Consider the following 72089-nt stretch of genomic DNA (forward strand, 5'->3'; position numbering starts at 1 on the left):
ACAGACAAATTTCACCCGAATGAGTTTATGGAAACATTGTTTTAATACGAGTATGGGTTGTTAAACGTTAAAAGCGTAGTTTATTGAAGTTTATTCTTGTTCCACATATAAAATCACTGAGATAGCGGGTTCTTTTAAATAAACCTAATTGTGGAACCAAACTTGGATAAGGATGATATTTACGGAGAACCATAGATCTTTGAGTACCATGGAAAATTTTATATGAAATGAAAGCAGTTCATACACGAATATGTTGGGAGTCCCGAGCATTTCATACTCGAATGCAAAATGTGTGACATTGACATTAAGTGCATTGCGTTGGCAGAACGCCGCAGCGCCGTTACATTGCGTTTCTGCATACAATTTGTGTTAAATGGCGCTAGGTAATTAATTCCCGCCACTATAGGACACGGCAGACGCGCTACTTCTGGCATTGTAGATCGACGATTTAGTTTGTAAATACGAATAACAGCTAGTTGTGGATATGATGAGTTGGATATATCTATGGAGCGTCGTCGATGAGTGACGACTGATCACCATCAGCTATCATCACTTTGAGGAGGCCTTTGTCCAGCAGTGGACGTCATTTGGCTGAAACGATCATCACTAATAGTACCTAATAGTAAAATCAAAGCGACATCATCATCATCATAATTTCAGCCATAGAACGTCCACTACTGAACATAGGCCTCCCCCAATGATTTCCACAAAGGCCGGTTTATAGCGGCCTGCATCCAGCGCCTTCCTGCTATCTTTATGAGGTCGTCATAATATGTAGGAAGTGAGAACATTGTCGTAGTGAAATAGTAGAAAGGACGCAGAAGAACAATAAAGCTAGATTTGAGACGTATTTACTGAGAGCCCTAAAATGGGTAGGTACCTAATGTTACTTATATTTTATCAAGAATTTTATCTCCATATTTTTAAGAACTGTTACAATAAATTCACTTTCCTAATATTTTATAGCAAGCAACCGTTCTAATCCTTCCTTATTGCTCGCTGAATCAATTATTATCAGTCAAAGCGTGTGCCGAAGCGTCGGCAAGTTAATATTGTATTCCGTTTACAGGTTGATCCTGGATGAGGTGCGATGGCTTCCACTCGCGTGAAATATTCATTAAGAGGGCGTCGGCGATGGCTGCTGAGTGACGGCCATCAAAATTTGATATTTCAAAGATTTGTCGAAGACAATTTTGTTTACGAGCCGCGCAGGCTTCGCCGGGTATTTGGCAGGTATGCCAAGTATATTCGACGTGCGGGTGTTTCGTCTGGCGCGAAGTAAATATGGGAAACTATTATGGTTAAGTATATGTTTAAGTTTCACGTTAATTTAGTGTTCTTTCTTTTCAGGGTATATTGATTTTACACGTATATTGATTTTACACCTAAAATTAAATCTTCAGAAGTAGGTACATACCTACTGACTAAAAATTTTTTTGCGAAATGTTTATGCCATTATTTGAACTTTAAAACTTATCACTTCAGTCAAAAACAGTTTACTGCTTAGGCTGGATTGCACCATCTTACTTTAAATTTATTTAACAAACGTGAAAAATCTGTCAAACTCCACACAAAAATCACCGGTTATCATGCAAGTTACGGTCAAAGTTAAGTGGTGCAACTCAGCCTTAGACATAAACATCTCTCAAGGAAGGTCGCAAAGCATGATATCCTGGTTTTTCATTCAGAAAGATAATTAGTTGGAAAGAATGATAACTACATCAAGTCGTATGATCTACACTGTGAGTTTTATGTGGGTATGCGACCCTTTTTTATGCATAACGAAATCCTAAAAATTCACGTCAAAGTTGGCTAGTTCGCTCATCGGTGCAGCAACTCGCGGCTTAATCCGGGATTAAACTGCAGGACTAAGGACGGGATTAGCCGGTTTAACGCCAGTTATTAAATAAGTTGCCCTCTTGCGCGACTCACCCTTGCCTGCCGTACTTTGAGGTCAAAATTAAACCGTATACCTTTGCGCTAAGGAAACTACTTACTTGGTCTGTGACCCTAGACTGAAATGAATTTATAATAGGTGTTTCGAAGCTGAGATGATTTCAGATTTTCTATTCTTGATCATATTCACTTCATAATCTACTTGGTAAGCTAAGGTGGAATTTTTTACAATAGATATAAATGTAAAGATCCAAAAACTCTAATCATTTGGTTTTCAATCTTACTAAATTAAATGATATTACAAAAGAGTAGGTACTTTTTTACAGTTATTAAATGGTTCCGACATAATTATAATAAAGTTTTAAAAACATATTGCCTTTTCTAATTACCTAACAATTAAGCTTCAATATAACCTGAATGTATTACCTAGTAATCAGTCCTCATATGATAACGCTTCTAAAAATAAAGATACCTATAAACAGGAAACAAAGTTCTTACATAAGGTACTCTCATTACCTGCTATTTAGTAATTAATTGGCCAAAGCATTTCGTACTGAATAAGTAATTGACAAACACTGATTGTGTGCAAATGCAAAATTCATGACTCGCGGCCCGCTGCACTCGCGCGAATTAGTTGCTTTCGACTCGATTCAATCGAGAGTTCATTTAGCCTAGGCGCAGACTGCCGACTTTTTGTCGGCCGATAGTTGGGTCGGGCTGTTAATCAGTACAAACAGGTATGAAAGTGCGCACATTGGTATTGGCAGATTCTTAATGACTCGGGCTCAACAGTTCTATCGGTCGACTAACGCCCGTATTCACAAACACTATGAGGTCTCACAGTGCGCGTGGACGCACAGGGTGACACATAAACCAAACACAGAGCTTTATTCAAAAGCTGTGCGTTCGATTTGATGCTTCACTTAAGCAAGCATCGTTTGTGAATACGGGCGTAAAAATTTGTAAACTGCGGGTAGTCTTAAAAGTATCGTTTCGAATGTAATTATAGTCATTAGACAAGTTCGTTGAACTATCAATCGTTTTGAGGCTTATCAATTTCGAGAATGTTGAACAGTTAGTGAAAAACTCAACCGAATCGTAATTGTTAGCGGACAAAATTTCAAACGAAGTGTCGTGTGACGTCGTTTGGACATTTTCAATAAGTAACCTTTTTCGTATTTTACGTATCGGGCAAGAGTTTTTCAAGGAATGTCGAACGAGATATCTGGCGCTATGATTCACGGGAATTTGTTACCAGAGAATACTTTAAAATAGGTTTAAAATAGGTATATTTTTTCTAAAGAGTTTGTAGTTGTTGATCATCAATGTATCAAAGATGAATAATTAAATAAATAAGTATCTCACAAACCTTAATGCGGAACGAATTTATTTTACTCGTACATAATAGAAAAATAATACGCTATGGACAGACGACTAACCGACCATGACGTCCTCGTTAAAAAAATAAAAATACTAAAAATAATAACAATAACGTTTGCGTTTTTACACAGTTGGCTCGTCAAGGCGCATGAAACATAAAGTCGTGTTCCTGAATGCGACAGTGAGCGCTGCCATTTGTGACTTTGACGTTCGTTGCATGTCCACAGACGTACAATTCGCAGTACCGTTTAACAAAACTAAAACGGCCGTAAATAAAATCCATTGCGAGCATAAAACTGACTTTAACTGACAGTAAGCGTTGTCCATTTTGGAGTTCTGTATATTTTTATTTCCGCAGCGTTCATGAAACGTGCTTTCCCAGTTAATTGCCGATTCCATTGTCGTATGTGCAGGGCGGCGAGTTATTAAATAAGTTGCGAGCTTAAAGTTCGGGACTTTAAAACTTTTCATTTATTTATAGCTGTTTTATACGGCAGCTGGACCGAATGCGAAAGTATGTGTAACAATATTAAATTTTGTTCTGATACGAAAACTGAGCTTGGATTGGATGGGGATGGAAAGTTAGATTGTTTCAGTTGTATTGAACTGACTTAATCTTGCTGAAACATTGCTAAAGTACCTACCTACTTCTAGAGATTCATCAAAACAATATAAGTTCTAAATCAGATACACATTTATGAAAGAAAGTGAAAGAGTCTGTAGTCAACTTAACACATAAGTAACATCACTTAACATAACATCTTTGCACTTACCATCAGGTGCGATTGTGGTCAAATAACTGCCTTGTTAAGCATAAAATAAAAAAGTACCGTGAAAACAGCGACTTATCTTATTATCTTCTTTTTATAACAAAAAAGTTGGTTTATATTTCTTTTTATTTTGTACATCTAGAAACCTAAGAATCTTTTACATCTTGTTGGCATTTGAACCCAGAGTACACTTCTATACTCCGCATTGCGAAACGTACACGTGACCTTTCTTCCAAAATTTATTGTTACCTAGCTGTCCTTGGACTCTACCTAAGTTTTATGACCAGCGGAGATATAAGCCTAGACCAAAGTATGTGTGTCTCTTGAAATATACGGCTATTCGTAATAAAAAGTAGCATATTATTACAGGAATGTGTACTGTCCTCGTATGATTCAAGTGTGTGGGTTGTTTTATTTCGGTTTGTCATTTATATGAGAACTAAATAGGAACCCACACATGTAAAATTATTAATGAACCTAACTATTCCTATTTCATACAACTTTCGAGTGTACATTCCTTAAAGATATCCAATATCCATAGATAGCATAGCATCCTTGAAGAACAAGGAAGTGCCAGTAAGAGCGGAACAGCAACGCTTTCTTCCAAAAAGAACCTCAAAAATTCTTATCCCATTAACTCCGTACATTCTGCCCCAAAGTGTCGCGAATGTCGTTTAACTCCCCTTAGTTTAAAACCGAATTTCTTAGGAGTGCGGGCAGCGCAGGGCAACGCAACTTTTTGTCTGAACTAAGGCATTTTTAAAAGACTCCAAGTAGTATGGAAGTCATGAGAATATGGCGGTTACTGCAAATACCATTTTAAACCAAAGCAATAGATAAAACATCTGACCCATACTCATTTAAGTACTAAATCCAACAACTTAAACTTACATTTTTAAAAAAGAAATATAGACACATTTCTAAAGAATCATTTATAACCTCGTTTTAACTTTTCATGTGCTTTGGACTCTTTCCGCCAGCGAAGTTTCAGCAATGTTCACAGCTGGACAAAGGCCTCTCCCATGGATTCCTACAAAACTCGTCTTTCCCTCATCTATTCCACTACATGGACCGACAATCTGGTGAAAGTCATGGTAAGCGCGCATCTGCAATGCCCGCATCTAGACGCGGCCAACGCAGGGTCGGTAGTTCTGTAATGTTAATTGCTAAAGTTATTTCGCATATAGTAAGTTATTTAGCATAAATCCCTAACTGCTGTGGCTTACGCCAGCGCCGGCGCGCGCGCCCATGAGCCCAGGTGCTAAAGTTGACCGGTTGTTTGACACTTTGCTGAATTTATTTTGGCGCGGAGTCGGGCGGACGTCTAAATTGCCGCCGTAACGGCCGCCTGACCTTTGGAAGGTAATTACGAGTTTTGTAACGTACAGGCGATAAGACGATCTTCTGTTTAGCTACTTTTAGCGCTCCCACTGGAAGAAACTGGAGACTATAATGTGGCCTTAGTTAATGATGGATTATACTAGAATAATATGGACTAATAATACATTTCTTAATGGAGTAAATTTCCAAAACACTTTTAAAACTAAGAAAACAAGATTTTAAAAATATGAAAGGATCGCTCGAGTCGAGAACATGGTTGATCTTGAAAAATAACCAGGGTCAAATCTAGTGCCGTAATTTCAGTATATGTAACGCAAGGCTGTTGCATTATTTTTAACCGACTTCAAAAAAGGAGGAGTGTGTTTTTTTTTTCTATGTATGTTCACCGATAACTCCGTCAATTGTGGACCGATTTTCAAAATTCTTTTTTTGTTTGATAGGGTACACTTCTGAGGTGGTCCCATTGTCACCAAGTCAGGATCTGATGATGGGATCCTAGGGAAATCGAGGGCAACCCCCAAATTTTATAGGCACGTATATCGTTTTTCAAACGTTTTCTTAAGTTATTCAAGTATTTGCTCCTGGAAATCATCATATCATATTGATGAGCTGATGATAGAAGGTAAAACTCCTTAATGTTTAGGAGTTGGACGATAATTCTTTTAATTTTATAGATAAGTATAGTTTCTAAAGTTATTCAAGTGTTAGCATTAGATAGTCATCATCTCATCATGATGAACTGGTCATGGTACGTACAACTCCTTAACGCTTAGGAGTTGGAGGATAATTCTTTAAATATTATAGGTACAAATAGACCAACAGTTGTATTTTTTCATGTTTTTAAAGTGGGCTGACGGTTTAAGGTCTATTTAGGTTGCCGATATGGTAACCTGTATTTTGTAGGGAATATTATTTTACACTTGACATGAAGAATATAGTCTCAATGTACTGCCTACCTTCAGTGGTAATACATGGTACAATAATAAGTTAACTAAAAAGCAAGAAATAAGTTATTTTTTATTAAAAAAAATAATCAAAAATACGTTGGTTGGTCAAGCGCATATTAAAATAAATTAATATATTTCTGCCACAATTTGAATGCTTATGTTACGTTAAAGTTATTATGTGGGAAGGCAAGTATTTAATGACAGCTCTAGGTCATCTACCTTTCTGGGCTACAGCTACAGGCTATCACCGAGCACGTCGAACTTGGAACATTCGCAGGTGCAGCCGCCGGCACTTGCAGGCGTCTAGACGGACGTCCAATATCTGAGGAGGATTTACACCCAGCTGTAAATCTTTTATGACCGACGGTAAGCAATCACTACGCCACGAAGTCAAGAAATAAGACAACAGGATAGAACGCACGGATCTAGAAATCTTTGACCACAGATTCGGTTTCGTGACGTACTTCGATAGTAAATAAAGATACAAAATGTAAGACGACAAGCAATACTTTATCGTTAGAAAAACGGTTTGTACTGCTCCTAACATTATAAAGAAAGTAAATCAATAAGTAGCACTTATCTCGAGTTGACCTTTATAACAGTATTTATAAAAGTAACTGTTTTTCGGCAACTAATGTCCTGTGGAGTTTGCGTAACCTAAACTAATAGTGACAGACTGCACGCACTACTCATGCACTCCCACTTCGTCAATAATACAGCGAGCATGATGTTGTACGGTGACGTCGACAGGTGTAAAGCCGCCGAACACGACGTGACGACACGCTACACGTGTCCCGGCGACAATAGTTTGACGGCGGCCGTAATGTCGTGATAGTCCAATGGAATTATCTTGTAGGAAAATGTTATTACTTGAGAATATTGCATTGCCAAGTAGCTATTTGACGATAAAAGTTTTAAGGACTTTTAATATTGAATTAAAATTGCGTTTAAAAACTTATAACAACGTTTACTGCTAGGTTTGTATTTCATTTTGGTTATTAAAATGCTAAGAAAATTTAGTGTTTTGGCTATAATTTTTACGATCATATTATCTACATCCCTAGATTAAAATTTTAATTACCGAACTGCAAAGAAGCTGTAAAATTTTACTGAAATAACTATTGCAAAGACAAAATACATCAGTAGTGGGGACAGTTCTTCTAGTATTTTACTGGATAATCATAACAACACACTAAGGCTTTCTTTTAGAGATTACGAGAACATGAAATTAATTATCTAATAGGAGAAAATTCATTCTTTACTTACTAGTTTTGGTGGAAACGTAGCTTAAATATTGCGGAATGCGGTTACAAAAACTTAGTAACTTGTCGGAATAAGTTGAAATGGCGTCACTTCAGAGCGCCCTAACTTAAAAGTCGCAAGTAATAACCCTCTGAACTGCATCAGCGCACTCTATAGACGCGATTCGCGTTTACGACGCACTAAACACTTCTCCGAACTCGATCCGAAGTGCGGCGACTTTTTGGAAATCCGCCCGGAATGAGGTTTCAGTTACAAGCCTGAAAGTTCTAGGAATTAATCGATGGACGACCAACAATAGGATTTTACGTCAAAAAAGTAATTTGAAACTAATTGAGCTATACTTAAGTTCACTTAAAACATTTAAAAAATTTAACAGAAACAACGGTTTTTCAGTTGAAAAATTAAACAGTGTCATTGGAAACGAACCCACGTGCACGACTTAGAAGTGTTATTTTTGGAATGAAAATACTAATGTACCATTTAATGTTGTTAAGCGTTGAATAGATTTATTTTTAGTTGTGTGTACTTTACCAGTATTTTTTTCTTCTTTCACAAGAAATGAGGAACGGTTAATTCTTAGTTTTGTACAAACACTTGCTGTAAAGTTTCCCTTTGTTCTCCATTGCGTGTGAAACAAACCTCCGCGGAGCTGCTAAACGTGAATATTGTTGTTGCTTACCAACTGACTTAGCGTCGGAGTTGCCAACTGCTTTCTTGAGGTTAGCGTGAAAACACAGTAAAAGATAATAGTAAAATATGTTCGGTCGAGTGCGATTTGGCACTCCCACAAACGATTACACATACTACCCGCGGATCTCAAAGCTTTTAACCAGATATTTGTTGCTTCAGTGACGTAATTGTACCTTTGCTTATAGTGAAACAATAGCAACATGTCTTTTATTAGGATAATGAGTAGGTATTTCGGTGAATTTTAAAATATTTTTGCTTTAATTTTTTTAAGAAACAGAAAAGTTTTTAATATGCGCGTATTCTCATTTTTAACTTTTTGGAACTTTGCAGATCCAATCAGATGTTAGATTGAGTTTATGGTACTTTATTATAGCTCAAAGACAATTGCCAACCATGAGCTCAACATTTGCTTTAGTTAGTAATTTGCTTGACTCTAGTGATTTTGAGTAGAGGTCGTTGTCTTACTAACATTCATTTTACTGTGGCAATGGTGCGATAACGCCGACGAGGCGTTATGCACTCGGAGGCAATAACGCGGTATACAGGATGTATACTAAGCTGCAACTGAGCTAGTTGTGTCGTGCTGCTTCCCGATCTCTAAGGTAGGTTGGGGTGTCTTTAAAAGATAACGTCCACTCTGCATACACTTTTAGTAAAAAATACGATAAAAAAGATCGACAATATTATATTTCACCATTTCCTACTACGATAGCACGCTAATGTGAAATAAGATAAAGGATTTACACTTAGTATAGGTATGTGTAGTAATGATGATTATGCATATATTGTTATTTGTTATACAGTTTATGTATAAGTAAGGTAATAAAACTCCGCGGCTTATTATAAAGAGTTTTCGCCACTAATCTTATCAAGAAGATAACGTTAATTTATGTAACGTGTGTCGTGCAATTACTTTTTAAATTAATTTATTGCCATATTTTTTTTTTATTTCAAATGTAAGGGATTCAAGTTCTTGATTGAGACAACCTCAATGTTGGTGAGTTGTAAAACAAGGTGTGCTCAGACGATAGTTCAGGCGAATAGTCCCCGCGAGGGCGATGAAGGTCGGCGACACGACGCGGGCAATTGAGGGACACTCAGCGGGCGATATGTTATTACGACCTATAGATATTGTTATATTATCCCTCTGAAATTTGCTCTAAACGTAAGAAAAAACTATCCAAAAATATGAACATCATAAATTGGTTACACTATGATTGAGCCATCTTAGCCTGGCAAGTATGTTCGTTCGTTCGTTCGTTTCAGCAGAAAGACGTCCACTGCTTGACAAAGGCCCCCCCAAGGATTTCCACAAAGACCAGTCCTGCGCCGCTTGCATCCAGGTACCTCCCGCGACCTTCACCAGATCGTCGGTCCACCTAGTGGGAGGCCTGCCCACGCTACGTCTTATGGTATGGTCTTATAGGCAAGTATGTATAAGAAGACAATGATGGTTAGCTTAGCTCTTTCAGCACGTAGAATTTTACGTTATTTTCAAAACAGCAAAGCACGTTTATTTGTCTCTTATTTATTACTATTCTGGGCTTTGGAAGTTATGCCAAATGCTCACGTCGACTGCTAGGAACTCAAATTGTTATTAGTGTAACTCTACAATATAAAAACATAACCCTCCTTCTGGCGCAGTTGGGTAATAAGATTAAAATCCTTCTATGGTTTCGATACACAAGTCTTAAGTTTTAGCTATGGTAATTATTATCTTCTAAAGATTACTAAATTATTAATAGACACTAGGTATCGTGTTAATATCAAGGCGAGACTGCTTCTCAAGTGTTCAATTACCATAAATTACTTGGTGTGTACACGAAAGTAGGTACCCAAACATTGTTATCGTGTAATTAGAATAATTACACTGTAATTATGCTGCTCGTTTGACGAGGTGCCGCGTGCCGCAGCGCCATCGAGATACTGGAAAATGGATCAAACCACCATCGAGTCAGGGAAACCAAGGTGCCTTTGTTAGCTAGCTGGTATCAAGGCTACCTTATAATCTAGTACATCACAATTCGAAGCCTTAACACAACAACGCTATGCATAGTCTTATGAACGAAAAAAAAATTGAGCGTCTTGAAGACCTGGGATGCGCGCCACGATAAAATTTTGTCGAGTCATTACACTGTGGTCTAAATTCATCGATAAGTTTTTATCATGGCGCGCATTCTAGACCAGCTGCTACAGCTGCTACAATTACTTGACGGTTTGCTGTAAAAACTGGCTTTCCGTATCTAAAAACCTAGAATTATCTGCGCTTGGTTCCAATAATATCCATCACATTCTTCATTCTCTTCACACAGTGATTTACTTCAAACATTTTTGTAAGCATTCAAACTAAAATATTTTAATTTCATATTGCAAGGATAAACCCGGCGGTTAATATCCTAAATCTGGTGGCAGTGGACAGCCGGCTCAATTAGCGGCGCCGGCGCGTTATTATTATTGTAATAACTCCGCAAAACAGGATAACGTTTCCCGGGAAATTCATTTCGCGGACATTTCATTATAGACCAGGAGCTGACACTATTCAACTTAGCCTGGGCTTTGGTAGCACATCAAGTTAAACACAGTGGCGTGTTATTTCGTTATAATACAGGCTATTTTGCAACAAGAGTGTATAGTATGATGTGCTGTCATGTTTTGGTCATGAAGCAGCGTTTATTTGCAATACTGATTTATTATTATGAATAAGTAGCAGAACAAGATCTCATGAATTTGGGAGATGCATTCATTGCTTCATTAAAAAAATCAACTTACCTGAATAGAAGACTTGATCGCATAAGATTGCCCTGAGTGTACCTGAAAAAAGATAAACGTTTTGAAAAAGAAATACTTCAAACTTTGTAAGACATTTCTGTAATTTAAAAATGGTTGTAGTGTGTGTCTCTTATTTTTAATTACCCGTAATGATAGCGACCCTCCATCTGTGTCATATTCAATTGAAAACAAAAAAAAACTAAAACACATGCGTAAGATATGTGATCACTAGCTCCCGGACTACTACGTTTGCAGATTGAATCGCCCTCGATGGAATTAAAGTAGGATGCGAAACAGCGCACGGCTGCATGCACTTTTGTTGTGCCGGTAATGCTGGTAATGTGGTTGTACCCGGGTAGAGTTCGGGAGAGGATTTCCCACCGTTAATGAGGTTGTAGGTAATATTAAAATAATAATCTAAGCTTTAAAACTGAATACAAATGAAAAAAAAACAACATTTTTGTCAGTCTCTGTGTTCATCCTAAAGGTGTATTTTCAGCTTACGGCCGACTTGAAAACAGCAGAAAAAAATATTTTTAGGCTTTTGTTTCGTCGGAGGATGGAACACTGGAGCACGCAGGCCGAAATAGTACATAAATATCAGTGTTGTACCATAAACAGTGTAGAATATAAGCAGCGCAGAAGGTGGGTGGGAACTGGGGATAGCGCCATTACCTACCAAACGCGAATATCAGATGAGGCCCAACGAGCAATTCGTATGCATAGAATATCCGTGTAATTTGCGAGCTCATTGCGCGGATCACGGCGAGATTTAAAAAGGCGCCGGAATTACCGGGAAAATAAGAAAAATTCCCGTCCCCGCCGCCCGCGCCCCGCGCCGATCGCGCAGCCTAAATAATACGCAGCTAACGAGGAACGTAATCTAGACAAAGTGGGGAGGATTCCGATACCCGTGCGGCGCGCGGGACACACCGCGAGCTAAGCTTACAATCAATTTGGTAGTTTTCTTTCTTTTCTCGAAAAAAAAAAAGACCAAATAAATCATTTAAACTTTCAATAAACAGTAAAGTAAAGTACGTTTTGATAGAGTCCGTCACCTCACTGCCACCTATCGTAGTCGCCATTTCATTTATTTAATTATGTACCTATTTTGATTAAAAATCCTGTCGTACATATTATTTGACCATAAACAGGGTGGAAACGTTAAGTGATCTCACTCGATTATTTCTAAACCATACAAGATATTGAGAAACTGGTTACTAATCCTGAAAGTGCTTCATGAGCTCTTTTAAACGGTACCAATAATAGGTTACAGAATAAACTGGATCTATTTGAAAATTCAATGATTCCAGCTTCCATACTAAATGTATGCCAGACACACAATATCAGAAGTGTATTTTTTTTAATTTAATAATAAACTTTTAAAATAAACTCGTAAATTGTATTGTTATTTTAAATTATTCATGGAAAACATTGGTTTTGGGCTTTTCTTGTTATAATATTGTTAAGAGATGAGTGTCATGACTGTGGTAATGTGGTATAGTACTAAATGTATGGAAGAAGGAAACATTGAATTTTTTGATAGATCCAGTTTATTCTGTAACCTATTATTGATGCCATTGGATAGACCTTGTGAAGCACTTTTAGAATCAGTAATCAGTTTTATCATATCAGCTGTAGTTTTTAAAATAACGTGACTTTACCAAATGTATGGAAGCTGGAAACATTGAATTTTCGGATAGATCCAAATTATTCTGTAACCTATTATTAATACCGTTTGATAGAGCTCTTGAAGCACTTTCAGGATCAGTAACTAGTTTGTTGATATCTTGTATAGTTTAGAAATAATGGAGTGAGATCACTTATCGTTTCCACCCTGAATAGCTTGCTTCAATTTACAACCCCATTAATTAATCAAATATACTTATAATATAATATTATATTAAATCCGTTAGTTAAATAGCAGTGAGTCATCTGCAAGTTCGCTAGTCTGCGCGCGGTCCCTTCGACCTTCTGTTCGTTTATCTTTCTAATGCAAATCACACCGATTGCTACTATCGCCATCGAAATCCACTAATTTACATGGCCTGATTCTAGCCATTGATTAGTAAATTGATCTGGTTCGTTTCTTACTATTGACATAATCTTACAGTGTACCTACCATGAGTTTACGTTAGGTGTGCTCGCTAGCGAGTACGTCAAAAATCTCTATGAAGATTTTGTTTCTTGAAAGTAGCCGCTAGGGGCGCTGCACAATATGTCATACAATTAATGTCATTTTTTTACGCAGTCGCTAGCGAGCACACCTAACGTAAACTCATGGTAAGCACACTGATAGGCATTAATCCAAAATGCATAGTTTTTTAATTTATTTTCATTTATGAAAGTGACGCCTTGTAAATATTAGAACCTAAAAGTAACAGAAATAGTAAGAAAATTTAATTATTCATCTTCAATAATTAATTATAATTAATGAAAATAGTGAATCACCATTTAATCGAAATAATATGGAGACAAAATCAAAGTATTAAGATTTTTACAATATTTGGGAATCAACCTGAGAACTCTACTAGCCACTAAAATAGAGCCCATCATTACCCTAATAATCTTTTACGTTTCCTTATTACATGCTTCCACGTAAGTGCAAAGCAATTACTATGTGTGGGGGTCAATCGTGTGATTTGTAATGGCAAACTGAAGGGAACATTTCGGCGTGAACGACAAGATGATGCCTGGTGTTCGCATAAGTCGCGGCCGCGTGGCGACGCAATTACATGTAAATGGTGGTGCGGCATTAGCAGATTGTGAGCGTGAGCGGCACACTGTACCACGGAGCAGAAGGCGTATCATAAACTACTAGGAATGAGTTTCTTGCGCTGCTTCTTCTCAGCACTGGTCCAATTATTATCCTGAAGCAGTGGTAGGGTTAATACTGGGACGTGTAAAAGTGCTTTATAAAAGCGTACTTGCATAAATCAATGAGTTTTATGAGTTTTTTTTTATTAAAAGACGCTATTTGAAGCAGAAGATTATGCACGGTAAAGTCGCGGGAATTTACTGGATGAAGGCAGCGTGGGATGTGGGGGTGGTCGGTGTGGAAATCCTTGGCCTTTGTCCAGCAGTGGACGTCATTTGGATAAAACCGATCGAAAGAAAGTAGAAGATTAAAATGTTTGGAATGTTATACGTAACTGCCTTGCTTGCAAGGGGAAATACTTTGAAAAAGAGGCTGAAAATTGTAACTGTGCTTTTTCGCAGCTCCCACCCATATTGTTGTCCTGAAGCAATTAAAGCTTTCACTGCGAACTCACGTGTTAACGTAGTTTTTAAAAGCCTGATTGCAACAAAAGCAATATTTTATAATTTTAGATACTAATTGTTCTCGAGTGGCGACCACGGTCTGGAAGACGTAGCGTGGGCAGGCCTCCTACTAGGTGGACCGACGATCTGGTTAAGGTCGCGGGAAGAGCCTGGATGCGGACAGCGCAGGACCGTTAATTATGGAAAACCTTGGGTGAGGCATTTGTTCAGCAGTGGACGTCATTTGGCTTAAACGACGACTAATTGTTCCATAATATGAAGAAACTTAATTTCTCTATGATTTCCAGATACATCAGATGGAAGCGGCCAGCAACCTGCAACTGCAACCTTTGAATACGAGTATCTACTTGTATACCTTTTAGTTAACAGTGTCTCTTACATGTTTTTTTTTCAGCAGGTATGGATTACATTAGCAGACCTTCTGCACTCTTCTCAACAGGGTAGCGCTGATAATACGAGTTTGAGTGTCGCTCGCGTGTCGGCCGCGCCAATCATAGCGCGGCGAACTTCCAGCCCTAATGGGCTTAATGCACAAATAATTTTGGGGCTACTTTTTTCAACTATTAGCTCAATTCCTGGTTAGAAGTTTTGTGTATAGGAAAATGGAGGGGTCGGGACAACTACTCGTACAAAGTAGTAAATAATACCGGATAATGTAGGACTAGTGTACTTGGTCTTTATGACACACAACTTTGTATTAAAGCATGTCATATGGCACCGCAAACTGGATGAAGAAAAACTATTAACCTAGGTATCATGTTCAATTTTATTCTTACTTCTTACAACTGATTAATATAGGTAATACTTACCTGTACCTATTCGATAAGTCGACGTCCCCTTTTAATTGTACCTAGGTATTCTGTAAACTGAAAGACGTCATTGTAATAAGGCTTCAAGCCTAATGACGCCCGCAAGATGGCGCCGCGATCGCTGCGCTAATTGATCCGCCAAATTACCGATAGCGCACAACCTCAAGTGACGACGATCAAGGGTTTTCGAGATATCATGTCATATGCGTAATGAATCTCGGTTAGATAATAGGGTTAATCCAAGATGGCGGCGTGTGGCAACCAGACGGCAAACAGTCAACCGTTTTGATCGCTAATTATTTAATGAAATCAAGCGATATCAACAATGGATTCGAGACTAAGGTGATCGGTATTGTAAGTATATGGTAATTAATTAAATTAATTGATGTGATGTTTTAATCTGTAATGTTTACCTATCTATTAGCTAAGGAGTGTGTCTATAACTAGGTAAAAAAACATGTAGGTACTTTATTATTACAGTTTTTTGCCCTTGGTATTATCCCCTGGAGTCTATCTGGGACACCGTGTTGACGTGGACGTGGTAAAATTATAAATTAACTAAACTTAAAGCAAGTCACGATTTGTCTTTATTATTTATAATGCAAATAGCCTGTCGCACCATTTCTGGAGAGCTTGATTGACCTCATTGATCCGAAGGAGGAAGGTGTAGATCGATGGCTGAGTAAATAAATAATGTAGAAAATATGTAATAAATCTTTAAGTTTAAGTTATTGTCTTACTTGATTCAAATTGATTAGTTCGATGGTTTAAATTCGGATAAACAAAGCTGAAATTAATATTATCTAATCGTATTCATTCACATTTTGGTGGGGACGATAATACTTACAGATTCAACCAATAAGCTGCCCAAAAAGGTAGACACCGGATAAGCATAATTCGATATGCTATAACGTTCAATAGAATGAATCCACTCTGAAAAAATGCTCTTAATAAGTAGGTTCCTCGAATGATGTAGCAGTATTAAATAAAACTAATAACTAAGCTCCTACTCCAAATAACAAAACTAGATTTGGTGCTTCATGCTTTCGCGTTCATTAAAATGTCCAGTTTCCGGGGCAACTTTAAACTGCACTTTAAATTGGTTTAACAAATACAGAGCGAAGTGTTTTCGGGAACTTTTGATAGTCTGGTGCTAGCGCAATAAATCAGCTCGGATCAAAATCTAGGGTATACTTACCTAGTCACAAAATTGCATGCGCTCTAATGACTAAATACAAATAAATAAGTACCTACGTGTAAGTAAATGAAAAGCAAATAAATACTCATAATCTAAATTACATTAATTCTGGCCGTAAAAAGATCGATTAAAAATTAAATCCTTGAACTAACAACGCGCTTTGATTCAGTTTTTAATCGACTCCATAAAAGGAGGAGGTTCTATGTTTGACTTACCGATATTATTTATTTGGTATTTTCTAAAATACATGTAGATAGGTATAATCGGTATAATCAAGAGTGCATTCGTTTTTATCTATAACATTAATCCGTTGTATTGGTGTATAGTATCTAACTAGATGGCATTAAGACTTATGTTTGCGCACACACTTTTATTATGTGATTTGGTGCCCAGCACTATCTGCCTGATTTATTCGCCGGTAGAGTCACAGTGCAACTTACAATGTTTTTATTGAACATCTAAATCACTAATTAAAGAAACAGTAAAGTGGGTCAGTGTTTGACCATTAGGTCCTCTATTTATCAGGACATTTCGTTCGATTGACTTTGATACCAGTTCTACACAATTTAAGTTACTATGTTCTGAGTTCCATGTCTATGTTTATGTCCCTTACATACATTTTATTTATTTTATTTTATTCTTTTATACACACAGGGTGAAACTGTAAACAGTTGCCAACACAACTAAACTCTATCCTAATAAATTATAAATGCGAAAAAAAAATCGATTAAGTTACTCATTCTGAGTTGCTGCTAAAAATTTGGCAACTGTTTGGAAGGTCACTCTGAATTGTAAATAAAGCAAAAGTCCAGGCAAACAAATGTGTTTCGCTTGTGAAATGAATATTTAGCGCAATGATAATTGGGCTGCCGTTTTAAGCCGCGTGCGAGCGCGAGCTTTTAAGCTATTTACCGTTTCTTGTGTGTAAAGCTGGAGCTTCACGAGATCTTTTTAATTGTTGCATTAGTTTTAATAAACGGTTTATTCTTTACGCACATGACAGAGGCGGGATGACAACTCCATAGAACGACTGGTCGTCCAGGGAAAAGTCGAAGGAACCCGATCGCGTGGCAGGTCACCAATGCGCTGGACCGACCAAGTGAAAGCAGCAGTGGGAGACGGCTTATGTGACTGCACCAGACAGTCTGCCAATAGAGAGAGATGGAGGGAGATCGTGCGGAGAGTTGTATCCGCCTCTACAACCGATGTGAACAACGCCTCAAAGTGACCACGACAGCTCTGCCAAGAGAGTAACGAATAAGAAGAAGAAGAAGAAAGCACGTCTAAACTTTTCATAAAGGGCCTCTTTAGGCCAACTTTGTGGGAAACAATCTGGACCTATAAAGGCAGAACCTGATGGAAAAGTAAACAAATCATGAAAAGCAAATGCTTACGTAATGTGATATTTTACAATCTTGACATCAAATTCAAATCGTTTATTTTTTAAGTACGCCGTGTGGTGACGGCAGAGTAGAATACATTTGTCACCAACCCCTACTCTTCCCGCGGGTGTCGTAAGAGGCGACTTAGGGACTACACATCAAACAGAGAATGGGCAGCAGCACTCTCTGAAAAACATCAATCTTTTAAACTGCGATCTCCAACCCGCCTGCCAAGCGTGGAGATTATGGCAAAACCCTCCACTATAGTGGAGGAGGCTCATAGTCCAGCAGTGGACTGTAAAGGGCTGTTGATGATGAATTTTTTAAGTAAACTTTTAAAAAGCTCTTCTACACGTTAATATTATTTTAACCCTACCACTGCTTCTGGACAATAAATGGGCCAGTGCTGAGAAGAACCTAAAACTCGCATTATGTAGTCACTTGTTTTAAATGTGCTATCTTTTTTTCTGACAGGCATTTGTTTTTCCAGCAGTCTGCCTCCATCCTAACGCGAAGAAGCAACACCACGCGAGTGCCCGGTCGCCACGCTCGGCCTGTCAAAGCGCTAAAAACGCCGCATGTGAATTAATTACCCGCTGCACAAACGTCGCCGGCTCGTAATTAACAGCTTGGCCAAGTCCGGACAGTCCGTGCTCTGTGTGGACACTGCACTAGTTACGTTACTAGTTGGGGTGGTCTAGTCAATGTTAGAATGTAATTTTGGGTTACAAGTAAGACACAGAGATCAACACGAACAAAGTACGAGGGGCGGCTGAAAAGTTTTGAGCCTAAGTATCTTCAAGTGTTATTATTGACTCGCGATAAATTTAATTAATTTGCCAATAACCTCCTTAGTATATGTACAAAGTTTCATTTCATTAGCGTCATCACGCTTTTAGTAATTGATCCGTAAACATCATCATGTCTCAGTCATCCGCGCAATGTACGAAATTGAAGTACACAGTTGTCATAAAATTCCTCAAAAAGAGGAACAAAACGCTGTACGGTAACATTTGAAGAGATGTCTACCGTTTATGGGGAGTCTGGGCCTTCATTTGCCATCATGAAAGATTGGATCCGATAGTTCAAGCATGGCAGGGAGTCGCTAAAAGATGACCGCAAGTCAGGGCGGCCAGATTTCGCCATTAACGAATAAAATAATGAAAATTTAAAGAATCTTGCTTTAGATATCAGCGAATTAAGCTGTGACAGATAGCTGAAGCCAAAGGCATTAGCAAGGAACATATCGGCGATATTTTTCATACTCATTTGCACATGAAATAGGGGTGCGCGCGATGGGTGCCAAAAATGCTCACGCCGCTCGACAATCAGTGTCGAGTCACAACTTCGCAGGAGTTTTAGGACATCTTTGGCCATAATCCTAACAATTTTTTTTCTCACATTGTCACTATTGATAAATAGTAGATCCGGCAGTACGATCTAGAGTCAAAATAAGAGTCAATGCAATGGATTCAAAAGGGAAAACGCCGCCGCGAAAATTCAAAGTGGAGCGATCGCCACCCAAGCTCATAGCCACTATTTTTGGGATTGTGGAGGAATTTTATTCATTGACTACCTACTTAAAAAAACTACAATAAACGGGAATTATTATGCTGTACTGTAAATAAGAGTGCGTCAAGTGGTTGTTGAAATATTAAGAGGCAAACTGGCGAAAGGAAATCTTTTATTGCAAGACAATTCGCCCGCGCACACCGCGCATTTTGCACGGCTTGCCCCGGGTAAAACTGGATTTCAAGAAATTAATCACCCACCACACAGTTTAGTCCGAATCCCTAGCTATTTTGTCTAATTCTCAAATTGGAAAAAAGACCTCCAGGAACGAAGATTTTTGAGTGACAAAGAAATGAAGGCGGCGTTAAAAGCTCATTTCGAAGGCAAAGATTGCGAATTTTTTTCAGTGGCTTAAAAGCTCTTTTACACAAATGTAAGAAGTCCGTTGTAGTAGAGGGAGATTAAATAGAAAAATATATTTTTTATACTTTTCTATCGTTATTTTTAATATCCTAGGCTCAAAACTTTTCAGCCGCCCCTCGTATACTATGTAGTTGTAGTAGTTAATTTTGGGTTAAGCCACAATAACATGGAAAATAAATTTTAAAAAAACTTCACATATTAATGTGGCTAGACTTCTAGTTATACGAGATATATTTTACTATATTTACATTCTATATGAACATTTAAATATATCGCGTTATAATTGGACGCCATAAAATGAACTTACAGAACCTTATAATATTTTCCAGACAGTTAAAAGAGAAAGCTTGGGAGTATTGAAAATACTCATGATACACTGAACACTGAAACACTTTTAGTGTATGATAAGCTTAAAGCAAAAATAACATTAAGTCTGACTTTTACATGAAAATAGAAAAAGCAAATAGAGGTTTCCAAGATACCTAACTCTATCTAGGAATCCTATTTGTTTCTCTATTTTTCTTAACTAGTGTAAGAAACTGCGTGTTTAAAGTTAGTTTCGGCGGATATCGCGTAACGAAGGAGCGTTCCACGGATCCAGAGTCGAGTAAATAAGAAACGAAAGCAAAAAGGATACTACAAGATTAGAAATTCTGGCTCTATTCCTCACTTATCCTTTGATGCTGTTAGAGAAATGGACAGAGCTGATTTAATAAAACTGATTCGTGGAGTGTGAGTTAGTAAATAGAACAACATAGGTACACTTGGTACATATAGTGTGAAAATAAAAACGATAATTTTGGTATCATGTTTTAGTGCTTACTTTCGCAATTCTATTTAGTTAATCAAATATTGGTACTCTCAACTGAAAAGTGTCTTAATTACAAATGCGTGACTTACATACTTGAATAGTTAAAGTAAAGAACATTATTTACGTGTATTTTGTTAGAGTGGTGGTATGGTTTTTTCAAGTATCAAGTTAGGTATCTCTAAGTACATATTAAGCTATCAAATCATATCCCAATACATTTAGTGCTCCTCCAGCGAGCCAATTGGGAATGAGTGTGACGCTCGGTATTAGGCTGTAATTAGGTTTATTGACGTGCGGCTGCAATCCGCTCGAGTGGGGCGTGACGTCGTCATAGCTCGCGTCACTCATGGTCATGGTTTTGTTAATAGACCAAGTAGGCTTGGCTAAACTAGGCTTGGCACTTGAACAAACCGCGTTTTTATAATCTTACGCGATCTTTTTTTTCAGTCAAAATACCGGGACGATTACTTGGCTGGCAGTTACGTGATCTAATCCTGAAGCTGGAAAGCTTTAGTGGAAATGAACACTAGAAATCAAGGACATAAAAAGCATCGTATACCTACCTATCATATAACTATTTATATGTACCTATAGTATACTAGTCCTAACTTATAGTAAGGCTAAAGTATACTATTTAGTAGTATTTAGTATGTATAAGCCGCCAGTAAATTATGTAGCGCTCCTTTAGACAAGCTTTATCCATCCGAGCTTTAAATTCATTTGGCGTTCAATGTTTCTTTTAATTAAGGTTTCAAATACAGTCTACAGCAAATCAGAGTATTCGTATTTTTATAACATCGTACCTATAACAACGGCATACGATGCCTTAATGTTTATATTGATGTGCCGTCTGTACAATGCTATCGATGTTTAATCTCGCACTTGAAAGCTTTTTACGAATTCCAGAGGAATTTAAAATCGAACTTCAAAGAAGCGCTATCCTCGCGGGGACTTAGACAAACATGTTGAGTGATCATTAAATAATTCATTCGCTTCAAGTGCTATTTGCTTATTTAGGAGAATAAATAACGTATAAAAGCAAAATTAGAAAAAATCAACAATAAAACGGCAGCCAAAGCTTGAGCGAGTGAGGTACTTATTTATTGATTTGTTTTCTAATCGGATTCATCTGGTTCATCGTGCTAATTTAAATTTAAATTATTTTCATTATGTAGGCCCTGCTAAGATACTGTGCTGCAAATAACTACTCGTACTTTATGAAGTTGAAAAACTGGTTAAGGAAACTGAGTAGGAAAACTTAGTTGGATTTCCTTCTCCCGGCCTGATTCAGTTGTCTTATTTATAAGTTCGTTGATCGATCTCAACAATGGGCCGGGATAAGTAACGCAAAATGCAAATAGTTTGGGAACTGCAAACTAGAAATCGGAGACTTTAAGAGGCGCCCGGCTCAGAGTGGCAACTTTAATTAAAGCTAACTTTAGAGATGACGTCCCACTCAAGATAATCCCCGCCAGCGGGAGCCGCGTTGGGAATGGCCCTTAGTGAGCGGGAACAGGGCTGGCTGCGGCGTGCAGGGCGCTGGTAGGCTATTAACTGTTGCTTCTTGCTGAGGCTAATTCAGAAACAAGTCGAAGGAGTCCAGCTTTCAGCAGGGTTGCCAAAACAATAATTATAGTTCATAATATCCGTCGTTACTGGCAAAGTAACTATCATGATGTTGTCAATACTGTCATTTATAATTTTATCAGTCAAGTCAAGTCATTTGTAATTGACAACAAGTTGACTTGCAAGAAATCGCAGCAATTCAAAAACTAAACTTAGGTAACAAGCTAACTTAATCGAACGATGTTCACAGAACGCAAAAAGAATTCGAGGAAAGATTACCACAGTTAATCATCCAGCACAGTCACTTGTTCCACTAAACGAACCATGGTTATGGAATGGCTTAGATTATATTGTATAATATGCTTATAGTTACTAAAACCATAACTAAAACGTTTATTTTATTTGTATAGAGAACAAATAGTGTCTGTACAAACCTCAAGAAGGTTTAAGAAACTATGTATTTAACTGTCGGGTTCGATTCCCGGCCGGGCAGAAATTGAAATGATGAATTTTAATTTCTGTGACGGGTCTGGGTGTTACTATGTATAATATGTATGTATTTACAAAAAAAAGTATTTTAAGGTTGTTTTTATCCGTTGTCTAATGCTCATAGTACAAGCTTTGCTTAGTTTGGAACTAGAAGCGTAGTGTTAAATGTCCAAGGATATTTAATCAAATATGTAACGGTTAAAACAGAGTATGGCAGACTTTGATCGCCTAATAAAAAAAAACCCGTCACTTAGAAATATTTTTGGCTCATTATAGGTAATTTTATCGTTTCGGGAGTCCCCTCTCTAATTTTCCAAAGGCAAATGGAAGATTCGGCCTAAACTCTACATTTGCCTTACAACCCTGTATCTTTTTTTTTTTTTTTTTTTTTTTGGACGCGCGCTGGTAGCTTGAGGAGCTTTTCCAGCTTCACCGGGCAGAGTGGCGAGTACAGAAGGTACTCTAGCCGTTTGGCGATCGTCGGTGCGCGTGCCGACGAGGCCGAGTGTGGGCTTCGCGAAGCGAAGCCCAGGCTCGTCCGCGTCGGTCGCAGACCGACGTTCGCGATCGGGCCGTATCGAGCGCAGAAGGCGCCCGATCAGTGGCGAACCCAACTAGAGGGTTGCCCACCGCGGTGTTGGACCAAAGTCCAGCCTACGGCGGGCTCACTCTAGTGGGCCCGATCGAGGGGACTACGGACGCGGCCTGAGGGCGCCACGGTAGGCTCGGACCTCGGCTCAGGCCGTGTCCGGGGGACGGATTGGGGAGAACCGGCCCGGTACATGTCTGTACCGTCCGAAATGGAAAGCAGGGCCTCGTACTCGCCGGCGAGTACGGTGTAACGAGCTACTGTGTTGTGGAGTAGTTGGCGTGCTTAAGGCAGTGATGTCTGTGTTCAGAAATTCGGTAATAGGATCGTCCGGGTCGTCTAGGACATGCCTAGGTCGTCGGTATTGGGCAGCGACATCTTTCTGGGGTGTATACGTGGCGGCGCTAACGATAAGAGGGTTCTTGTGGTTGATCGCTTTATCAAAGTAGCGGCGAGAGGCTTCTTTCATAAAGTGATCAATCGATGGGATCTCGAAATCTCTATGGAGATTCGTATTACGCACGAACCACGGGGCATCCGCGGCTCGGCGTAAGAATTTGTTTTGGAGGGTCTGGAATTTCTTAAGGTCTGTGCAGGAAGTGTGAGCAAACACCGGACTGGCGTAAGTCAACACTGGACGGATGCAGGTTTTGTAAATTGTCAACTTATTTCTAAGTGACAATTTACTTTTCCTTCCAACTAGGTGGTAGAGTCGGTGGATGTAGTGGTTCGCACGGCTCAAGACGCGTCTGAGGTGCGGAGCGAACGTTAATCTCTGGTCGAGGGTGACACCTAAGTATTTGGCCTCACTTTTCCAAGGAATAGTTTGGTCAAATAAGGTGAGATGGGTGGGGACATTAGGACGAGTGCGAACCGGAGGACGTTTCGCAGACAAAGCCCTAGAAAAGTACACTGCTGCACTTTTTTCGGGATTTACCTCGATACGCCACTTCCTGAACCATTCGCCTAATTGTGTGACTGCGCGTTGGAGCGCCAAGATGATGTAATTCCGATTACGTCCGGACTTGTAGAGTGCGGTGTCGTCCGCAAAGAGGGCTAAATCCGTATGCGGATATTTGGGGATGTCATTGACGTACAATGAAAAGAGGATGGGCGAGAGCACGGAGCCCTGGGGGACTCCGGCTCTTATGGGGCGGGGGGAGGAGAGGGAGCCATCTACTCGGTAACGAAAGGTGCGATTCGATAAAAAGTCACGTAAGATGTGCACGAGACTGTCCGGCACACCGAGTTCGTAAAGCTTGTAAATCAAGCCATTGTGCCAGACTTTATCGAATGCCTTCGCTACGTCGAAGAATAGCACTCCTGTCCCTACGGGTGGCTTAGCAGTGAGGCCGCTAAGTATGTGCTCCGTTAAGCGGTGCACCTGTTGTACGCAGGAATGTGAGGCGCGGAAGCCAAACTGTTCGTTTATTAAGAGATTATTAGAAAAAACATAATCTCTTAATCGAGAAACAATTATACGTTCGTATAACTTACCCATGGTCTTTAAGAGACTGATGGGTCTGTAGCTTGTGGGGTCAGCCAGTTTCTTACCGGGCTTCGGGATGCCAATGACTTCTGCCTCTTTCCACGCGTCGGGAAAGATGCAGTGAGACATGGCCGCGTTGAAAATAGCAACTAAGAGGTATACTAGGGGGGCGGGCAGGGCGCGTAAGACTCTATTAGAGATACGGTCCGGGCCGGGGGCTTTGTTGGGACGGAAACCTTTGATTATCGTTCGCACCTCGTCGACGTTGGTCGGGTCTAGGGTTGTGGTCGGAGGGAGGGCGGCTCTACGTTCGACTTCGCTGTCCACCATGCGAAGGTGGGCAGAGTCTACTGGGAGGGTACTGGGGGAGCACTGTGCTTCTAGACTGTCGGCTAGACATTCGGCTTTGGCGTCGTCGTCAAACGCAAGCGTTTGATCGGGACGTAAAAGCGGTGGCGTGGACGCTACGGTGTCAGACTTAAAGGCTCTCGTCAACTTCCAATAGGCTTGGTGAGATGGCGAGATTTCTTTAAGTAGATCATCCCAATGATTGTTACGGAGTTCCGCGATACGAGCCTTGACAGCGCGCTGTAAGGAACGTAGGCGGACTCTGTTTTCCTCGGTTGGATAAGCGTCATAATCGCGAGTGGCTGCGTTCTTTGCCCTCAATAGTTCTCGCGCATCGTCCGGCAACCTGAGACGGTGGTTAGCCATCGCAGGCACTTGCCTAGACGAGTCGCCGATGGCGACCGAGATGTGACTAGTGAGCGCATCGATCGCGTGAATAGTTTCGTGAGGCGAAACTATATCGTCGGGGATTGAGGACAGTTGTGGGCTCTGACAGTTCCCAAGTTTTACCTTGAGTTTGTCCCAGTCCACAATTGTCTTCATAGTGGGTGTAGACTCAGGAGAGCCTAGTTGTAGTACGACCGGGCGATGGTCAGAAGTTAGCGCGTGCATGGTTTCTATAGAGTGTAGGCGGAGGCCTATATTCTTTAGAATTGCCATGTCCAGAATGTCGGGCCGATGCTCGACATTGTAAGGATAGTGAGTGGGCGTCATAGGGACTAAGATATCAAAGATGAGTTCCTCAGAGAGTTCGCTTAACATGTTGCCATTGGCAGTGGATGTTACGCAACCCCAATGAGTGTGTTTGCTATTAAAGTCGCCGCCAAGAATGACTGCACTATTCATAGCAAAGAGGGCCTGAAAGTCGCTCCTTAAGGGAGTCTTGTTCGGGGAGAGGTAAACCGAGCCGATGAGGATGGGCTCGTGTCCAGTCATGGCTAGCCGACAGAGTGAGACTTCTAGGTTAGAGAGAGAAGGGGGATCGACTAAAGCACAGTGCAGAGAACGCTTATAGTAAATAAGCGTGCCGCCGCCACGTGTGGGCCTATCGTGTCTAATGATATTGTAGTTCGCTATCCTAGGATTGCGAATAGAGGGTGTTAGGAGGGTCTCTTGAACCAGAAAGATGTCGACCTGGTGGTCGGTAAGGAACTGAGTAACCTCGTCCTTCTGCTGTCTAAGACCGTTAGCGTTGAAAAATGCTAAGGTGATTGACCGGGGTTTGATCCTAGCGGTGGGATTAGCCATTACGGAGCGTGGAAAGAGGAGATAGCGTAGCAAAAGTCTACGTGTTCGGCGAGGATAGATAACCTATCCATGATGTTGCCTTCGCCATTAGTCGCGCGCAGTTTTGCGGCGATCACAAACATCTCGCCGACATTAATTTGGCCAAAGAAGTCTCTGACCAACTTAATGTCAGCCGCAGGTGAATGTGAAGGCTGGGGCTTGGCCTGAGGGGCCGGGACTTTGTGGGCTGGTGCCTTAGGGGCAGGGGGACTTGGGTTAGGCGCCTGTTGGGCAGGTGCCTTTGGCGTAGCCTTAGGGGCTGGGTGGGGTTGAGGAGCCTGCTGGAGCGCGGGTGGGGCCACAGCTGTTTGGGTGGGTGTGGGAGTAAGGCTGGCAGCCTGGGTGTAGGCCAGAGGCCTAGCCCAAGCATTGGGCCTGTTGGGGCGGAGGCTAGGAGCCTCACTTGCTACCGCAAAGTTGCGAGTAGCATTGATCTGCCTGGAGGCAGAGGGGATGGGGGCACGCGGCTGAGTGCGTGGAGCCCGGGGACAACCGCGATAATTCGCAGGATGACCCTGGCTACCACACAGTATGCAGCTCGGTGGTTCGGTGGCTGTGGCCTTGTCACGGACACAGTCGGCTGTGCCGTGATCGCCTAGGCACTTGACGCACCTAGGACGGGCGTGACAATTACGGGCAGCGTGCCCGTAATGTTGACAGCGGTGGCACTGGCCGGGAGCGCCGCGCTTTCGGGGTGGCTCAACTTTGAGCCCGGAGATAAAGCAAACCGTTTTCAAATTGAAAATCGATTTCGCTTCGTTGGAATAGTCCAAGACTACTTGGACAAGGTCAAATGGTTCACGTGTACGAGTCCTGTACAGACGGTGAACCTGTTTGACGGGAAAGTTTTGTGCCTTGAGGTCGGCCAAGATGGAGGCGGAGTCTAGCTCCTTGGGAAGGCCACGGATAACAACCCGCAGCTCCCTTTCCTCCTCGCGAGGGAAGGTATGATAACCGATACGGTTTTCATCTAGGAACCGTGTTAGGGCTCGGTGCTCGTCCGAGGTGGACAAAGACACCTTAATGCCTACGTTGCACGACTTAGCGTGCGAGAAATTGATGTGGCGCTCCTTGAGCGCGGCGGAAATCTTGTTCCAGGACGCCTTGTCCTGGACAAAGACTGGGGGGACTCTGGCAGTCCGCCCGGTGCTCGACTGCGTGCCGGAGGGCTGGGAAGATTGCGAGGGCTGAGAGAGGCCCGAGTTGGCCTTCAGCGCTTTCGCAGGGGGGGAAGGAGGGGGAGAGGCCGCGGATTTGCGGGTCCTCTTCGGACGACTGACGGTAGTGAAGCCACCGTCATCTGCGTCTGAGACAGAGTCACATTCCATGTCCCTACTGGGGGCATGGGATTGGTGCTCTATGACAATAGAGTGGTCGTTCGTGAGCGGGATTGGTAGCGGGGCCAAGTTAGGATCGCACATGGCGTCCTCGGGACATGACGGGGAAGCAGGCTCCTCATATACGGAGCTTGCGAGGGATTTTGCCCGTATGTGGGCTTTAAACCCGGAGAGGACCTCCGGGTGAGTGGCCCGGAGGAACTTTAGGAGTTCCTCCGTGTCCATGGCATGGAGTTGAGATTCGCGACGCGTGAATCTACACCGGTTCGCAAGTCGCAACCACCGAGAAGAGCCGGCAAGAAACTCGGTGGTTATAGCGGTGTGTAAGTCCCGCACAGTCGGTGTAAACCGAGCGGGGTGTGTCGGAAAAGTGTGCCCTAGCCAATGTAACTACGCCGCAACGTAGTAACGCCGCGACGTAGGGTGAGTACCTACTCCTAGCAGTCCTTCAGGAGGGCCCCGGTCGTAAAAACAACCAGGGATACGCTCCTTCAGGGATGGAAAGTAGGGAGGGGTAGGGGGGGGTCACGCCCGGCAGTGAAAAGACTGTGAAACCGAGTGTCTCAAGGGCGAGGAGGAACGCCTCACCCTCTCAAACGTGCCTTCCAGGAGGCCAAGGTTCACAGCCTAATATACCGGCGGCGGCAGGAAATTTCAGCGCCTTGAAAAAGGCACTGTCGGTCGCTCCCAATCGAACCGAACCGCCTTTAGAAAGGCGTTTAACTACGCTTGTTCGTTATCACCGTTAGGTATCCCAAGCGCAGCCGCGGGCAAGCCACGTAATTGTGACAAAACACCACAGAAACAAGACTCGCAGAGCGAGGGCGATAAGCTCGAGGAACTCGGAGCGCAGCGCATGCGAGCGGGCGGGCGAGGCGGAGCGCACGTCCGTACCGTGCGAGCGATGCGAAGCGAATCTAACCCCCCCCCCCCCCCTGTATCAAGTCCAGCTCGGAGGCGGTCAATTACCGAGATTGCGCGAGTTAGCGACACCAGCGATACTTTAAGCGCCATCTCACTGCATTTAGGGAACTATCGGCGAAGCCTGACTTGTGTCGACCTCCTACTTTGCAAACAATTTTGTCCCTCGCTTATTTAGAACTAGCTTATTTCAAAATTTACTGGTACCGCAAACATTCATGTCTATTTTACCCTTTTAAAATTTGTAATAAAATATTTACTCTATCACCTCTTATTAAACAAATGCTCTAAAACACTTACTTATTTAGAATGTAAATAATGAATAATTACCAAATTAAATTAAAAGCTTAGGCTTCTGACCTTTGAACTCTTATATACGAATACATCACTCTTATTCAAACTACCAAACTGGAAGCCTGTTCGAAGTTATTTAATGATTACTGGGAATCAAACACAGAACCTCCAGGTTGAGAGCACACCCTAGCGAGCAGTTTTCGGTGATAATGCTTACGTATTTACTTAAGTTGTTTGCGAGCGCACCACACCGTAATGTTCGTTCAAAAGTTGCGAACACTTCTTTTTCTGTTATGATATAGTTACGTCGTTCCTGCTTTGCATTAAAATATGATGAATAATTTACCCTTGACTCGGATCAAAAGACTCGGGAACTTTGAGATCGTTAGACTCTTCGTACGATGTTGCTAACCAAATATGTTTTGTTTCGTAGACAATTTTTCACTTTGTACAGCTCTTTATGTTTGCATGAGTAGTAATATGACGTGTTGTCGTATAAGTATCTATTTTTATAACTCACGTACGTTATTTATTACCATCTACTATCTATAGTTGCTTAGTTTAGTGTTGAATTGTTATGAAAATTCTATTTTAAACTATGATTTTTCCATAAAGTCAACTAAATAAATTCAGTAATGGTGCTCGTGCTACGTATATATTTATTAATGAGTTGATAAATCGCTAAAGAGTTACTTGAATAAACCGAAGAAGACTCATAATTAAATTAAGCGTATCTAAAAATAAATTGACTGTATAAGGTCATTAATGAAGTGTAATTAGATTCACCAAGGTGGTTTTTTTCCAACTAAAGTGGTCGTTTGTACGCATTTATATGCAATTGCTTAATGTAGTTACACTGTCTAAACGCGCAGTGTTTTTACAAAGTCAATAAAGACGAACAATATAAATACCTAACCTTATCGAGACTTCAAAGCGATCGATCGCGATCCGAGCAAAACAAAAGACGACAATCTCAATACTGTTTGTTAGAAATCCGCTACTACGAGTAGTAACGTCTTCTCATGGGGACCCCCACCACATCATCAGCTAGTCTGACATCGAACTGAAAAAATCAGTTCAATTGATCAGTTTAAGCTTCTTATGCGCTCTATCTTTGAGAGTTAATAAATTATGAGACTGACGATGTTTAAAATTACGAATAATTTATTTTTATTAAAAAGCCTTTTCTTAAATTATGAAAATGAAATTAATTGCTATCAAACGTGTAAATTATTAAAAATACAGTAAAATTAAAAGCTGCGTCAGGGCTTAACGTTTTCAATTAATCAGCTTTCGAAGTAAATATATCAATGGCCCGCTCGGTGGCAACAAATCAGTCTCGTAATTAATACAAGTAATTTACATAACTGACATTTTTCCGGCTGAGATCCGATTACGCGATATCTTCGTCCATTCCGTTAATTGCTTTTTTACTTTTTTACCGGCGCCCTTTGTAGAACGGCTTCATTAAAAATAGCCATGAATGTTTTATGGCTCCTCAAGATGGCAGTAAATGCTCCTGCTGTTACTGCAACTAAGAAAACGCTTAATTAAAATGGCTCCTCAATTAGACCCAATTCCATTACGATAATGCTCACCTCCGTGCCCTGAAACACTACATAATGTTTGTGTAACACACAGGTCTGTCTGAAGTCTATTTACTGGATAGTAACTAGGTATTTATACTAATTTCAGCTCGTAGTTTCACAAAGAAAAACTCTATCACTTATTACTAAACAATAAAAATATCTGTGTGATTACATAATGTTAATCTACTTAGTGCCTGGAATGGAAGTGAACACAGATATAACCCGACGCATGGATTTCTTTCGACATTTGTAAAGCACAATAAATCCTAACCAAGTGTCAAGAAAAAGAAAACTCATTTGTATTACAGAATCTAGCTATTCCAGACAGTTTTGTTGTCTTGGCGAATAAAGATAGTAGTTATGCTGTCGAAGGTACTTGCTGATCTTGGCAGTTGATTAAAAAAAAAAATGCCACGGTAATAAAACTTCCAATCATCATCATCAGCCATAGGACGTCCACTGCTGAACATAGTCCTCCCCCAATGCTTTCCATGTTGCCCGGTTGGTAGCGGTATGCGACCAGCGCCTTCCTGCTACCTTTACTATGTCATCGGTCCACCTTGTGGGTGGACGTCACACGCTGCGTTTTTCCGGTACGCCAATACGGTTTTCCAATACATCTGAATAAGTACAAAACATGCTTGTTAGAATGCCGGGTACCGACTATAGGAAGGCACGAAGCTAGCCCTCCCGCAATTTAGGCTCCTGCTAACGCTCGCCATAAGTCACCGCTACACGGGAGAGGCTTACCTGTAGCGGGCGATTTAAGCTCACACATACATCTTAACGAGGTAAATACCTACTGCTTGTGCACACTTGACGACAAAAGTGGCTTATAACAATTCCTTTAAAAAAATCGAAAATTAAGTGCACAATTTATTTTAATACCTACTTACCGATATTAATTTGTAACAGCACATTTAAATTTCAGTAATATAAATTTAATTAGTAAGCAAAGTAGTAATTAGGTAAGCAACTATTCAAATTAAAATCTCCCCATAATAATGATAACAATACCTAACTACTTTCTCTGTGTAGGTAACATCAGATAACGTTGGAATTACATACTAGAACTCCTTGAGGAACAATATTTTACTAAATTAATTAGGGCCACAAATGAACATTAAACTCGTATCAATGAATAAATTTCTATTCCGATACATAATAAATAATAATATGGAATCAGTCAGAACGAGGATGAAAGTAGCTAACATCGGGATCTAAATGATTGGCAATAACAACGGTTAGCCTGAGCTAGGTGTCGCAACGCACACAGCGCCCCGAGCACCCGCCACAGCCTGCGAAGAACAGCCATAATAATAGTCAGGGGCTAGCAGCACCTATCATTAAAGATGCTGCGTGGTCTAAATTTGAAACTTTATTTAGTATTTTTACGTTCTTTGAAGACCAGGGGGAGACCTCCATCGATGGTCTGGATCACACCAGCCCTGGGGTCGCGACGCGGCTTACGGAGGGACTCCGGCGCAGGCTCCACCGCGAACTTAGAGAGGATCGCGGCCAGCCCCGCCAGCGACTGCATGCGCCCCAGCCGCTCGCCTAATGCAAAACAAACCATTTAAATTAAATAATTGTGTAATGGGTAGATTCCTAAACATCTTAACCCTGATAGACAGAAGTTCACGATGGGTACGTATTGATTATTATGAAGAAATATTCACGCGTAAGATTTGGATTGAATTCACTCACCCACACAAGCACGAGGGCCTTCTCCGAATGGCAGATACACATACTTCAACTTCGCAATGTCGAATGAGTCGGGGTGGAAACGTTCTGGCCTGAACTCCTCAGGGCTGTCGAAGTACTTTGGGTCATTTTGCATGCTTTGAACTGGGATGAACACCCGCACTTTATCATCGATCGTCATCCCTAACTCAGGGATTGAGTATTTTGCCACACATTTCCTGGTCAAGAAACCGCTAGACGGGAACATCCTCATACCCTCTTTGAAGGCCCAATCCAAATACGTCATCTCTTTGACTGCCTCGTAGCTCAGTTTATTGTCATGTTTGGCCAACACCCTGTCTATATCCTCCTGCACCTTCTTCTGCACCTCCGGGTGGTACGCCAGCTGGTGCAGCGTGAAGCTGGTCGCGGACGACGACGTCTCGAAGCCCGCGGCGAAAAACACAAACACTTGAGCAGTCATGAGAATGTCATCCATTTCTAAAGTAGCGATTTCGGGTGTTCCGTCCGCTTTTTTTCTTTCTATCGACTCTCCAACCAACACGCCTTTCTTTTTACATTCCAACAATAAGTCTATAAAGTCGTTTCTACCGGATGGTTGGTAATTTCTCTGTTTTAATATAACTTTGACAAGGTCTGTCAGTTCACCCTCTACCCTTTGGAGTGTGTGAATACTTTTGAATAGTTGCGGGAATATATCTTTAAGCATTGCAAGTACGGCTTCCTTGAAACCTATATGGAATATCTTCGCTCCGAGTTTCCTGAAGGCGGAGTCTTCCTCGTTGAGCGAGTCGGCCTCGAGGCCGAAGCCGCAGGCGCCGATGAAGTCGGTGGTGTAGCGCGCCATGAGGTCGCGCGCGTCGAGCGTGCGGCCGGCGGCGGCGGCGGCCAGCGCGCGCGCCTGCAGGCTCTCGGCGCGCTCCACGATGAGCGGGAACATGGCGCGCAGCTTGCCGCTCGTGAACGCCGGCGTCATGCGCTGCCGCAGCAGGCGCCACGTGTCGCCGTCCGCGAAGAACAGGTTGCGCTGCATCGGCTCGATCTCGTGCCCTTTCAAACGGTTCAACCCACGAGAGTAGAACATGCTGAAATCTGTGTGCAGAACCCGCTTAATAATCTCCGGGTCCTTCACTAGCAAACATGGGATTGTAGATCTAAAAAAACCGACCACTTTCTCGTTGGGATACTTCCAATACATTTCCATCAAACTTTCTGTGACACTTTGTTTCTGCAGATAATTTTTGGCGTTGGTGCCGAAGAATGGTATGGGTTTGTCATGTTTGATTCCTCTATCCTTCCAGTAGTTGAAGTTTCTAACGTTGTAAAGGTACAGCGCAACGAGCGCGATGACCGCGAGCGCGACGACGATCATGTCGAGTGTGGAGCGCGCGGCGTGCGGGATGTGACTGCGCGTGAGCGCATATGCGTCGTGAGACTCGTGAGTTAATAAATATTATGAAATTAAAATGAAAGTGTAATATAAACCGAGACAATCGCGAATAACAGGTTTTTTATCTTTGACTTTGAAATTAAAATACAATAAAATAAAAATAACTTAGGAAGCAGACACGAGGTTTTGTGAAATTATTAAAACAAATTTAAAAAGGCTAAAATGAGGTAGTTTATATTACATCGTTCATTCCAAGGCTTAACCCTTTTTATTAATGCAAAAGTGAATGCCCTAACATCTAAACTCCTTGAGGAACAAAATTTTACTAAATTAATTAGGGCCACAAATGAACATGAAACTGGTATCAATGAACGAATTGCTATTCTGAATTTCTGATACATAATAAATATGGAATCAGTCAGAACGAGGATGAAAGTAGCTAACATCGGGATCTAAATAATTGGCAATAACAACGGTTAGCCTGAGCTAGGTGTCGCAACGCACACAGCGCCCCGAGCACCCGCCACAGCCTGCGAAGAACAGCCATAATAATAGTCAGGGACTAGCAGCACCTATCATTAAAGATGCTGCGTGGTCTAAATAACTTTATTTAGTATTTTTACGTTCTTTGACGAGCAGGGGGAGACCTCCATCTATGGTCTGGACCACACCAGCCCTGGGGTCGCGACGCGGCTTGCGGAGGGACTCCGGCGCAGGCTCCACCGTGAACTTAGAGAGGATCGCGGCCAGCCCCGCTAGCGACTGCATGCGCCCCAGCCGCTCGCCTAATGCAAAACAAATTAATTTAAATAATGGTATAGTGGGTAGATTCCTATACATATTAACCCTTATAAAATTCAAATTCAAATTCAAAATTCAAATTTATTTATTTGCATAAAACAGGGTTACAATGGGTCTTTTACATTTTCATGTTTCGAAGTGTCAGTGCCTGTTCAGCCATAAGTCATAGCATGCAAATATTGATAATACCAGTTTTTAATAAATTACATTAAATTAAATTACATTTCGATTAATTGTTTCATTCATAATTAATGTCAGCATTCAAGATAAATTATAATAAAACAGAACACAATGATTAAATCCCAGATGGTCGTCACTTATACTATAATAGGTACATAAATTCAAAGTCAGTCAATCTGTGTCCTATCAAGCAGTGCACTCATTTGTTATACTTCATAAATTCGTCAATAGTGTAAAAAGCATTCACCAAAAGCCATTTTCTAATAGTTGCTTTGAAATTATTATAAGGCAATTGTTTAATTTCGTCCGGTATCTTATTAAAAATTTTAATAGTCATTGTTGGTGCATTTGAAAGAAAGCGTGTTGTTTTTGGAAGGGTTTCCAATAATAACTTATTAGGGAATCGTACACTTCTCTTTGTTACATCTTTGGCTTTTGTAAACTTATGATAATTTTGTTTAACAAATGTTGCTATCTCCATTATATATAAACATGGAAGCGGTAATATATTTAATTTCTTAAAGTAAGGTTTACAGGAGACGTCCGGTGCAATATCACATATAGCACGTATGCAACGTTTTTGCGATATAAAAACCTTTTGTATATCTGTTCCATTTCCCCAGATCAAGAGCCCATACCTCAGTAGTGATTCTACATAGGCAAAGTAAGCTGTCACCGCTGTAGCTTTATTAGCAATTTTGCTAAGTTTGTATAGTGCGAATGCAAACCCATTAACTCTATTGCAAACTTTTTCAATTTGCCCTTTCCAGTTAAGGCATGGTTCAATTATGATTCCTAAGAAAGTCATATTTATGTCATGTTTAATTATTTGATTATTAAAGGTTATGTCAACTGAATTATTCTTGAAATTATTAAAATTCATTAATTTTGTTTTATTTAAATTTAGTTTTAAATCGTTTTTAGATAACCACTTCGCTATTAATGTCAGAGTTTCAGTGATATCTTTTTTGTGTTTTTCTAAAGTATGGCATTTGTCAGTTGTTATTATCACTGAAACATCATCAGCAAATAATATCATTTTATGGTTTATCACGTTTGGAAGGTCGTTTATGTACAATAGAAATAGGAGTGGTCCAAGAACGCTTCCTTGTGGAACTCCAGCGCCATTTGTTTTATAGTTGGAGTTGTATGATTGTACATTAAGTTTTTCATCGACCTGTTTTATTTCCACGCACTGTTGTCGATTTTTTAGGTATGATTTTAACCATTCTAAGGCAGGACCTCTGATTCCATTAGTTTCTAATTTTTTCAAAAGTTTGTCATGTGAGACCAGGTCAAAAGCCTTTGATAAATCTAGAAGTAATACTGACGTAAACTTACCGCTATTTACATTTCTTAGAACGTCATCAACTAATTGGTAAGTTGCCTGAGTTGTGGATTTTTGCTTTTGAAAACCATATTGGTTACTATTTATGACCCTGAAAGTATTGAAGAAAGATGAGATGTGACCATGCATAATCTTTTCAAAAATTTTTGAGAACACAGAGATCAATGTAATAGGTCTGTAGTTAGAAATATCAACCTTATTTCCTTTCTTAAATAAGGGTATTATTTTTGACAATTTTAGTTTTTCCGGAAATGTACCTGACTCCAGTGATAAATTTACTAAGAATGTAACAACATCCACCACCTGATTTACACATGATTTAATTATTTTTGTGCACACTGAATCATATCCTACTGCTTGTGTATTATTCAATGACATTATTACTCTCCTTGTATCTTTCTCATTTATAGGTGTGAGAAATATTGAGTTCGATAAAACTGCTGTAGAGGGTGGAGAGTAACTTGTTGTGTTTGGGTTTGCCCTAGTTATACCAATAAAGTAGTCATTAAAGGCAGAAGCAATTTCATTAGGATTTATTATTTCCGTACCGTTCTCTTCTATTTTATCTACATAATTTGCGTTGTTTACACCACCCCCTTCGGATTGTATAATCTTCCAAGTGGCTTTGCATTTATTTTTACTGTTAAGAACGTACGTGTTATTTGTGATTCTTTTTGCACAGTTGGTACATTTTTTCAATAACTTGTTAAATTTTAAGTATTTAGTTTTATTTGCCATCGTTTTATTCGAGTAATATTTATAGCGAAGTGTGCGCTTGGTTTCACAACTTTTTTGTAACCCTTTCGTTATCCATGGTAGTTTTTTAGAAGTCGTCCGTTTTATCCTAATTATTGGGAAGCATTGCTCATAGAGCAGACAAAATATGTCATAAAATTCATCAAATGCTTCATTTAAGTTATTGTGTTTATAGACATCTGAGAATGATAAACTGCCTAAATGTTGCCCAAACTTCACAATATTTTCATCTGAGTAACATCGATTGTATGTGTAAACAATTTTTGGACTTTCATTTTTATAATCTACCTGGAATTTCAACACCTGTGCAGTGTCATGATCTGATAGCCACAGTGGCAGTATCGATCCCGACGCATGATGGATGTTACTAATTATGAGATCGAGACAAGAATTTCCTCTGGTAGGTACTGTAATGTGTAATTTCAAATTGTATTTTTTTAGAATGTCAAGTAACCTTGTAGAAGTTTGATTGGTTTCGCACATATTTATATTAAAATCTCCCGTCAAGATAATATGTTTTTTTGTATATTTATGAATACATTTATATATGAGAAGGTCAAGTTTTGATAGAAAAATGTCAATATGGCTGTTAATTTTTGAAGGTATACGATAAATACATATGACGATCATATTATTGTTAGTCAGATTTACTACACAAAATTCAAAGTGATTAATTAAACATAAGTCGTTAAAGCAAGTAATGGGTTTATATTCATTATAGACAGAAGTCCACGATGGGTACCTATTGGTATTATTATTATGAAGCAAAATTCACGCGTAAGATATGGATTGAATTCACTCACCCACACAAGCACGAGGGTCTTCTCCGAATGGCAGATACACATACTTCAACTTCGCAGTGTCGAATGAGTCGGGGTGGAAGCGCTCTGGCCTGAACTCCTCAGGGTTGTCGAAGTACTTCGGGTCATTGTGCATGCTGTGAACTGGGATGAACACTCGCACTTTATCATCAATCGTCATCCCTAACTCAGGGATTGTGTATTTCCCCACACATTTCCTGGTCAAGAAACCGTTAGACGGGAACATCCTCATACCCTCTTTGAAGGCCCAATCCAAATACGTCATCTCTTGAACAGCCTCGTAGCTCAGTTTATTGTTATGTTTGGCCAACACCCTGTCTATAATTAATTGTCATCATTTTTACCTACATTTTTACAAATAAAGTGATTATATCCGCAGCCGCAGGCGCCGACGAAGTCGGTGGTGTAGCGCGCCATGAGGTCGCGCGCGTCGAGCGTGCGGCCGGCGGCGGCGGCGGCCAGCGCGCGCGCCTGCAGGCTCTCGGCGCGCTCCACGATGAGCGGGAACATGGCGCGCAGCTTGCCGCTCGTGAACGCCGGCGTCATGCGCTGCCGCAGCAGGCGCCACGTGTCGCCGTCCGCGAAGAACAGGTTGCGCAGCATCGGCTCGATCTCGTGCCCTTTTAATCGATTCAACCCACGAGGGTAGAACATGTTGAAATCTGTAGTCAAAATCCGTTTAATAATCTCCGGGTCTTTTATTACCAAGCATGGATCTGTAGATCTGAAAATCCCGACCGCATTCTCTTCGGGATACTTCCAATAAGGTTCATCAATCGATTCTGTAAAGCTTTGCTGCAGCAGAAAGTTTTTGGCATTGGTGCCAAAGAATGGTACCTATGGGTTTGTCGTGTTTGATTCCTCTTTCCTTCCAGTAGGTGAAGTTTCTAACGTTGTAAAGGTACAGCGCAACGAGCGCGATGACCGCGAGCGCGACGACGATCATGTCGAGTGCGGAGCGCGCGGCGTTCGGGATGCGACTAGGCGTGAGCGCAGAGACGTCGTGACTACGTGAGATATTAGCGACATAGTTGCGAATAATAGGTTTATCTTTGACTTTAAACAAAATACAATAAAATTAAAACAACATGAAAATTATATTATTAGCCTTAGCGCTCCTGCCTGCACACGACGCCGCTACCGCGCCGCCGCCGCGCCGTCGCCGCGCCTTTGCACTGTGTATACGCGCCGCGTAAACACCGCTGCCGCGCCGCCGCCGCGCCGCGGGCGAAATTATGCTATGAAGGCGCGGTGGCGGCGCGGCGGCGGCGCGGCGGTTGTTTTACTCGGTGCGTATGAACAGTGTAGCGGCGCGGCGACAGCGCGGCGGCGGCGGCGCGGTAGCGGCGTCGTGTGCAGGAGCCCTTAGCCTTTTTATCGATGCTAAAGTAAGTTCACTAACAATGTTACAACCTCGGCAGTAGGGACTGGCGTGGCTGACGCGGCTGGGCTGCGCGGGCCCGAGCCCGGGATTAAGCGCCGCCGAGTTAGTTTATGACGGCCACTGATTATTAGTTTGCCTTCCTAAGCCTCGGCCCCTTCCCAATACCTTTTAGGTCGGAATTTGTGGCTCTGACATTGCATTTCAGAACTATACGCCTACTTATCTTGAATTTTAACCAGTGGAAAATGTAACTCAGAATGTGTTATCGTGAGTTTGGTTTGTATTGATAATAGAAAATTTGATGGCATCAAAGTTATTCGGCCTTTTTTGGAAAATTATCAAAATCTATTGGTGTGGACAGTTTACCAGGCGATAGCCTGTTCCAGATTTTAACTTTTTTCTTATCCATTGTAGTCAAGTTAATAAACTTATGGTGGTATAGAGGTGTGTTAATCAATTAGTATTAAAAGAAGCAGTACCATTCCGAAAGAAAATAATTAACGAATTATAAAGCAACAATGATAAATCTTATTACGCAGTAGTATCGTTTGACAATAAGATTTCATTTACTATTCCCTAAGGATTTCTAATTAAAAGAATCCATTAAGTCGTAGCCTGAAAAGCTTTTTCATCTGAGAATATAATAGAAAGATAATTCATATCTCTCGGATAATAATTATATTTCAAAAATGAACTGGCAGCCTACTCCATGTTTACTCGGGCGTGTGTTTATTACCATTCACAAAAAAAAACATCATAAAAGTCAATAAATAAGATATTATTATGCACTAATATCTTCAGCTACACCAACAAATAGAAACCAGACATTTCTATGTTCCAGATACTCTGACACGTACTTAGTAGATCGCAACAAACTATCACACATATCAATGTCCTTGAGTCGTGTTACCAAAACAAGTACACACAATACAATTAAAAAAAAGGTTGAGTATAGATATAATAATTATTACATATACTTTTAGTTCAGATCATGATTTAAATAGATAAAAGTCAACAAGCGTAATTTGGTTCGTGAGCCAGTTTTTAAATAATAGTGAAAAAACACGTTATGAACGCAAAAGTTCCGCGAGAAAAAATAACCCTAACACGAAATTAAAATAATTGTAAAGTAATTCATCATTTTAAGCAAAGGTCGGGCGGCAAACTTTGGGTATTATTCATATCTTTGGAGTTAACGCAAACAAATCTGCTCCTGGAGTTTTCTCATTTTCCTACTCTTTGATATCGCAACACTCAAAATAATCAACAATTTAAAGTAAACGCGCCTTCGCGATCGCTGCTAACTCATTTTGATAGGCGAAAATAAATTTTATGAGTAACAAGACACTCGAAATTTTTGCCTCTCAGAATTATTTTAACTACTAATTGATTTAAGGGCCACAAAGTTTCTATCTGGAAGTAGTTATCTATTAACTTAGATTTACGGTACCTAATTAATTAAATACACTTCCAATCCAAGTTAACGTAAAAAAGTAACAATGAGTAGAGAAATAAAGAAAAATATTTTTTTATTTGTGTTGAAAATAATACTTAGATAGATTCTTAAACATACATACCCAGTCACAGCAGTTGTGTTACCACATCGCAGTGTACCTAGTAATGATTTAAGATAGATTTGACCTAGATTTAAGACAGGTGTAGGCGTGTAGGTAACACAATGTTTTCTGAATTGTTTACCTTTAGTCTTGTAATAGGAAAGTCTAATGACACTTCTTTACAAGTTGGAACTAAGTGTGATGAACATAATGAGAAGGCAACTAAGAGACCTTTATTCCGAAATGATTCATTACAGCATTTACAGCCTTTGGAATTGACTCATCAGCGCTATTAGACATCACGAACTTTATTACTGTTATTGCGGACTCAATAAAGGAGTGAAACAAAACTCCGCCGGATTGCTGGCCTTAACCTGGCGACTGACTTGTGCTTGACCATCATTTAAAAACACAAGTCAAGTATTTAAATAACAAGAAATCTAGAATCACTACATGTATAATTCAATTACGAGCAGTACTCTACATAATATTATGGGCGCCATGGCGCCACAAGGTCTAGGCACGAGTAGGTTCAGTTGTCTATTAATAACTTAATGCGTATTACGCTATAGCAATCAACATAGTGCCACGTAGGCATTCCATTCGACTGACTGGTTTTGCGAATCTCTTAGTGGTTCTATGAGAGTACAATGCTCACCGGTCGCCCCTTTAACTAAAAATAGAGCACGTTTGATCCACAGTGTGTTATTGCCGCGTTTATTTGTACCGGCGTAACGTAATGTCTCCAAACATTGATTACAAGCCAATGCTCAAGTCAGTCTCCGTCTTTACTTAATTCCCTTTTTATTCCGCGTTACTACAAACGTCTGTTCTGGAGTCGAAAGAAGCCCAATAAAGGTTTATCGCTCAAATTAGGGCGTGCCGTCACGGGCCGAAGTTGGTCTATATCAATAACAGTTGGGCTTTAGTGTTGAGCGGTGTATTGTATACGCTTTATGGGCAGAGTTCAGGAAGAAGGGCGGTGAGTGCATTTGATGCCATTTCTGGTAGGTTATTGATGCTAATTAAAAGTTTTTGAGATATAAAAACGAGGAATGCGAACGCCTGAAGTACGAAGTAAAATAGAACAAGGAGTTCAATAACACACTTTTTTCATTAGGACTCTACCTAGAGCAAAAAATGAAGCAGCTGAAGAATGTCTCGATAATTATTAGGTTTAACTAAAAATGTTAGGTTTTTTTCTTCGGAATGATTTAGCTGATAGCTGTGAGCGGCTTTTTCAGCTTCATCGGACAATAAAAATGTTAGTTATCAGCTTATCAAAGTACGAATTAGTTTTTACTACGAGTAGTAGGTAGTTACTCGTAGTTACCTACTGCAAATAATCTCACCACTAAACGGTCATCGTAAACTAGGTTTATATGCGGCTTTCAGTTTCAATTACGGACAGCTGGTGTTATTTTTAGAAAACATCTAATTACACTGGCTGTTCACCCAAACAACAGAACACCGTCCAAATTACCTATTCCGCGTTCAGAGCGCCATCTGTCGCCGCGACATTACCTGCCTCTTCGGGGTTTAATGTCAACAAGTGCACGGTAACCCCAGTGACACAATAATATAATTTCACGTCCTTCCCTTCAAGCTTCCCTATGACATAGCTCGTTTCGGGAGATAGGTACGCGCTCCATGGATGACATTGTGAGGGTGAGACCATGGCTGACTATGGAATGAAGTAACGTAGCTGATGATGGGTAGATACTCGTACCTAAGTACTTAGATACATAAAATTAATGTAAAAATATTTAATATCCAATACTATACATGTATTCAATAATGCGTTAGACTGCAATAATGATATGGCATTAATAACAAATAACAAACTTACAATTAATCGGATTATCGTGGCTAGCTTTCCGCCCGCGGCTTCGCCCGCGTGGAATTTTGTCTATCACAGAAAAACTCTATCGCATGCGTCCCTGTTTCAAAAACCGGGATAAAAACTATTCTATATCTTTTCCCGGGACTCAAACTACTTATATCTCTATGCCAAATTTCATTATAATCGGTTCAGTGGTTTAGGCGTGAAAAGCAAGACAGACAGACAGAGTTAGGTACTTTCGCATTTATAATATTAGTATAGAAGTATAGATAGTAGGTATCGATGGCTCCTACGTATACTGGCGTAAGTGAAAAAAGTAAATTTTACAGGAGAGCCATTTTAGTGGCCAGAACCATATTTTTGGGTCATATCTTCTGACCTACTAAAACGAAATTAATGAAATTTCACATTTAGCCTTAACATGTAATGCTTTTGCTATTGCTGTTATCAATTTTTATATTTTTCTTATATATTTTGAGATTTTACGCATTGCCCTTTTACGTCGGCATATTTCTATAATTTCATGTATATTGTTCAACGTAAAGAGACTTAAATGACAACGTAAATATAATATTTTAAGCGATTACTCTCTTTATTTATGCATGTAATTATTTTAATTGTTATCATGTGCTATATCAATAAATAAATCAGTTAGAAAAAGTCGTTTAATGTACCGTTTTACGTTTTAACGCAAATACGCCCATATACTGTGCTCGAGATTTAGTTAGGTCTTTTAACATAATGTGTCATATTTTTAAAAAATGTAAATAACTTGAAAAAATCGAATTGCCTAAGGCGGGAATTGAACCCACGATGCCTTAGGCAGTTCGATTTTTTCAAGTTATTTATAATTTTCAAATTAGTTTGAGATGCGACTCTTAACGCTAAAAATTAAATAACTATATAATGTGTCATAATTTATAAATAAAACAATTTGCTAAATATTTTCATGGCTTTATTTAAGATTTGGATTATAAAAAATATATGTTTATGTAAGCAACTACTCGTATAGATTGACGAATCGTATGATTGGGCTTTATACGTGGCGTAGTTTTGCACATACGCCTATTTGCCTAAAATTTTATTTTGTATCTAATGGAAAAAAAATTTTTTTTTCTTACTGATGTTATAGATTAGAGCAAAGTGAAATCATTGCTTAAATAATTGGAAAAAGGCGTAAGCGGCAGTTTCGCCCTTATACGTAGGAGCCATCGGTATAGATTATATAAAATATAATTTAATGATGTTTATGCAATGTAATTTTAGATAAGTTATCGTACTCCTATAATGTCATGTATGACTAGGTTGTTTGCCCATTAATTATCAACTATGTAATTATTGTAATTATCCTTATTACGACGGCTTGATGTCTCTTGATGTACACATGTTTTACGAATGGTGACTAATAAGATAAATTTTATGTAAGTATTATCTTAAAGGATGACGAAAATTGTAACAGGTCAAACTCCAAAAAGATGAAGAAACTTAGGTAGGTACAGCGTCATTGGTTCCGGTTCTCTTAATGCATTCGCTAAGTTAATTGGCATACCTAAATTTTGTTTTTATCGCTTCATATATCAATTAACTAAGTACACAAAGACGTTCGTATATAAAAGTCACCGCAACATTTCTGGAATTATGTAATTAAAACAGGAAAAACACTTAAATCTGAGTTTATTTACAATTTTATAATTAATTTTTAATGTATTCTAAACTTGTACAATCAACTTCCACCCACCATAATTACATTCACCACAATAAATGCAATTATTGAAGACATTTGTATTTAGCAGCCACGCAATCAAATACAATCTAGTGATACAAAGTTGCATCGTGATAGCGAGTTAAATGAAGGTTTCTCTGACAATCATACAGGGTGAAATTTAAATCGTTGATATCCTTTTAAAATAAGACTCATGATACACAGTGCATACCCCAAATATGTATAATAATACAGAATAATCCAATTAGTTAAAACGGCAATAATGAAAATCTTGTATGGCAACAAACAGCACATGAAGCATAACACTGTGGCATCTTATTTCGATGGTGATAGGTGTTGTTTTCGCCCGTATTCACAAACATTACTATGAGGTCTCACCGTGCGCGTGGACGCACAGGATGATACACGAACCAATCAAAGAGCTCTGTTTAACGCTGTGCGTTAGATTTGCTACTTCACTTAAGCAAGCATCGTTTGTGAATACGGGTGTAATTCTGATGTGCTGTTGAATGTACAATCGTTTTAAACCGGTCGCTTGCGCTTCTCATAATATTATTATGGGGAATGTACCAACCGTGTATCATGAGTACAGTTTAATTTTAAAAGGATGTCAGTAATTTAAATTACACCTGTATGTCTATTACAAATACAATGCTAACCTATAAAAGGCGTGGCCTTTATTTAATGTAAACTTATGATTAGTTGGTTATTTTCCGTTCTTTGAAGAGCAGGGGCAGGCCTCCGTCGATGCTTTGCACGATGCCGGACTTGGGGTAGACGCGCGGCTTGCGGACCGTCTCCGGCGCAGGCTCCACCGTGAACTTGGACAGGACTGCGGCCAGGCCAGCCAGCGACTGCATGTGCCCGAGACGCTCACCTGATGTAAACACAAACCAGTTATGCAAAGTTAAAATACTTAAGTACATACGAGTAGTATAATGTTTACAGTACAGCACCTCTGACTCTGACACGAAAAAACTCTCGTCTTCGAATTGTTTACGTATTTGACAAAATTCGATACTCAAGCCTTCGATTGAATTCGAAAATTCAACGATAACGTGACGATCTCGATTGTCGAAATTAGTTTCGTGGTACCATTTCTCATGTTAAGTCCATTTTACGTCACGATCACAGGGGCACTACTTATTTACGTTTTCATACTTTTTGATGGAAAATTATTCTAAGTCGAAAGTTTTTCGTGCTAGGGGCTACTATACTGCTTTATCAGCATGCAAAATTTGATTCGGATTCAAGTCATGGTAGGTATTTGATTAAAATCTACAACATAATAACACTCAGATTCACAAGACATGAATCAACAACTCCTACACTTCACGCTATACTTAATCAAAAATACTTCATCATTATACCTAGGAACGTATCAATGTGAGCTATCATTAGCATCACTTAAGTTTTTATTGCATAAAGTGTTTTGATTCTCAAATTGGATTTTCAAATGACAATTATTTCATTAGTATGAACATTTCTGCATCTTAATTGTTTTGCTATTCCATCTTCTCATTACTTCTAATAACTTAAAACTAACTAATTTATAAGTTACTAATTGATGAATGCTTTGTTTAATTAGAAAGATTCCAAATCGGTACCACCGCAAAATTGACATTAAATAACTTTTGTTGAATTACTTTCAAGGAAGAGAATCTATATTACAAGTACCCATTTTATAAATGACAAGTTAAATAAAATACAATTTATCATAAGTATTGTTTACGTCTGCCTGCGCGTCGGTCTTGAGCAATCCGGAATGCTAATAGCAACAGTAGATAAGTTCTTATCGCGAGGCACCGCGAGATCAAAACACAGTTATTGTCAATTCTGTTAAAATCTTCCAGTCCATTCAAAACTACAAATTGAATTCGTATGATAGAGAAAATCCTCCAAACATCCTACTTAACAATGTTGCTTAATGCCAATTATAATTAATTTACACTATACACAATCGTTTGTTTGTGTGTACAGTGTTCTGTTAGACATAATGAGTACGGGTATAATGAATACAATAATATTTTAATAGATTATATTATTATTATCGGTATCAAGAATTATTATTTTTAAGTTGTTTATCAGAATTTTATTTAGAGTGATGAATGATGATGGTATAACGTAATAGTATAAATTGAAAGTCACCTATTTTCAGACATTGAAACCTCTATTTTAAGTTATTTTATAAAAAAAAATATAGCGTTTTAAAACAGTAAATTATTATATTATTAATGTAAACAACTTCTCACAGATTTGCATTGAATCCACAATTTTGATAAATATTTATTGACATTGACCCTGACCTATGCCTATAAGGTTCGGTACTGGATTGAATAATGTTAGTTACTTTTAATAAATTTCAATCTGTAAGTATTGGCATCATTATTATTATGCTTAATTCACGGGTTTGTATGTTAATAAATGAATAAAATCACTCACCTATACAAGCACGGGGCCCTTCTCCGAATGGCAGATACACAAACTTCAACTTCGCACTTTCGAATGAGTCGGGGTGGAAGCGCTCTGGCCTGAACTCCTCAGGACTGTCAAAGTACTTTGGGTCGTTTTGCATGCTTTGAACTGGGATGAACACCCGCACTTTATCATCGATCGTCATCCCTAACTCAGGGATTGTGTATTTACCCACGCATTTCCTGATCAAAAATCCAAGCGAGGGGAACATCCTCATACCCTCTTTGAAAGCCCAATCCAAATAGGTCATCTCTTTGACAGCCTCGTAGCTCAGTTTATTGTCATGTTTGGCCAACACCCTGTCTATATCCTCCTGCACCTTCTTCTGCACCTCCGGGTGGTACGCCAGCTGGTGCAGCGTGAAGCTGGTCGCGGACGACGACGTCTCGAAGCCCGCGGCGAAAAACACAAACACTTGAGCAGTCATGAGAACGTCGTCCAGTTCTAAAGACGCGGTTTCAGCTGTTCCGTCCGCTTTCCTTTTTTCTATAGACTCCCCAACCAACGTACCTTTCTTTTTGCATTCTAGCAATAAATCAATGAAGTCATTTCTGCCAGATGGTTGGTAATTTCTTTGTTTTAATATAACTCTAACTAGATCAGTCATTTCACCCTCCACCCTTTTGAGAGTGTGAACACGTTTAAGTAGGTGCGGAAAAAAATCCTTAAGCATAATAATCATAGCGTCCTTTACGCTAAATCGGAATATCTTCGCTCCGAGTTTCCTGAAGGCGGAGTCGTCCTCGTTGAGCGAGTCGGCCTCGAGGCCGAAGCCGCAGGCGCCGATGAAGTCGGTGGTGTAGCGCGCCATGAGGTCGCGCGCGTCGAGCGTGCGGCCGGCGGCGGCGGCGGCCAGCGCGCGCGCCTGCAGGCTCTCGGCGCGCTCCACGATGAGCGGGAACATGGCGCGCAGCTTGCCGCTCGTGAACGCCGGCGTCATGCGCTGCCGCAGCAGGCGCCACGTGTCGCCGTCCGCGAAGAACAGGTTGCGCAGCATCGGCTCGATCTCGTGCCCTTTTAATCGATTCAACCCACGAGGGTAGAACATGTTAAAATCTGTAGTCAAAATCCGCTTAATAATCTCCGGGTCTTTTATTACCAAGCATGGATCTGTAGATCTGAAAATCCCGACCGCATTCTCTTCGGGATACTTCCAATAAGGTTCATCAATCGATTCTGTAAAGCTTTGCTGCAGCAGAAAGTTTTTGGCATTGGTGCCAAAGAATGGTACCTATGGGTTTGTCGTGTTTGATTCCTCTTTCCTTCCAGTAGGTGAAGTTTCTAACGTTGTAAAGGTACAGCGCAACGAGCGCGATGACCGCGAGCGCGACGACGATCATGTCGAGTGCGGAGCGCGCGGCGTTCGGGATGCGACTAGGCGTGAGCGCAGAGACGTCGTGACTACGTGAGATATTAGCGACATAGTTGCGAATAATAGGTTTATCTTTGACTTTAAACAAAATACAATAAAATTAAAACAACATGAAAATTATATTATTAGCCTTAGCGCTCCTGCCTGCACACGACGCCGCTACCGCGCCGCCGCCGCGCCGTCGCCGCGCCTTTGCACTGTGTATACGCGCCGCGTAAACACCGCTGCCGCGCCGCCGCCGCGCCGCGGGCGAAATTATGCTATGAAGGCGCGGTGGCGGCGCGGCGGCGGCGCGGCGGTTGTTTTACTCGGTGCGTATGAACAGTGTAGCGGCGCGGCGACAGCGCGGCGGCGGCGCGGTAGCGGCGTCGTGTGCAGGAGCCCTTAGCCTTTTTATCGATGCTAAAGTAAGTTCACTAACAATGTTACAACCTCGGCAGTAGGGACTGGCGTGGCTGACGCGGCTGGGCTGCGCGGGCCCGAGCCCGGGATTAAGCGCCGCCGAGTTAGTTTATGACGGCCACTGATTATTAGTTTGCCTTCCTAAGCCTCGGCCCCTTCCCAATACCTTTTAGGTCGGAATTTGTGGCTCTGACATTGCATTTCAGAACTATACGCCTACTTATCTTGAATTTTAAACAGTGGAAAATGTAACTCAGAATGTGTTATCGTGAGTTTGGTTTGCATTGATAATAGAAAATTTGATGGCATCAAAGTTATTCGGCCTTTTTTGGAAAATTATCAAAATCTATTGGTGTGGACAGTTTACCAGGCGATAGCCTGTTCCAGATTTTAACAAAGTCAAAGTCAAAATTTCTTTATTTGTTTAGACTAATAAATAGTTCTTACAAATCGTCATATGCTCTTAAGGAGCCTCTACATGTCTCATAATCTTTTTACCCTACCAGCGCTTCGAGACCAACATTTGGCAAGTGCTGAGAAGAAGCGCCGCAACAAACTCAGTCACCACTGTCTGCCGGTTAATATAAATAAATAGAAATAGTAGTAGTAGGTACATTCGATTCAGGAGCAGTTCACTGAATTTACCATGCATTCTTGTATGGTGTATCATAAGAATGGGTATACAAGATTGCGTGGTATATTAAACAAGGTAGTGACGTGCTAATATCTAGACTTACATATTAAGGTACTAGTAGAAATGACTCGCATACATAAATTTGAATAACTTGGATTGACCAGTCCCCGAAAGCAGCGCCTGTTCACAGACATGACGAGTGAACCAGCCATCGCTTCACTCGACCATATTAGAGGGAATGTAACGACCCGCCTCACTACGCCACCACCCCAGAGACATTTTAGTGAGAATGACAATGCCAAGTTATCTCTTTAAAAAAAAACTAATAATAAAGCTAAGTAACAGTCCAGATTGAGAAGCATGACACTATAACATTTGAGAAATTATTATTAGTTTATACAATATTACTTTTCATTTTAATTCTTTTTAGTGCGAGCATGAGAGGACCATAATCCTACTCCCAGGATGACTTATCATTAAGAAAATCTCGAGTTGTATAATAGGCTTTTTTAAGCATGTGATCTTTAACTATACCTTTAAATTTATTATACGGTAGCTCTTTATATTTATCAGGGACTTTGTTATAAAAATGGATACCTTGTCCCATAAAAGTGGCAAACACTTTATTAAGTCTAAAAGTGGGTATAGCCAATTTATTTTTATTTCTAGTGTTAATTTGGTGAATATCACTTTTCTTTTTGAATTCGTTAATATTTTGTTGAATAAATAGAATACAGTTTAAGATGTATTGTGAAGCGGCCGTGAGAATGCCAATTTCTTTAAACAATTCTCTAAGGGACGCTCTTGCTTTCATTTTATACAAGTATCTTATCGCACGTTTTTGCAAAATAAATATTGTTTCAAAATCTGCAGCTTTGCCCCATAGCATGATTCCATATGACATTAGGCTATGGAAGTAGCTAAAGTAGACTAAGCGAGCTGTTGAAACATCGGTTAATGACCGTATCCTTTTTATTGCAAAAGCCGCTGAGCTGAGCTTTCCCGCCAGAGTTTCTATATGGGGGCCCCACTGGAGTTTTGAATCCAGGGTAATTCCCAGAAATACAGTAGAGTCTACCAGATCGATTGCATTATTATTAAGTTCTATTTGGGTATTAACTGTTTTTACGTTAGGCAAAGAGAATTTTATACATTTTGTTTTCTTTGCATTGAGTTGTAAATTATTTGTAGTGAACCAACTTAAAACTCTTGTTAGTGCATTATTTACATCGTCAAAGTTATTTTTACTTCTATCAATATTAAAAATCAAAGATGTGTCATCAGCAAATAACACGATTTCGCAAGAGTCCTTAACAAAATATGGTAGATCATTAATGTATATAAGAAACAAGAATGGACCCAGAATGGACCCCTGCGGAACTCCCATTTTCACAGGTGACCCAGAAGACAAAACACCATTTATGTCAACTTTTTGAACTCTAAAGTTTAAATAGGATTGTATTAAATCCAAAGCCGAGTCCTTCACCCCATAATAGTGCAGTTTGCGAATTAGCGTTTGATGTTCTACGCAGTCAAAAGCTTTTGAGAGATCACAGAAGACCCCTAGTGCATTTTGAGAATTCTCCCAAGCCTCGAAGATATGTTTAAGTAGTGCAACCCCGGCATCGGTGGTGGAACGACCCTTGGTAAAACCATATTGTTCACCATGGACCTATAAAAAAAGGCGGACGGAACTCGCGCTACAACAAAACTGTGACGCAAAATTTTGACGTCTGTCTATTGTGTGAGTGAATTTAGGGATGCCATGTTAGCCAAAACATTTTACCCATTCATTTTAAGAAAAACATAGATCGGCAGATGTTACTTGGAAATGTAGACAGAATTTGAAAAGGATGAAAGGTAAATGCGTTGAGGCAGGCGCGAAATTTTCAATGTTCAAATTTTCTTACATTGTTTGCAAATCAGTGTCAGGGTATGAATGTTGATCAAAAATGATTCACGCAGTTACAAATTACGAATCTTGTGTACATTATAATCATAATGTTATACATAATCAACATAATTATTATTATCTCTGATAGATTTTAACATACAACCTGACACTGACTTGCAATCAATGTAAGAAAATTTGAATTTCGCAGTTCGACATTTTTGGGAAGGATCAAATCTGCCTATGAAAATATATCCCATTAAAACACAATTATTATGATAAATTATTTTATTTCTATAGTATGCGTAATAAATAACTAAAAAGTCCTAAAATTATTATTAATTTCCCATATTTCGGGTAATTTTCCCACGTAAATAACTGAGAACACTGGTCTTTGACGTATTATTTTTTCGAGTGAATGACGTTTGATTTCAATTAATTTAAATATTTAAATGTCGGGAAATAAGTGATTGGATTATTATTTTACCTGTGAAATGTGATTCCTTAATTTTTGTTTGTTCGAACAGAACGGTTTTTACACAATTTCATCACACAAGACATGTCGTATTCGTGTTGTTTTTTCGCTGTCTAAATGTGTCAACTGTGTGAAGTTTGCACTCGAAGTGGTGCGTCAGGGTGTGAATGTGTGCGTGCCGGCCTGTACGTACAGGCAAGCTGGTGTATCCTAATGTCACAGTATTTTGTTGATGAGAATCCGTCCGACTTTTTTTATAGGTCCATGTTGTTCACTATGAAATAGTTTATTAGAGCCAAAGTGAATCATAAGTTGCTCCTGTATGATTTTTTCAAAAATCTTGCTTAGAGCGGGCAAGATAGAAATGGGTCTATAATTGCCAGGGTCGGTTTTGCTACCAGACTTAAATAATGGCATTAGTCTACTATGTTTCATGAGGTCGGGGAAGATGCCCTTCTCTATGCAATTATTGAATATTATCGCTAACTGTGGGGAAATTATATCAATAATAACTTTTTTCTTATCCATTGTAGTCAAGTTAATAAACTTACGGTGGTATAGAGGTGTGTTAATCAATTAGTATTAAAAGAAGCAGTACCATTCTAAAAAGAAAACACGTTACTCCAGCCAAACCCGAGTATATTTTTCACTTACACACACACTTTAATTATTCAATATCCAATACACAATAACTTATTATTTAATAGCTATCGGACATAGGTTCCTCAAGTAGTCTGAGCTCTATCAAAGCTAACAGAGTAATGATTCTGAGTGAGCTCTAGGCCTACAACAAGCCTCTCTATCCCCTCCACATTACCACTTCCTTGCCAAACAAGATTGAAGTTTTTAACAGTGTTGCCACTTTTTAACTTTAAAATATATACTAAAATCGTAACATTTTTTTAAATTCACTAAAATAATAACAATATTTTCTAAAAATCATGACATTCGGCCATCCGATATTGTGCTGTCTCCCGACGCACACTTATTTAAGAAAAATGAAAATAACTTAACATAGTTAGTGGATCCGATTAAATAAATGAAATAAATACTGGTACATTAATTCCTTAGTGGTATAAAAAATTATACATAGTTAAATCTCATGAACTTAATTATGTAAATTGTAATTTAGTACACATTTTGATAATGTTAAATCATGACATTCGCTTAGGTACATTTATTAGATTAGCTACTGATTAAGTTCATTATACATTTTCTAAATCAATAGAGCGTAAATAAATATATTATTATCAATATACATTAATTCAATCAATAGAGTTTCAACATAATATTATATCAATACATACAATATTTCATAAATCAATAAGATGAAAATATAATATTGTAGGTACACATTAATCAGAGTAATAAATTAACTTTATGAATGAACAGAGCGTATTGAGTAGCGTCCTGCGTCCCCACATCATTGCCCAATACAATCAACAATAGAAAACAATAGTTATACTGTTCCTTGTATGTGTCGGCGGCTGAGCCCGCCAGTTTTATTTTAGTCGCAATTACACCTTTAAAGAAATCACATGTTTTACTGTTCCAACCTTCTGACGTACGTTTTGTGGACTTAACTTATAAAGTGGACATTACTTATAAGTGGACAACAACAATAATATACCTGAACATAACGTATATTAATATAATTACGTACATCGGGTATTAATAGCGTACATTGGTGACCATGATTTAATACTTTTGATTCTTTTACTAATTCTAGTAGTAGTAATAACTACGGTAGTAAGAATACTAGTACTAATAACGCAGACACTTCTAGCAAAGATTTAATTCCAAAAACAACGCGAAGTGGCCGCGTTATCAATAAACCGGTGCGTTTTGACTTGTAAGTTTTTTTTCTTTCTAAGTAGGTAGAGCGGCTCATCGTTACTTACGAGGCCCAGAACCAGATCACAAAATCGAAAGAATAAAATCAAAGAAGTTAAAGAATCTTCCAAAATCACGGAGCACAAAATGGCGGTGTGCGGCGACATAAAATCATTCGCCGGTGAAAAATGGGACGTCTTCGCGGAACAACTGGACTGTTTCATGATAGTCAATGACATTCCAAACGAAAAGAAAGTGCCACTGTTAATAACAAAATTAGCACCGGAAGTATTTGAAATCCTGCAGTGTCTATGTAGCCCTGTCAAACCAAACAAACTATCATATGAAGAACTATGTTCAAAGTTGAAAGAAAAGTATGGAAAACCACTATCTACGGCTGTTGAAAGGGCTGAATTTAGGCGACGTAACCAGTTACCTAATGAAAAAATACAGGACTATGTACTGAATCTGAAAAGATTGGCTATAAAGTGCAACTTCAAAGACACAGATGATCAAATCAAGGAAAAATTCATGGATGGCGTTACATCAAAGGTTATTAAATACGAATTAATGAAAAATGCAGACAACAGGTCACTAGAAAGCTGTATCGAATGTGCTAGAAATATAGAAGCAGCCCTGATGCACAGTGACCCTTCACCTGAAACCTCAGAAGTATTTTACAATAAACAAAAGGATTACCAAAGGACAAAACAACAAACAACAACCAAGGGACAGAAAAGTTACAGACCAAAGAACCAGCAGTGTTATTGTTGTGGTAAAAATAACCACTTGAAAGCGGAGTGTTCTCTAAGAAATAAATATTGTTCGGAATGTGGTCAACAAGGACACATATTCAGAATGTGTGAAAGAAAGCAACGAAAAACCAACATTTTGGAACTGGAGACTTCAAAGCCTATAGAAGAAAATGAGGAGGCAATTGATTCTATTAAAAATCTATATGAAGAATATGAGACATATACTTTTAATAGTGTAAGTAAAATACCACCACACTTTATAACCTTAAATGTGAATAGTCAAAATATACCATTCCAACTTGACACAGGTTCTGATGTTACTGTCATTCCATTATGTGATAAAAACAAATTCTTACCAGACTATGCATTACAAAGTTGTAAAATATTGTTTAAAAATTTTGATCAAAGTGTGTCACAACCATTAGGATTAATTTCAAATATACCTGTAATGTTTAATCAGGAATGTAAACATTTAAATGTATTTGTTGTACAAAACAATTGTCCTCGAATCATAGGTCGTGATTGGTTGCAACAATTAAAATTGTGACAATGCGACAAACAATGACCTTTATTTTGGAATTAACAAGGTACAATCTGTTTCAGACGCACAACAAATCATAAAGAGCCAGTTCGCAGAAGTATTTAGCCCTGGTTGGGGAAATAAGGGTAAAGAAATTAGCTTAAAACTAAAACCTGATTCAAAACCTATATGCCTGCCAGTTCGTCGAGTACCATTTGCTCTTCGGGAAAAAGTAAATAATGAAATTAAAAGGCTCTTGGACCACGATAGAATTGAACCAGTTGAACAAAGTGAATGGGGCACACCAGTGGTTCCTATCCTTAAATCAGACGGATCGGTAAGACTTTGTGGGGATTATAAACTTACAGTTAACAAATGTTTAAAAGTCGATCACTTTCCTTTACCTCATATAGAAGATATATTGAATTCTTTAAAACACGGGGAATATTACTGCGAACTAGATCTCAAAGAAGCGTATTTACAGGCACGTCTTAGTCCTGACAGCCAAAACTGCACAACTATTGTAACAGAGGTAGGAACATATAAATATAAATATTCACCATATGGTGTAAGCACAGGGCCAGGATCATTTCAACGACTGATGACAAATAAGTTGCTTAATATACCAAACACTGTTGTATTCATTGATAATATCTATATAAAAGGAAAAAATTTACAACAAACATAATATGATACACTATGTGCAGTATTGACAAAATTACAAGAGTGTGAATTCAAACTTAAAATTCATAAATGTAAATTAAACAAATAATATAGAAGTTTTTGGTTATAATGTAAACAAAAATGGAATCAGCATAATTAAGTCAAATGTTAAACCTTTGATTAACGCAAAACCACCAACTAGTTTAACCATGCTGAAATCATTTTTGGGAAAAATTAACTATTATAATCGTTCTTTAAAGGACATGGCTACTGTAATAGCACCTTTATATGATTGTACTAAGAAAAATAAATTTATTTGGAGTTCAGAATGTGAAAATGCATTTAATAACATAAAAAAAAAGACTGGCTAATGCCAATAATTTACGACATTATGACCCACAGTTGCCCATAATATTAACTTGTGATGCATCAGATATTGGTTTGGGTGCGGTGTTGTCAAGTAGAGATGTTGATGGTATTGTCAAACCCATTGCATTCGCTAGTAAAAAATTAAATGATGTAGAACAAAGATATTCTACCATTGATAAAGAGGCTATGGCTATCATTTTTGATATAACAAAATTTTATAATTATATTTACGGTCGACAGTTTGAACTTGAAACAGATAATGCTGCTCTAACACGAATATTAGGACCTACCAAAGGAATACCAAAAATGGCAGCCAAGCGGTTGCAACATTACGCTATTTTTATGTCAGCATTTAACTATAAAGTACGTCACATTAAATCCACTGAGAACCCAGCTGATTATCTATCACGCACGGCAACCAAAACAGAAAATATAAAACATGTTAATTCATTATGTGTAGATGAAGTATTAAGTTATGAATGTTATGTAAATGATTCCAAAATCGGCACTATAAACTGGAAAATGATACAACAAGAAATTAACAAAGTTTTAAGTCTAACTAAGTTGGTTAGGTATATGGCAGATGGGTGGCCAGTCAAGAAAATGATCCCAAAGGAGCTTTTACCATTTTACAATAGAAAGGAAGAACTTTCACTTGATAGAGGATGTGTATTTTGGGGCTACCGCATTATAATCCCATGCACACTTAGAGAACATGTCTTAAAATATTTGCATAAAAGCCATTTTGGAATCATACGTATGAAAGAAATAGCCCGCTCATATTTCTGGTGGCCTGGTCTAGATGCAGAGATAGAAAATATTACTAAAAACTGCCTTGTTTGTCTGCAAAATAGTAAAACACCCTCAAAAATTCAGAAACCATGGCCTCTGCCCCCCTCCTCTTGGTATAGAATTCATGCCGACTTTCTGGGCCCATTTTATAACAAAATGTATTTGGTTGTGGTCGACAGTTACTCAAAATGGCCAGAAGCTTTTGAAATGGCAAATATTACATCAACGCGCACTATAGAGATATTCAAGTCGCTATTTTCAAGATTTGGGTTACCAGTACATATAGTTACAGATAATGGAAGAACCTTTACTAGTAATGAGTTTCAGGAATTTTGTAAAGAGAATCAAATCAGGCACACATTTACACCACCTTACCATCCAGCCACAAATGGCGCAACCACTACGTTACTCGGTCCGCTAATATAGCGAATATCGGTAGTAAACTCGCTAATATATGAAAGATGTCTAACTCGTCTCTGACTTTCCTTATCATTATTATTGAGTTTAGAAAACGCATATACTAGTGGTTTATGGTCAGTGAATATTGTTAGGACGCGACCTTCCAACAAATTCTTAAAATATTTGATGGCCATATAAACAGCTAACAATTCCCTATCATAAGTTGAATATTTTATTTCAGTTTGAGACAACTTCTTTGAAAAATAACCAAGTGGTTGCCACACATTGTTTACCTTTTGCTGTAAAACCGCGCCGACGCATGTGTTTGAAGCGTCGGTCATAAGCGATAACTCCGCATCGGGTAACGGGTAATGAAGTGTAGCGGCGCTTTGTAAGCTCTCCTTACACTTTTTAAATGCCTCGTTGGCTTTGTCGTTCCATGTAAGCTCTCTAGAAGCGACTTCCTAGGTACAGGTTCGCTGCTCGACGTGGAAGAAGAAGAAGGACTCCTTCTCCGCTTAGACTTCTTTACTCGTCCACGCCGCTTCGGAAGCAAACCAGGCGGCGTTCCCCGTGGTGTACCGTGTTCATCATCAGAAGTCACTTGTTTCTGTAATTTATAATAATTCACCGAAATAAACCGTTCCAGACTGTATGTAAAATGGCATGATCAATCTAAAACTATTTTATTATTGTATGTAGCTTTTCTATGAAATAAAATCTTGAAAATATTAGTATTTCATTTGATCTAGTAAAATAGCCTATTTAATTAACAAACATTATAGCTTTATCCAGTAAGCAAACCTAGCTTACTCAAAATATCCGACAAATGTATGCAGGTCACTCATAAATCCAGCGGGAAACCTACCCACTCATAAATCCAGCGGGAAACATACCCACTCAAAAATCCAGCGGGAAACATACCCACTCATAAATCCAGCGGGAAACATACCCACTCAAAAATCCAGCGGGAAACATACCCACTCAAAAAATCCAGCGGGAAACATACCCACTCAAAAATCCAGTGACCAAACATACACTGCCCCCTAACTAGTCCAGTGAACATACATAGCCCACTCAATCTAGCAATAATTTCAATTGATATCAGTATACTAAACCTAAGCATACGTAGACCATTCAAAATAAAAAAAAAAACACTTTATACTTTGTTATTCAATTGTAAATCATTGGTAATTCAAACTTTGTGGAAAGTTAATCTATATTTTACGGAGAGAACAAAATTTGTCAGCATCTAAACGCGTAAATCAAACCATTAAATCAATTTCATTACCAAGTTAATTTAAAATTGCCACCATGCAGTAGAAATTACTTTAAAAAAAATGCGTACTTTCGTCGTAAGCTTAAAGCAAAAGGAATCTGGACCATAAGTATTATGTGTCCGATACCCTGGCCGTTTGAGCAATTTCATTTTTGCACAACTAAATAATATCCTTAGCAAAGTGAATAACACAGTAATTACTGTTAATTTACTTTGAAAATTGGCCAAATGTTATAATAATAATAAAAAAAAAATTGATCAGATAGTTTCATAATTTTCAAACGTAGAAAAAAAGAAATTAGCGTTACATACCTTTTGTTCTGTTCTTATCCCACTTCTGAGATAAAAAGAAACCACGTTATTCCAGCCAAACCCGAGTATATTTTTCACTTACACACACACTTTAATTATTCAATATCCAATACACAATAACTTATTATTTAATAGCTATCGGACATAGGTTCCTCAAGTAGTCTGAGCTCTATCAAAGCTAACAGAGTAATGATTCTGAGTGAGCTCTAGGCCTACAACAAGCCTCTCTATCCCCTCCACATTACCACTTCCTTGCCAAACAAGATTGAAGTTTTTAACAGTGTTGCCACTTTTTAACTTTAAAATATATACTAAAATCGTAACATTTTTTTAAATTCACTAAAATAATAACAATATTTTCTAAAAATCATGACAATTCCGAAAGAAAATAATTAACGAATTATAAAGCAACAATGATAAATCTTATTACGCAGTAGTATCGTTTGACAATAAGATTTCATTTACTATTCCCTAAGGATTTCTAATTAAAAGAATCCATTAAGTCGTAGCCTGAAAAGCTTTTTCATCTGAGAATATAATAGAAAGATAATTCATATCTCTCGGATAATAATTATATTTCAAAAATGAACTGGCAGCCTACTCCATGTTTACTCGGGCGTGTGTTTATTACCATTCACAAAAAAAAACATCATAAAAGTCAATAAATAAGATATTATTATGCACTAATATCTTCAGCTACACCAACAAATAGAAACCAGACATTTCTATGTTCCAGATACTCTGACACGTACTTAGTAGATCGCAACAAACTATCACACATATCAATGTCCTTGAGTCGTGTTACCAAAACAAGTACACACAATACAATTAAAAAAAAGGTTGAGTATAGATATAATAATTATTACATATACTTTTAGTTCAGATCATGATTTAAATAGATAAAAGTCAACAAGCGTAATTTGGTTCGTGAGCCAGTTTTTAAATAATAGTGAAAAAACACGTTATGAACGCAAAAGTTCCGCGAGAAAAAATAACCCTAACACGAAATTAAAATAATTGTAAAGTAATTCATCATTTTAAGCAAAGGTCGGGCGGCAAACTTTGGGTATTATTCATATCTTTGGAGTTAACGCAAACAAATCTGCTCCTGGAGTTTTCTCATTTTCCTACTCTTTGATATCGCAACACTCAAAATAATCAACAATTTAAAGTAAACGCGCCTTCGAGATCGCTGCTAACTCATTTTGATAGGCGAAAATAAATTTTATGAGTAACAAGACACTCGACATTTTTGCCTCTCAGAATTTTAACTACTAATTGATTTAAGGGCCACAAAGTTTCTATCTGGAAGTAGTTATCTATTAACTTAGATTTACGGTACCTAATTAATTAAATACACTTCCAATCCAAGTTAACGTAAAAAAGTAACAATGAGTAGAGAAATAAAGAAAAATATTTTTTTATTTGTGTTGAAAATAATACTTAGATAGATTCTTAAACATACATACCCAGTCACAGCAGTTGTGTTACCACATCGCAGTGTACCTAGTAATGATTTAAGATAGGTTTGACCTAGATTTAAGACAGGTGTAGGCGTGTAGGTAACACAATGTTTTCTGAATTGTTTACCTTTAGTCTTGTAATAGAAAAGTCTAATGACACTTCTTTACAAGTTGGAACTAAGTGTGATGAACATAATGAGAAGGCAACTAAGAGACCTTTATTCCGAAATGATTCATTACAGCATTTACAGCCTTTGGAATTGACTCATCAGCGCTATTAGACATCACGAACTTTATTACTGTTATTGCGGACTCAATAAAGGAGTGAAACAAAACTCCGCCGGATTGCTGGCCTTAACCTGGCGACTGACTTGTGCTTGACCATCATTTAAAAACACAAGTCAAGTATTTAAATAACAAGAAATCTAGAATCACTACATGTATAATTCAATTACGAGCAGTACTCTACATAATATTATGGGCGCCACAAGGTCTAGGCACGAGTAGGTTCAGTTGTCTATTAATAACTTAATGCGTATTACGCTATAGCAATCAACATAGTGCCACGTAGGCATTCCATTCGACTGACTGGTTTTGCGAATCTCTTAGTGGTTCTATGAGAGTACAATGCTCACCGGTCGCCCCTTTAACTAAAAATAGAGCACGTTTGATCCACAGTGTGTTATTGCCGCGTTTATCTGTACCGGCGTAACGTAATGTCTCCAAACATTGATTACAAGCCAATGCTCAAGTCAGTCTCCGTCTTTACTTAATTCCCTTTTTATTCCGCGTTACTATAAACGTCTGTTCTGGAGTCGAAAGAAGCCCAATAAAGGTTTATCGCTCAAATTAGGGCGTGCCGTCACGGGCCGAAGTTGGTCTATATCAATAACAGTTGGGCTTTAGTGTTGAGCGGTGTATTGTATACGCTTTATGGGCAGAGTTCAGGAAGAAGGGCGGTGAGTGCATTTGATGCCATTTCTGGTAGGTTATTGATGCTAATTAAAAGTTTTTGAGATATAAAAACGAGGAATGCGAACGCCTGAAGTACGAAGTAAAATAGAACAAGGAGTTCAATAACACACTTTTTTCATTAGGACTCTACCTAGAGCAAAAAATGAAGCAGCTGAAGAATGTCTCGATAATTATTAGGTTTAACTAAAAATGTTAGGTTTTTTTTTTTTTTTATGTGATAGGAGGCAAACGAGCAGACGGATCACCTGTTAGGTTTTTTTCTTCGGAATGATTTAGCTGATAGCTGTGAGCGGCTTTTTCAGCTTCATCGGACAATAAAAATGTTAGTTATCAGCTTATCAAAGTACGAATTAGTTTTTACTACGAGTAGTAGGTAGTTACTCGTAGTTACCTACTGCAAATAATCTCACCACTAAACGGTCATCGTAAACTAGGTTTATATGCGGCTTTCAGTTTCAATTACGGACAGCTGGTGTTATTTTTAGAAAACATCTAATTACACTGGCTGTTCACCCAAACAACAGAACACCGTCCAAATTACCTATTCCGCGTTCAGAGCGCCATCTGTCGCCGCGACATTACCTGCCTCTTCGGGGTTTAATGTCAACAAGTGCACGGTAACCCCAGTGACACAATAATATAATTTCACGTCCTTCCCTTCAAGCTTCCCTATGACATAGCTCGTTTCGGGAGATAGGTACGCGCTCCATGGATGACATTGTGAGGGTGAGACCATGGCTGACTATGGAATGAAGTAACGTAGCTGATGATGGGTAGATACTCGTACCTAAGTACTTAGATACATAAAATTAATGTAAAAATATTTAATATCCAATACTATATATGTATTCAATAATGCGTTAGACTGCAATAATGATATGGCATTAATAACAAATAACAAACTTACAATTAATCGGATTATCGTGGCTAGCTTTCCGCCCGCGGCTTCGCCCGCGTGGAATTTTGTCTATCACAGAAAAACTCTATCGCATGCGTCCCTGTTTCAAAAACCGGGATAAAAACTATTCTATATCTTTTCCCGGGACTCAAACTACTTATATCTCTATGCCAAATTTCATTATAATCGGTTCAGTGGTTTAGGCGTGAAAAGCAAGACAGACAGACAGAGTTAGGTACTTTCGCATTTATAATATTAGTATAGAAGTATAGATAGTAGGTATAGATTATATAAAATATAATTTAATGATGTTTATGCAATGTAATTTTAGATAAGTTATCGTACTCCTATAATGTCATGTATGACTAGGTTGTTTGCCCATTAATTATCAACTATGTAATTATTGTAATTATCCTTATTACGACGGCTTGATGTCTCTTGATGTAGACATGTTTTACGAATGGTGACTAATAAGATAAATTTTATGTAAGTATTATCTTAAAGGATGACGAAAATTGTAACAGGTCAAACTCCAAAAAGATGAAGAAACTTAGGTAGGTACAGCGTCATTGGTTCCGGTTCTCTTAATGCATTCGCTAAGTTAATTGGCATACCTAAATTTTGTTTTTATCGCTTCATATATCAATTAATTAAGTACACAAAGACGTTCGTATATAAAAGTCACCGCAACATTTCTGGAATTATGTAATTAAAACAGGAAAAACACTTAAATCTGAGATTATTTACAATTTTATAATTAATTTTTAATGTATTCTAAAGGATGATGGGCACAAATGTATGGAAAGTGGTACCCGCTCCAATAGCCATAACCAATATATATTTTAAAAGGCCTTTAGATATAGGAAAATGTCTGCTATGGGGCCAGTTCTAATTCACGTTTTGAAAGCAGTAATTCGACTAAGTATTATAATGAAAGTATAACACAATCATCCATGTATACGAATATGTATTATGACTACAATCTATTAATATAACTAAAAGAAGCATTGAAAAGGAAAGGATTATACCTACGATGAACTACCCAAGCTATTAGCCCTTTATTCGCTTTCATCATCATCATCATGATCATTTTAGCCATAGGACGTCCAGTTGAATATAGGCCTCCCCCAATGATTTCCACAATGGCCGGTTGGTGGCGGCCTGCATCCAGCGCCTTCCCGCTAACTTTATGAGGTCGTCGGTCCATCTTGTGGGTGGACTTATTGGGTCTTGTGGGTTTATTCGCTTTAGCAACCCATAATAAAACCCTTAAGAAGTACCTAATAAAACTTTAACCCCTTTATTAATAAAAGTTACACACTAGTTGAATTCTGGCTTAAATTGTCATTTGGTATGGAAATGTCATTTTAATCCAAGGTTCTTCCTAGGTGTAACTTTTTATTAATAAGGGGGTAACTTCTTTATAAAAATATTTATTACACAATTATCCCCATCAATAATTATAGAGTTAAGGAAGGATGCTGGAGCAGTAAACCCTTCCTGCCTCGCATAACCTAAGTACCATACGATGGACACGTATGATACTTCTTCTTCTTCTTCCTCGGTCCCTCACTGATGAGGATCGCGACCACAGATAGTATTCCTCCACAGACTGCGGTCATAAGCTGTGTGGATCACACGATGCAAACTCCCGCCCACCGTCTTCCTCACCGCGTCCGACCATCTCGTCGGTGCCCTGCCCCGAGCGCGTCCCCCTTCATACTGTATGATACTTAGGTTACACAAAAAGTATCTTTATCTTCGAACGCAACCAGATCTGAGGCTGGTAGCCATAGTAAATGTTGTTCGTCTTGGTAAGACCTTTCAAATGACACTACAAACATAACTATTGGAGTCGGGTACCATTCTGCAAAAAAGTATGTATATCTTCGTACACAACCAGATCTGAGGCTGGTGGTCATAGTAAAAGTTGTTCATCTTGGTAAGACCTTTCAAACGATACTAGACACATATCTATTGGAGCCGGGTACCATTTTGCCCATTGTCCTTTGTACAATCAACTTCCACCCACCATAATTACATTCACCACAATAAATGCAATTATTGAAGACATTTGTATTTAGCAGCCACGCAATCAAATACAATCTAGTGAAACAAAGTTGCATCGTGATAGCGAGTTAAATGAAGGTTTCTCTGACAATCATACAGGGTGAAATTTAAATCGTTGATATCCTTTTAAAATAAGAATCATGATACACAGTGCATACCCCAAATATGTATAATAATACAGAATAATCCAATTAGTTAAAACGGCAATAATGAAAATCTTGTATGGCAACAAACAGCACATGAAGCATAACACTGTGGCATCTTATTTCGATGGTGATAGGTGTTGTTTTCGCCCGTATTCACAAACATTACTATGAGGTCTCACCGTGCGCGTGGACGCACAGGATGATACACGAACCAATCAAAGAGCTCTGTTTAACGCTGTGCGTTAGATTTACTACTTCACTTAAGCAAGCATCGTTTGTGAATACGGGTGTAATTCTGATGTGCAGCTGCTGTTGAATGTACAATCGTTTTAAACCGGTCGCTTGCGCTTCTCATAATATTATTATGGGGAATGTACCAACCGTGTATCATGAGTACAGTTTAATTTTAAAAGGATGTCAGTAATTTAAATTACACCCTGTATGTCTATTACAAATACAATGCTAACCTATAAAAGGCGTGGCCTTTATTTAATGTAAACTTATGATTAGTTGGTTATTTTCCGTTCTTTGAAGAGCAGGGGCAGGCCTCCGTCGATGCTTTGCACGATGCCGGACTTGGGGTAGACGCGCGGCTTGCGGACCGTCTCCGGCGCAGGCTCCACCGTGAACTTGGACAGGACTGCGGCCAGGCCAGCCAGCGACTGCATGTGCCCGAGACGCTCACCTGATGTAAACACAAACCAGTTATGCAAAGTTAAAATACTTAAGTACATACGAGTAGTATAATGTTTACAGTACAGCACCTCTGACTCTGACACGAAAAAACTCTCGTCTTCGAATTGTTTACGTATTTGACAAAATTCGATACTCAAGCCTTCGATTGAATTCGAAAATTCAACGATAACGTGACGATCTCGATTGTCGAAATTAGTTTCGTGGTACCATTTCTCATGTTAAGTCCATTTTACGTCACGATCACAGGGGCACTACTTATTTACGTTTTCATACTTTTTGATGGAAAATTATTCTAAGTCGAAAGTTTTTCGTGCTAGGGGCTACTATACTGCTTTATCAGCATGCAAAATTTGATTCGGATTCAAGTCATGGTAGGTATTTGATTAAAATCTACAACATAATAACACTCAGATTCACAAGACATGAATCAACAACTCCTACACTTCACGCTATACTTAATCAAAAATACTTCATCATTATACCTAGGAACGTATCAATGTGAGCTATCATTAGCATCACTTAAGTTTTTATTGCATAAAGTGTTTTGATTCTCAAATTGGATTTTCAAATGACAATTATTTCATTAGTATGAACATTTCTGCATCTTAATTGTTTTGCTATTCCATCTTCTCATTACTTCTAATAACTTAAAACTAACTAATTTATAAGTTACTAATTGATGAATGCTTTGTTTAATTAGAAAGATTCCAAATCGGTACCACCGCAAAATTGACATTAAATAACTTTTGTTGAATCTAGCTACTTTCAAGGAAGAGAATCTATATTACAAGTACCCATTTTATAAATGACAAGTTAAATAAAATACAATTTATCATAAGTATTGTTTACGTCTGCCTGCGCGTCGGTCTTGAGCAATCCGGAATGCTAATAGCAACAGTAGATAAGTTCTTATCGCGAGGCACCGCGAGATCAAAACACAGTTATTGTCAATTCTGTTAAAATCTTCCAGTCCATTCAAAACTACAAATTGAATTCGTATGATAGAGAAAATCCTCCAAACATCCTACTTAACAATGTTGCTTAATGCCAATTATAATTAATTTACACTATACACAATCGTTTGTTTGTGTGTACAGTGTTCTGTTAGACATAATGAGTACGGGTATAATGAATACAATAATATTTTAATAGATTATATTATTATTATCGGTATCAAGAATTATTATTTTTAAGTTGTTTATCAGAATTTTATTTAGAGTGATGAATGATGATGGTATAACGTAATAGTATAAATTGAAAGTCACCTATTTTCAGACATTGAAACCTCTATTTTAAGTTATTTTATAAAAAAAAATTATAGCGTTTTAAAACAGTAAATTATTATATTATTAATGTAAACAAACTCTCACAGATTTGCATTGAATCCACAATTTTGATAAATATTTATTGACATTGACCCTTGTTTATTAAAAGTAACTAACATTGAATGTTAGTTACTTTTAATAAATTTCAATCTGTAAGTATTGGCATCATTATTATTATGCTTAATTCACGGGTTTGTATGTTAATAAATGAATAAAATCACTCACCTATACAAGCACGGGGCCCTTCTCCGAATGGCAGATACACAAACTTCAACTTCGCAGTGTCGAATGAGTCGGGGTGGAAGCGCTCTGGCCTGAACTCCTCAGGACTGTCAAAGTACTTTGGGTCATTTTGCATGCTTTGAACTGGGATGAACACCCGCACTTTATCATCGATCGTCATCCCTAACTCAGGGATTGTGTATTTACCCACGCATTTCCTGATCAAAAATCCAAGCGAGGGGAACATCCTCATACCCTCTTTGAAAGCCCAATCCAAATAGGTCATTTCTTTGACTGCCTCGTAGCTCAGTTTATTGTCATGTTTGGCCAACACCCTGTCTATATCCTCCTGCACCTTCTTCTGCACCTCCGGGTGGTACGCCAGCTGGTGCAGCGTGAAGCTGGTCGCGGACGACGACGTCTCGAAGCCCGCGGCGAAAAACACAAACACTTGAGCAGTCATTAGAATGTCATCCATTTCTAAAGTAGCGGTTTCGGGTGTTCCGTCCGCTTTTTTTCTTTCTATCGACTCTCCAACCAAAACGCCTTTCTTTTTACATTCCAACAATAAGTCAATAAAGTCGTTTCTACCCGATGGTTGGTAATTTCTCTGCTTTAATATAACTTTAACAAGATCGGTCAGTTCACCCTCTATTCTTTGGAGTGTGTGAATACTTTTGAACAGTTGCGGGAATATATCTTTAAGCATTGCAAGTACGGCATCCTTGAAACCTATATGGAATATCTTCGCTCCGAGTTTCCTGAAGGCGGAGTCGTCCTCGTTGAGCGAGTCGGCCTCGAGGCCGAAGCCGCAGGCGCCGATGAAGTCGGTGGTGTAGCGCGCCATGAGGTCGCGCGCGTCGAGCGTGCGGCCGGCGGCGGCGGCGGCCAGCGCGCGCGCCTGCAGGCTCTCGGCGCGCTCCACGATGAGCGGGAACATGGCGCGCAGCTTGCCGCTCGTGAACGCCGGCGTCATGCGCTGCCGCAGCAGGCGCCACGTGTCGCCGTCCGCGAAGAACAGGTTGCGCAGCATCGGCTCGATCTCGTGCCCTTTCTGTTGATTTAAGCCCCGAGGGTAGAACATATTGAAATCTGTGGTCAAAATCCTCTTAATGATCTCCGGGTCCTTCACTACCAAACATGGATCCGTGGATCTGAAAAGCCCGACCGCTTTCTCCTCGGGATACTTCCAATAAGCTTCAACTATTGATTCTGAAACGCTTTGCTGCTGCAAATAGTTTTTGGCGTTGGTGCCGAAGAATAATATGGGTTTGTCATGTTTGATTCCTCTTTCCTTCCAGTAGTTGAAGTTTCTAACGTTGTAAAGGTACAGCGCAATGAGCGCGATGACCGCGAGCGCGACGACGATCATGTCGAGTGCGGAGCGCGCGGCGTGCGGGATGCGACTGGTCGCGCGGGCCGCGAGCGCAATTATAGCAACTACTGGTTAGTGCGGGAGTGAACTGCACCAAGGATTTTGGCACAATGCGTAGATTACTTGCCTGTCTGCTGTAGATGTCTGTAATGGACTTGGAACCATTTGCCTTATAAATAAACCAGATAAGGTTTGCTTGGCAGTGATAAGGAATAGATATGTTAGTTACCTATCTAGTGCTAAAAAGTGTTTATCATCTTTCTAACTTACAACAACCATTGTCCAATATCCAGTCTTTTTACCTTTTTCGTAGTTACTAATAGTTATTTTCATGAACTTGGCGTTGACGATAGTTTGTAAATATTACTTAATTGATATTAATTTGCCTCTAAACATTTGAATGTGCAAATGAATTGTTTGTTTGCAAAGAATTGTCACTATTTAGAACGTCGTTGTGTGTTTTGCTTTTGCCCGTCTATCATTGTTTGTCATAGTTTGGTTTTGGTAATGGACCGAAATTATCAGGAATAGAATTGGTTAAAATGGCATAATGTCAACAAATCATTTAGATTTGCTGCCGGTTGATTTGTTGTGGAATAACAAAAACAAACAAGTGCTTGCCAAAGTACTTTTTTATTGCCTACTTACTTTGGCTAAACCAAACCAAATTAAGTAGGTGCAGATTATTTTATTGTTTACTTTATTTCTTTAGCTTTTTCTTTAACTTTTACGGAATACTGCATTTCTGGATCCTACTTATCTGGATTGCCGTGTGAACGAGGCCCAACTATGTATTCACGAATTTAAATAGCACACTACCATTTCGAATATTCAACATTATTCGCACATTATAAATAACGTCGCTAGTTTGATTATTATCCAAAACACCTGCATTCTTTAGCGAAGACGAGGATCTCGTTAGCAGGAGCTCTAAAACAACACGGGTGCCTCCTGAGCTCTCTATTACAGTAATTACGGACGAGGACCAGACGGCCGTCCGCGCCAGACCACAGAATAAGTAATAGTACAGGTACAGAAGGATTACTCCGCAAGACGATTTAAATAAATGCGAGTCTTGCTACGACGCGATACAGTGGAATTCAGCTCGCACAGCACTACGTACCTACAATTTCATTCACCTACAAGTTTTGTCTCTTTCTATCGCGTGCCTCTGAACTCTTCTTACGCTGTTAGGGTTGCTGTCTAGTAGTGTCTAGTAAAAAAATAATTAATCTACTTATTTGTTATGAGGTACGTATGTAGGTAAGTACGCATTCATTATGGAAAACCTTGGGAGAGGCCTTTGCCCAGCAGTGGACGTCATTTATTTTGGCTGAAACGAACGAACGCATTCTGAGCAGTAGTCATGGTAGGTTAGGTTCCTATACTATCCTAAGAATTATTGATTACCTACATGGTCAACATACCTTTCAGCATCTTTGGGAAGCGAAAAAAAAGATAAATCCGGTAGATTTCTTTTCGAATTTAAACACCCGAACGCCGCACAATAATATTTCTTTCTCTTTATGTCCATTTTTAAATAATACTTCGATCATAGAATTAGTTACTACAACGCACGCCAGCGTCCTGACGGGCGCGCGCGTGACACTCGACTGATATAATACCCGCCGGCGGGGCGCTTCGCTGTAGGTAATTATCGGATGTACCGCGCGGAGTGAGCCAGGCCTGGCCAGACTCCGGACAAACAGACCAGGACTAGTGATGCACTTTTGTCGATTATTTCACGATATTTGGAGGAAAGAGAAAATGTTCTACCATTTATCTCTTTACAGCCTCTGATAGACTATATTATGACTAGCTTTCCGCCCGCGGCTTTGCCCGCGTGGAATTTTGTCTGTCACAGAAAAACTTTATCGCGCGCGTCCCTGTTTCAAAAACCGGGATAAAAACTATCCTATGTTCTTTCCCGGGACTCAAACTATCTCTATGCCAAATTTCATCAAAATCGGTTGCGAGGTTTAAGCGGGAAAGCGTAACAGACAGACAGACAGACAGAGTTACTTTCGCATTTATAATATTAAGTTGGGATGTGTACAATGTAGGCATTCGACTGTATAGTCAGTTGACCACTTTGGATGCAATTTTACGTAGCATGAATTTAATTTGGGACATTTTTTTAAATAATTGTGTTTTAGTGTTAAAATTGAATGAAATTCAAATGCTTTTCATTTGATATTTAATTAAAGTTTTTTTGCTGAAATTTTGCCGCTGATCTTTTGATTGAAAAATAAAAAAAAATTTTCGATTTTTAATGTGTCTATAGATTTCACTGTGTAGTATATTATAGTACAGAATAATCGTATTTATACTACCTACTAATTATAGATTTTAATCACATATCATATTAAATTATTTTCAAGCAATGTTTCGTAGTAGATGTAGACACCTGCCAGAGATCCTATCTATATTCGCGTTAAAACACTTATCTAAAACAAACGTGGAATATTTTTATACCAATTTTGTGGTAGAGATAACTGACGTGAATAAACAATTATTTATTAATTAATATTAGTCCAGTCAATAAAGCATTATAGATGGAAAACTGTAGAACACAAATTCTGACTTCAGGACTTTATTTACCTGACCTTATTTACATTTACATACCTGACTTTATTTACAGGTCTCACCTGTAGCAAATTGAATAAGCTTTTTTTGGTTCATAGTAGTCATGTCACTAGACGCATAGTTTCCGGATTAAGCGAAAAACCGAAAAGTGGTACCTTTAAACCCCCCTCTCCCCGCCGGCTCAAGGGCTAAGGGCGGGGACTTTTGCTATGTTCACCACCTAACTAGGCTAAATAAAGTCCCGATGTCAGAAATTGTGTTCCACGGATTTCTCTCTACACCGTCGTTAAGGCATTCATTGACTGGACTATAATTATTTCGTTCGTTCGTTCGTTTCAGCCAAATGACGTCCACTGCTGGACAAAGGCCTCCTCCAAGGTTTTCCACAAGGCACGGTCCTGCGCTGCCCGCATCCAGGCTCTTCCCGCGACCTTTACTAGATCGTCGGTCCACCTAGTAGGAGGCCTGCCCACGCTACGTCTAATTATTATTTATCATTTATTAATTAATATAATTATGTATATGTTACGGTCAAAGTGAAAGTATACATTTATTAATAAATAATGATTATTATTTATCACTATCTCAAACACAATATTGATGTAAAATATTCCACGGTTGTTTCACTTGTTAATAAGCCTTGTTAAGGGATTAGTGACTCAATTGTATGTAATGCTGTCCCAAATTGACTATTTTATCGTTGTTATCAACTAGACAGCACTATCTGGCGCAATCAATTAATTGCTACTTTGGATAGAACCTGTTTTCGATACGGACATTCGTGTTTGCTCTGTGCCCGAATCGTTCGGGGTCTATGGGGAAATCGCACGGCTCCCCGTCATACTCGTTCACGGGGAAATGTGCCGCGCAAATATAAATAGGAAATACACGTGCGGAAATAATTAAAACATTGCTCCGATCTGGCTGGTAACGGAACCTTTTTTGGTGGGGTCAACATAATTAAACTAATACGTACAAAATCAAATTAAAATTCAGTAACTCAATAATAATTATTATTATTACACTTCATTTTATTTAACCATTTATTTGTTGAAAAACATAATATCCTCGCTAATCCTCTATCCTTAATTTTTAATGGAAAGAACAATGATTTATTTTCAATGCAAACGCATTGGTCATTGTCAGCTTCAGCTTTTACTAAGGTACTTGATACAAATAAGGCCTACCTAACTTTAAATGCTTATATTTCAATAAATATTAACGCCAGTCAACAAAAACAAGGTTAATTAACTTCTTCCATCCTTTAATTTTAGCAATATTACGAAAAATAACACAATTTTTAGCTAAATCTATTCAAAATAAGCAAATTACGAAACCACTGATTTTGGCTTTAATAAATCACCTACACGAAATAAGGCCTATATGATTCAAATGCCTGTAGACCCTAAAATTGAGTTTGTATTAAACAAAATGCGGTCTTAAAACGTTTAACACGTCGATTTGTTTGCGTTATCAAAATTTTACATACCAAGTAAACAGAAATATACTGTATATCTCTAGATAAACTTAAATTCCACTTATTAAGAATAATACATAAATTATAGATAAAATTAAATATTCATGGTAACAAAGTAATGATTCCTTACTTAAATTATCAAAAAAAATATCAAAAACAAACAATATTATTTTTTTGTATAGGGCTTATTAAAACACCGTGTTCGAATAAGGCCTACACATAAAACCTTTTAAATAAATCAGTTTAGGAACATCATTTAGTCTTGAATTTTTATAAACAAAATGAGATCTCAATTTTTGTTAGAACCAGGGCATAAAAAGGCTTCTGTCTGAATCATCTTTACGAACTCCTACACACCACCTAAAACAGTCCTTTATGGTCGCATATCTGCTACATTTTCTTCGAGACAGGCATGATAATACCAGCTTTTATTCTCCTTTCCTTTAGAATTATACATACGGCTGTTTTTTTGATTTTTTATTGGTTTTGTATTTTGTTACTCTTTGACTCATTTAGTTTAACGAATTTGTCCGTAATCAGGTGTTGACATAAGTATCTAATATGGCCTACCAAGCTGAAATAAGGCCTAGGCCTTATTGGATATCTTGCTCTTGTTGTCTTTAAAAATTTACAAATAATGCATCTATAGCCAGCAGTACAATTTAAGGTAATTATTAGCTGGTAAGAAATATTTAGAAACGATTACTAAGAAAAGCTTAATCTAAAACAGCGTCATTTTACCGAAAATTTAAGATGAAATCGCCAGATTTTTATAAGAGAGCACGAAATCACCCACC

General features: G+C 39.0%; 2 protein-coding genes and 2 pseudogenes across 2 annotated transcripts; all 4 read right to left on the reverse strand.

The window, feature by feature from the left end:
• Positions 1–31760: 31760 nt before the first annotated feature.
• LOC135079459 (cytochrome P450 6B6-like) lies at positions 31761–33481 on the reverse strand. Its single transcript, XM_063974121.1, has 2 exons — positions 32090–33481; positions 31761–31939 (listed from the first exon to the last, which is right to left on the reverse strand). The coding sequence occupies exons 1-2, from the start codon at positions 33456–33458 to the stop codon at positions 31761–31763; spliced, it is 1548 nt and encodes a 515-aa protein (XP_063830191.1). The 5' UTR covers positions 33459–33481.
• A 601-nt stretch (positions 33482–34082) lies between these two features.
• On the reverse strand, positions 34083–38358 carry LOC135079488 (cytochrome P450 6B6-like; annotated as a pseudogene).
• Positions 38359–43822: 5464 nt separating this feature from the next.
• LOC135079460 (cytochrome P450 6B6-like) lies at positions 43823–47733 on the reverse strand (annotated as a pseudogene).
• Positions 47734–63456: 15723 nt separating this feature from the next.
• On the reverse strand, positions 63457–67386 carry LOC135079461 (cytochrome P450 6B6-like). Its single transcript, XM_063974122.1, has 2 exons — positions 65858–67386; positions 63457–64296 (listed from the first exon to the last, which is right to left on the reverse strand). Exons 1-2 carry the CDS (start codon positions 67224–67226, stop codon positions 64118–64120), a joined length of 1548 nt encoding a protein of 515 aa, XP_063830192.1. The 5' UTR covers positions 67227–67386; the 3' UTR covers positions 63457–64117.
• Between the last annotated feature and the right edge of the window lie 4703 nt (positions 67387–72089).

This window comes from Ostrinia nubilalis, chromosome 16, assembly GCF_963855985.1.
Source record: "Ostrinia nubilalis chromosome 16, ilOstNubi1.1, whole genome shotgun sequence".
NCBI lineage: Eukaryota > Metazoa > Arthropoda > Insecta > Lepidoptera > Crambidae > Ostrinia > Ostrinia nubilalis.

Coding starts and splice junctions, on each gene's coding strand:
- LOC135079461 (XM_063974122.1), bottom strand. CDS start 67,226: ATGATCGTCGTCGCGCTCGCGGTCATCGCGCTCATTGCGCTGTACCTT. Junction 64,297..65,857: donor AGGGCCCCGTGCTTGTATAG/GTGAGTGATTTT, acceptor TGTTTACATCAG/GTGAGCGTCTCGGGCACATG.
- LOC135079459 (XM_063974121.1), bottom strand. CDS start 33,458: ATGATCGTCGTCGCGCTCGCGGTCATCGCGCTCGTTGCGCTGTACCTT. Junction 31,940..32,089: donor AGGCCCTCGTGCTTGTGTGG/GTGAGTGAATTC, acceptor GTTTTGCATTAG/GCGAGCGGCTGGGGCGCATG.